Below are 72,089 nucleotides of genomic sequence, written 5' to 3'. Positions count from 1 at the left end.
GAAAGGTTTTGTGATTTGCTTTTGGGTTTAATATATTTGTAAATGCAATGCTTACAGTGCTTATAAATGCACTATATATGCTTAAAAAATAATGTAGGGTCTAGAGTTACTTACTGACCTAATTTTGTCCACTTTCTGCTTTTTAAAGTTAATCTATTTTTATATAAAATAATTATTTTATTTTTCTAACGATAAATACAATTTATAGTGCAAGAATATATTTTATAGTATCTACTTTAAAAAGACCTTATTTCTATCCAAAGAAAGTTGAATAAAGTATATATTTATTAAAATAAGGCAAATTCTCCCACCGTCCCATAAGCACATCTCACCAAGTTATAAACTAGTTTTTAGAGCAGCTTCAAATTAAAGAAGAGTGAACATATTTGAATGTACTGAAGTAGATTCAACCAGCGTTTACTTCCTCCCTACCAAAATATTTATTTACCACACAGCAGTGAGAGAATTTCTTTAAAATACAGGATACCCTGTTCTTCTGAATTTTAGAAAATGAATAAAGTATGTCCCATGTAATATTTGGGACATGTTTTATTTCACATTCATTCATTGTTTATCTGAAGTTCAAATTTAACTGGGCATCATGTGTTTTTTGTTTGCTGAATATAGATGTTTCTCTTCTGCTCAAAATTCTCCAATGGCTTTCCAATCTCATACAGAGTAAAAGCCAAAGTAAAAACCAGTTTTAGACACGGCAACACAAGCTCTGACCTGGACTAATTCTCTGATCTCATTTCCTATAATAATATCCAGCATTGCTCCAAAATACCTGCAGTGGCCTTCTTGCTTTCCCTGGACAACACAGAACTTCTGCCCCAGGGCCTTGCTATTCCCATCCTCAGTGTCTTCAGGTGCTTGTTCAAATGGGTCACCTTTAGAGAGAGTCCCTCCCTGACCAGCTTATGTCAAACAGCAACAATTTCCACATGCCCTGTTCCTTGCACTCATCTTTCTTTGGGATACTTATCACCATCTGATGTTATCTAATTTTGTTTTCTGACTCTCTCCCAAATAAATACATTTAAGCTCTACAAAGCCAAAGACTTTGTTTTACTCACTATTGTATACAAGATGCCTAGAACTGTACCAACATGTGGTAGGGACTCAGTATATTTTTGCAAATGGAATAAATGGGATAAACCATTGCTTATCCAGAAGGTAACAGAGTTGTTTTCATTCATAATATTATTCTCCAGTGTACCCTCATACCAAACATTGTGTATACAAGTCAAAGGAATTTTATGTAGAGTATCAAGGTGATTTAAATGATCATTTCAACCCAAATTGTATTTAGCCTTCAATTAGAAAGATTAATATTTAGATGAGAGAGACATCATCTATTTTCATGCCCTCTTGTGCTTTACTTAAAAATTATTGAAGCAAATAAGTAGGAGACATTAAAATTAATGATGTTATCATATTACTAGATATAGTGTTGAAAGCAATTAAGATTTTTATGATTTGGCTTTAAATTTACCTATGCAGTTATTTTGACTCTTCTCAATATTTTTATAAAATGGTACCTAAACTTTTATGTTTTTATAAAAAATATGATTGCAAACATTGCATGTGTTTCTTTTAAAAATTTGATGTATTAAAGAATAATAAAATACTAAAAAGTCAGATATGCATATAACTCTACCCCTACAAATAATCAAAACTAGCCACGCAAGTCCAGTGATACTCGATGATTATGTTTCTAGAAGCTGCTCTGAGATCCGGATTGGAGCTCATTCAGATCACTCTCTCATGCTAAGGTATAGTTTGTAAAGAATGATATAGTGCCAGAGTGGTTGCACTCAGGGACTTAAAACCTCAGCTGTAACCTCAGTGCCAGCCCCCTACATAAACAGTCAGACCATTGTGTTTATCCATGGATGCCACAAAGGCCTCCACTTCCCTCCAGATGCTTTCCTCTTAAGAACCTGGAGAATTATCTTTCCAGAGGACATGAATTAGAAGCTTTCCATCCCATTATGGAGGTTCCAAAAATATTGAGGGAAAAGAGGTCCTGAGCCTAATTGTTTTCTTCCTAAAAAGCTCCTTGAGCATGTTGGCAAAGGTGCCTATAGTTTAGTGCTCAGCACTCCCGATCCAAGCGTATTTAGAGAGACTAGCGCCTTCACTGGCCTACAAATGTATTGTTAGTTTGTTCTACAGGGAAATGAGTGGTTACTTGCTTTACATTTGCACAGCTATAAAAAAGGCCATTCAGCAGTTAACTCTGTGTAAGGAAAGGGTGGGCCTTGCTCTGGTCTGCTCTTTACGGAGAAACGGTGTCTCTCTCCTGTTGTTCCCTTATATCATTATGACAAAATAACTGAGAAGACCTGGAAACAGAACTTTATTTTAATTTTAATTTTACTTAAAATTTTTTTTGGCTGCACCGTGCATCTTGCGGGACCTTACTTCCCCCACCAGGGATCGAACCCGTGCCCCCTGCAGTGGAAGTGCAGAGTCCTAACCACTGGACCACCAGGGAAGTCCCCAGAGCTTTATTTTTTTAAATAGCTACTACATTTTGATATCTTAATTCAAATATTCTTAACATTAACTCTAACACTTGGTTGAAAATATGTGTATGAGAGTAAAGATTAAGATTTAGATCAGGCTTATTAACAAAGCAGAGACTAAAATATGTTGAAAATATTTCTTTAAATTTCATGCAATTCAATGATCATAATTACTACAAAGCTGCATACACTATGAAAGAGAAAAACCAAAATTGTCTATTAACACTGAGACTCCTCCCAACTATAGCTAATATTTATTCTAAACAAAATTGTTATTGAAAACTTTAAGTTGCTTGGAATTTTATAAGATGCCTCCAACGAGCATCAGACTGGAATGGCTGTATTTTATTTCATCTGTGCCTCTTTGTTTTTGGTGGAAAAGGCCTTTGAATTATTCTGATTTGAAGATGAACCCAGTGGCTTAAATTCTTACAATATTTCTGAAGGTACAAACAAATTATGTTATTTCAAGTTAAAGCAGTAGAGTCATTTCCAAGTTCTCCCTCATAATGAGTTTATTTCAGAGAGAGAGCACAAAGAAATAAGAAAACAGAAGCATTTTTCAGGAATTACAGATGCAGGCTTTACCAACAACTTCAGTTCAGGTATCAAATTGGGGCTCCTGTCCTGGTGACACCCCCATCTTACCAACCCAGCTCTCTCCTCCGTCTGTCTCTCTCCCCTCCTCCTAGGCTCAGTACCGATTCTACTGCCTTGCTTCTGGGCTTTCTCTCTGGGTATTATATTTGAAACTCCCAATCAGAGAGGATGTGGTTAAACTGTTTTGTCACTATCAAATTGAGATCATCCCTATCGGGTAAGTGTGTGTTTGGGCTCGACATTATCACACTAATATATATATATATATATATATATATATATATATAATAGATAACTAATAAGGAGCTACTGTATAGCACAGAACTCAGTTCTCATCATTTCTGTCTCCTCGATGCCTAGTATGTGCTTCACATATAGTTGACACAATAAATGTTTGTCAGAGAAGTTAGTTTCAATATAATTATTATGAGGTTCAAAGTAGACTAGAAACCTGTATAAACAAATACAGACATAACTGAATACAACAATTGTGTTAGACCAGAGAATGGGCAGAAAGAAGACTTTAATAAAACATTTTAAAATCGAGATATAATTGACATATAACATTATAGATTTGTGTCAAGTGTACAACATAATGGTTAGATCTTTGTATATATTGTAAAATGGTCACCACAATGAGTCTAGTTGACGTCCATCTTCATACATAGTTACAATTTCTTTCCTTATGATGAGAACATTTAGAATCTACTCTCTTAGCAGCTTTCAAATATTCAGTAGCGTATTATTAACTATAGTCACCATGTTGTATGTTGCATCCCCTCGACTTATTCATTTTATAACTGGAAGTTTGTGCCTCTTGACCCCCTTCACCCATTTCACCCCCTGTCAACCTGCCTCTGGCGACCACCAATCTGTTCTCTGCATCTATGAGCTCAGTTTTTTTTTGTGTGGGGGGGGGTATTTTATTTTATTTTTATAGACTTCACATATAAGTGAGATTATGGAGTATTTGTCTTTTTCTGTCTGACTTACTTCACTTGACCTAATGCCCTCAAAGTCCATCCATGCTGTTGCAAATGGCAAGATATCCTTTTCTTATGGCTGAATTATAGTCCATTGTATGTATGTATATATATATATATATATATATATATATATATATATATGCCAACACAGTTTTCTAGTGAAGGAAAACATTTTCATTAACAGAAGAAGTTCATTGCAGTCAATAATTATTATAACATCAGTAAGAAAATGTTGATTTGACAAGTAACATACATTTTTGTATTTGTAAAAATTTTAACAAATTAATTTTTACTTTTATGTAAGTGCAAATTGATAATGCCTATGGTACAGTGGGTCTCTTTCTAAACCAGACCCTTATACAGTAGATGCCATTTTGACAGGCTGGTGTACTGTGACTTAACCGTCCCTGGACTTACGTGCCTTTGAAATCTGAAGGAGTCCTTGAGCATTTTTTATAAGACCAAGATCTTCCCTGGTTCCCTTCTAAGATGGTGGGGTGGCAGTGCAGTTTTCCCAGTTCTTATGGGGCCTTTCCAATATTGCACAGAAACAGATCTCACTAAGAGAATGTTAAGGAAACCCATGCTTTAAAATGTCTCGGCACAATACAATAATTTTTAATCAAATAATATGTCAGAGCTTCCCTGGTGGCGCAGTGGTTGAGAGTCCACCTGCCGATGCAGGGGACACGGGTTCGTGCCGCGGTCCGGGAAGATCCCACGTGCCGCAGAGCGGCTGGGCCCGTGAGCCATGGCCGCTGAGCCTGTGCGTCCGGAGCCTGTGCTCCGCAACGGGAGAGGCCACAACAGTGAGAGGCCCGCGTACCACAAAAAAAAAAAAAAAAAGAAAATAATAAAATAATAAAATAAAATGCCTTAAAATATGATAAAATAATGTATCCTAATATACTAATCAATATAAATTTCCTTATAGTATATATCCTATTACTAACAATGAATTTAAGTCTTAATGATTATGTATTTCTTCCAGCAATTTGTTCTAAATTGTATTCTGAATAAAAATCCAGCTTCAAAGAACAGTGGTTAGTTAACTAACTTCTGAAATTCTTAAAGATCTCAATTAGCATTTTCCCTTATTCCAAAGTAAATACATAGAGATAGGCATTTAAAACCTAATGTAGAAAAAAATAATTGTTTGACATATATAAAATCAGTGAATGAATCCAAAGCAGTCCATTTCATTCTGCTACAAATTGATGAAAAGCAAACTGGCATAAACGGTAATTACATTTCAGGCAATGTTCTGCAAGGCATGTTCAGCTTCTGAAGAATAGAGCAGCTGCTTGTAAAATGTGACAATCTCTTCCACTTAAGAGAGGAGCAGAAAAGTCTCATAAAAGCAGAAAGTCACATGAATGGAATAAGTGTTTATTCTTTTAAATCTATGGATGGATAATAAACTTTAACTTGAATAAGCAGGAAAAAATGTAATACTGGTTTCTACATGAATATTATAGAATGTTAGTATTTTCATTATTTCTTCTTATAAATTTTCAGATATAGCACAAATCATTCAGATATTTTAGAAACTGTAAACTCTATGTTTTATGCTATCTGTCACAAAATGTAATCTCAGAGTAGACGGTATTCAACATAAAATCTGAAACCATTCCTGATACAGCTCCATAGGTAATGCTCACAAGTCGTTAAACTGATTTTCAGATTAAATCTGCTACAACAGTTTCAAAATTAAGTACCATATCTGAAATCTTAGCACATCTTTTATTTGAACTCAAACTACTTCAAACTGAGTCAATTTTCTCTGATTAAAGCCTTGGCAACCACCAATGAGAGCTTGCTTTTAACATGTCAGTTCACAGACTTCAAGAATTCTACTTTTTCTAAAGTTCACTCAGGAGTTAGCAAATAATTTTCAGATTTCAATTCAGGGGAGAAATGGTACCCAGAGGACCTATTTAAGGATGACAACTTTTCCCCCTATTCACTACTCCCTGTTGAAAAACTTGTAAATATAAAAATTACAAACAAGTATGATTCAGAGGAGTTTATCAAACTGGATTTGACTAACCCATCTAGTCTTCTGATGCCAAGATAAGGTAAGGATGCCACCACCAAAATAAAGTAGCCTAGCATAAGTTTCTCATAATTTCTGGTATTTCCCCTTTTTGCAGAAAAAAACAGTAATTTCCTACACCATTTTAAAGTGCAACTAACAGAGTGAGGAAACTTGCTTAAAATTCAGCATCGGAATCTAAACACTTGACTCTAAGGAGGATTCCCCATGATGGTTATTCAGAATTTATTTACTTTTTTACTTATAAAACATGAATAACAGCTTTCTTGTAAGGCAGAAAACACAAAAAACAAATTTAAATAGGATGTTTTGTAAAAATCAGAGATAACTACAAGGATGGAAATGGGCAAGTACAGTTTTTCAGTATAACACCATCAGGTCAAAATGATAGCCTCAATTATCAAAAGGGTGCCGCTTCTACATTTTATTTAAGAAAGCAAGGAGGCACACACTAAATGATTTAGAAATATTTCAAAAATTGCTAATTTTTAGACTGTTATCAGTGGGAAATGGGCAGAAGTATTTACAACAGCAACAAACAAGAATGTTACTTCATCCTTACGGTTGCTTTTTAAATGAGCAGTGATTCCCTGTGGGAGATACCTTATTGGAAAAGTTTGTGTTCTTAAGTAACCTATGGGATATTTAGGTCGTAAAGAGCATTGCTTTAGTGCATTTGAACCAGACTAATAATAAGAACTAATATCAATAACATATTACTCCCTTAGATCATTAATTTAGTCACTAGTCAACTGTAAATTGGGTTGATTTCTCCCACTTTGTAGAAGTACTTGAACCAAGAGATGAATAATTTCCTGGAATGGATTAAGTTAATTAAAATATCTCTTTTTGGTAATTTGGCACTTAAACTATAAAGCAGTGAAATTCAAACAAGTAGAGCTCAAATTGTGAGTAAGATACCCAATATATTTTCCAGTTTAAATCGATTTAGTCATAGTAGAAAGAGAAAAAAATGTCCTTTTTCCTACTTCCTTTCTCTACCTGCCATTACAACTGCTGGTCTCCAGTTTGGCTCCAAAAGAAGCTTCCAGTTCACAGTGGCAAGTTAATCAAGGCAATTTGATGAATATATAAACACAGAGCACAAGTGTACCTTTGTACCACTAGCCAGGGCTTTAACTTTTAAGCACATTGTGGGTAAATTTAAGAATGCCTGATTTTCAAAACTTAGAACCCAGGAAGGCAGAATCAGTGACTCAACACTTTAGCAACATTCATCACCCCATATAGTTACAAAAATTTTTTTCTTGTGATGAGAACTTATTTATTTATAAAATTATGATCTCCTGATATCTCAAAACAGAGGAGTCATAATATCAAGATTAATAACTGTCTCAGGGTATATTCTCTGTTCATCAAAAGAAGAATATTTGTAGCTACATGTTCTTCTTTTGGAAGCAAATGTTCCAAGTAAGATTCTTTTTTTAAATTAATTTTTACTGGCGTATAGTTGATTTACAATGTTGTGTTAGTTTCTACCGTGCAGCAAAGTGAATCAGTTATACATATACATATATCCACTCTTTTAGTCTATTCCCATATAGGTCATTACAGAGTATTGAATAGAGTGGGATTCATGCTTTGTACATATTGAAGAAAAGAAGATTCTGCATTGCTTTAAAAATTCAGTGAAACCTAAGTAACAATAACTTTAAGAATTACACATTCTAAAGTGAAAATAGTTTTTGACCTTCTACAACGTTGTCAGATTTTCTGTATCAGGAAGAGATCATTCTTCTCAGCAGGGTACCAAATAATTTTTTAGAAAACAATTTTGTCAAATTATGTGCTTAGCCCTCAAATTAGCCCTTTGAGATGGAAAAAACTTTGGCTTATGAGTTAACCCTTCGTTCACTTGGATTCTAAATCAAAAGTGAATGTGGAAAAGAGTGAGAATAATAGAACTTCATAAAATTCTGAGAAGCCAAATGAATTTCTTCAGTGTGGAAAGTATCTTGAAAAGAACAAAGCACGACAAAATAGCTTCACTTTGTGACGATGATCACTAATAATGATTAAAAAAAAGTGTTTTCTTCATGATTTTTACTATTGCAAGACATGGCCAATTTTCAGAACTTTAACAGTTACAAGACTATCTGAAAATATCAAGATGTTTAAAAGGAACAATTCACTTCACTACAGCCAACACGTAATGATCAGGCTCCCAAGAATCGGCATCGTGAGTTAAATCATATTTAACACAAAATAAAGGTAGCAAGAGATACATCAAGTAAGATAAAACAACTTTCAAGTTTTTTTTCATATTGCAGTAACATAAGCAATTAAAAATTTTAGGAACTATATATAAATTTACATATGCAATAACAAAATGATTCATTGCAATGTTGTATTTAAACTCTGATGGTATTAAGAACATAATATCCCAATTTACCTAGACTTCTAGAGGCCTTTAAGAAAACATGTTTGCCTTCATCCAGGATGTCACAGAATTCATGCTCTCTTTGACCTAGTAGACATTCTTATATTTTATTAAGTGTATATTATTTGAGCAGTCATCAGTTTTCTTTGGAATGTGTTTAATTTAATGTACATATTTATGTGGCAGGCAGCCTCTAAGTTGATCCCTGATGATCCCAGGCACCTGGTATGGTATGGGTTCGTTGTACTGACCAGAACAGAAAAGAGTAGAATATGGTGCAAGTGATGGGGTGTCACTTCTGAGATTATGTTACAAAAAGACTGTAGCTTCTGCCTTGGGTGTTCTCTCTTACTCTCTTGCTTGCTCTGAAGGAAGTCAGCTGCCGTGCTGTGAGTTGCCCTGCTGAGTAGCGGCCCCGGCTGAGTACAAGGGTTGGAGTGCTGATCAAGGAAAAGACAGTCAAACACTTGACTAGTATGCTCCCAAAGGTACTTCATCAAGGTCATGGAGAGCAAGAAAAGACTTAAAAATCATCATCGAGGAGCCTGAGAAGACATGGTGACTAAATGCCATGTGATATCCTGGATTTGATACTAGAATAGAAAAAGGGCTTTAGCGGAAAAACTGCTGAAATCCAAAGAAAGTGTACAGTGTAGTTTAGAGTAATAGGCCAATGTTCCCACTTGAGTTTTGACAAAGGTACCATGGTTATGGAAAAAAATAGCATTTGGGGAAATTTGATAAAGTGTAAATAGGAACACTGTACATATTGTCTTTGCTACTTCCCTGTAAATCTGAGTATACATTATGTGTTATACCTATAATACATACTGCATATAACATAAAATTAGAAAGAGAGAACACTTGGACAATTAAGGTTTATTAAATGTCAGCTACTTATCAATTTTAAGAGAATGCTATAACTGTCCTTAATAAAATGTACTTTATGTCTCTTAAAGATCAATTCGTGAAATATTCTTCCATGGGGATTTCTCCATTTTAATTTGAACTATGATAACTGATTTTAGTCCTGGGATAAATCTGCTTCAACTCTATGTGCTTTTAAATAGTTTTTATATGTAGAAGCTCATTTTATCTTAAAAGTACCTTGTTATATCAGCAGCAGATGTTTTAGTAAGTCCATTTTAAATATAATAAAACTGAGGCCAAGAGATTTATAGGAAATAAAGACCTTTATGTGCATCCTCCTATTTCAGTATTCTCTCCTCTATGGCAGTGACTTAGGAGTTCTCTTCTTTAAAGCCTAGGGCTATACATGGGGTACAGAGACACTGATAAGCATGTTTTGTGTCTCTGATTACCCCTGATTATAATGTAGATGTATCATGAAACTTTGCTTTTAGATGATTGATGCATTTCAAGATGACTAGGATTAAAAGAGTTTGTTTAGTATTTTACTGAAATTTAAAATAAATACATGCTTAATTAGCTTCTGTCAGCTACAGGATTGGAACTGTAAGTATATTTTGTGTAAGTATTCATAAAGATTTTTGACAGAGAACCATCCCTTTGAGTCCTACCTAACTTTCAGCACAGACTTAAATGATGATATTGTTTATTCATGTTCCATTCATTCTTTATACTTCACTGCCTTTAAATATGCAGGGAATCACGGAGTTGAATTGTCTTGATAGACTTATACTAATTGCCCTATTGCAGATTTGTTGAGTATGGATACATATACAAATAGGATGCTGTTGGGGAGTTTAACTATAATTAACAGTGGGTTATTATACTATATGGCATATAAATAGAGAAAATATGCTAAATATTATATTATAATATATTAAATAATCCTTATATGCGTATATATATATATATCTGAAATGCAAATATATCCATATAGATTATATATAGTATATATGAAATTGATAATTGATACTGATAAATATCAATTGTATAGCTTGCTATAGATTTGTATAGTAAAATACAAATTTCCATAAAATGTGTGCTCTTATACTCATTACTTTGGAATAAATTTCACATTTTCTTTTATGCTCAGAAGTAAAGGAAAAATATTGATACAAAAATCTAAAGATACTCATTTCATTTTGTTTGAAATCATATTATCTTATTCAAGAAAATGTCATAGATAAAGGATATGCAATTTTTCATGGTCCTTAGTATTCTAACAAAAAGAAAGGTAAGTAAGGCTCCTTGATACTCAATAGTGAATAGGTTCAGAAGAATGAAAATACTGAACAGGTCATGAGGCGTGACTTGGGATCTAACCTATACATAGTACTGACTCCTAACTACAGTATCCATGAAACACTTTGTACATGTCATGATCAAGTTCAGACAGAGACCCCTTTGTCACTCATAATTCAAGGATTATTTAGAATTGTGTTGGGAGATCCCTGGGACAGAAGATTTTTGATATGCATGGTGGTTAAAGTAGTTTTGAAAAAAGTGTGTGGGAAAGGAGGTAACAAAAAGTTAAAGAATATTTTTTATAAAATATTTTAAGCATACCATTTCATTTCAGATTTCAGAAGTAGAGAATATTATTAGAATAAAACTGAAATCCCAAACAACTAAAAGCAGTATAAAAAGGTCAAAAAAAGAATGTTTTGATCAATAAATCAAAAGTTTTTAGTGTATATTAGAGAATAACTTTGAAGCATAATTGGTCAAATTGCAATAGGCAAGTTTTTTGGTCTGTTTTCAAGCTCAGATACAAAGTTCTGAGTAATTCCAAATGAATTAACCAGTTAGTTAGGAACTATGAGGATCAGCATGAATGCTTCACATGTTTCCTGTACAAATACAGTTCAGAAGCTTGGATAAGAGAGATTCAGAGAGAAATAAAATAATTACCTTTCTTTATGATACTACTGACAAGGATATAAAGCTTTATATACTTATAAATAATTTGCCCAAAGCTCAAAACATAATAATTGCTAAAGTCACTTCAAGAAAAATAAGGAACTCTAAATCATTTAACTTTCAAAAAATATAGGTCATCTAAGTAAGCGTAAAAGACAGTGTGATGGAATAAAACAAATGTGAGAGAGTCGGGGGTGGGGGTGGGGAGGTGTGTGAATTTCAGACTGAAATTTGATTTTTAGAGTTTGATTTTTAGTTTCTCTACTTATTTATGTGGCACTAGGAAAAGTATTTACTTTCTTTGGGACACAGGTTTTTCCTCTCTAAAATAGTATTGAGAATACTACTTTGTAATATTGTTGTAGGCATTCATGTTAGATGTAAAGTCCCTTGCTCAGTGCTTTCTCACATAGAAAGACTTGATAAATGCTATCAATTATTTTGAACATAGAAAATTACTGGAAAAAAAACTAAATAGTAAACTTAGGAGATTTTCAATTCTTAAACACTCAATTATGTAATCATTTGCATTTAGGAAAATCTTGCTTATGATTGATTTATCTCCTCAATGACCAGGGAGATAATTTAGAAAGCCATAAATAATATTCTTTTGTCAAATATTTTCTGAATGTTTCATACCCATAGGAAATATAAATACTAAGGCAAGATAAAGTACAAGACGTGTCACATGGCAAAACTGCATATGGTTACTATCTACACTTAGGTACTCATAAGTTCCATAGTAATTTAGAATTTTTAAAGATGGTTTCACTATATGTGTAGAATGATCACATAGTACAGTTCTGATATGCTTCTATTCTTCCTTTTGCTTCCCTCACCCACATATACGCTATTCCAGTCTTATAAATAATATTTCACTCTGAACACCCCAAGTTATTTCACAACTTGTGCCTTTAATTATGCTCTTCCCTTGGCCAGGGATTCCTATCTTTACTATAGACTGTAAGCTACAAATGCGCCAGAATTGTCCTCTCCTTTGTAGGGCTCTACGTTCGCTATATGTCTAATAGTTGTATCATAAAATGAATGTCCCTCCAGAGAATCCCTCCTTATTTCTCAAGACTCGTCTCAAGACAAGGTTAAACGTCTTCACTGCCAAATCCTTCTCTCCTACATTTTTACAGCTCACTGTAGAATTATATACCTTATCCTTTGAGCTTTGAAAACATCCCATGTTTGCAACTAGTATAAAACTTAAGATCAACAGAATCCATTCAGAAGTGAGGATAGAAAGGGAGAAACATCATTAACCTCTTAGAACTCTCTCTAAAATAATTTTTAGTGATACACACAGCAGTTCTCAGATTCATAATTCTATAGCCCTGAAGATGTAGTACTGTGTTGTTGACCTGTCTTTAATAAATCATGATCCTCCTTGAATTAAAGTCCATGTAAGGTAAATTATAAAAATATACCAGAATGTTTCTGCATAGCTTTTGATGAAACCACACTTTTATAATAAATTGTAATAATTTAAATAGACCAGTTACTGTAGAATCCAAACAATAAAAACAGAATTATTACCCATGGAGTTTGAGCACTGCCATCTCCAAGTATCACAGATTTTCATGATTTTTTTAAAAAAGAAAATACCACCTAGTGTCCATCAACAGATGAATGGATAAAGATGTGGCACATATATACAATGGAATATTACTCAGCTGTAAGAAGAAATGAAATTGAGTTATTTGCAATGAGGTGGATGGACCTAGAGTCTGTCATACAGAGTGAAGTAAGTCAGAAAGAGAAAAACAAATATCGTATGCTAACACATATATATAGAATCTAAAAAACAAACAAACAAAAAAACTGGTCATGAAGAACCTAGGGGCAAGACGGGAATAAAGACACAGACCTACTAGAGAATGGACTTGAGGACACGGGGAGGGGGAAGGGTAAGCTGGGACAACATGAGAGAGCGGCATGGACATATATACACTACCAAATGTAAAATAGATAGCTAGTAGGAAGCAGCTGCATAGCACAGGGAGATCAGCTTGGTGCTTTGTGACCACCTAGAGGGGTGGGATAGGGAGGGTGGGAGGGAGGGAGACGCCAGAGGGAAGGGATATGGGGATATGAGTATATGTATAACTGATTCACTTTGTTATAAAGCAGAAACTAACTCACCATTGTAAAGCAATTATACTCCAATAAAGATGGTAAAAAGAAAAAAGAAAAAGAAAAAAGAAAATACATAGCCAGTTAATGATTGCAAGTTGAGTTATTAGTAGGAAAAAGAAAATCCAGAGATTATAGAAATTCATCTAGTGAAAGGAAAATAGCAAAATAACGAAATTAACTAACTTACAATGTAATAGCAAACTGCTTAAAGTTTATTTTAAGCAGAATTTAAAACAGAACAACAAATCTCGATGTTTTCTGTTTTTCTAGAAGTGTCATTAAAAAAAACATAACTTAATGCTTTTCTAGGTATTGAAATGGGTCAAAAGTAGTTCTTTTGAAATTTATGGGCATCACACATTTTGCAAATAGACCTGCTATTCCCCACTTGAGAGTAGAAAATGGAAGTAAAAATTCCTGGCTCTTGAAATCCTCTCATTCATTCTCTTTGGTTTTGTTCTTGACTGCATTAGCAACACGTCCCAGTTTATTATCGTCAGCTTCTATTTTTAAGATCATGTTGGTCAGAGTTTGTCACCGTTGGTCTCGGGGTTTTCTAAAGTGATTTACATCATATTTTCTTCCCTCCTCTGACTTTTATGGTTGTCTCACTCTCTCACTGTGACTTTTCCAGCCTGTGTAGGAAACAGCCTCAAAATAGTTTGAGAAGTTGTACTTCTAGAGGATTAGTGGGTCATCATAGCCATGTTTTCCTTCTTTGCCTGAAATTATATTTTTGACTGTAAACCTGTGGACATGGTGATAGGGATGACAGGAGAGAAGAGCCAATATTTATCAAAAACTGTCTGTGATACACACGACTTTTCCTTGGAGCCTCTCTTGATTTTCCATGTGAAAACAGCTTTTCTTTTATGGAAGTGAATATTATAGTTTGAAAACTAGCAAATCCCAGATCTGTTCAATTCAATAAGGTCCTAAGCTTGGCTGTTCCTGAATAATTTTTTATTTAGTCCACTAGTGCACAAACTTTACACCATTACAGCAATTTCCCTTACTGTTTAAAACACTAAACTTTAACTATCAGCTAGTGTCCTATACCTTATATATTTTCTATAATTGATGCTATATGCTGTAAGTATTAAAATATAGAGTCAGCTAATTGGATAACAGTGTTACATTAGTTTAGTATTTCTTTTTTTACTTCAGTTTTGATTTTTTTTTGTTTTTGCTTTTTCTTTCCATCTCAAATTTTCTATTTGTTTTTGTTTTGTTTTGTTTTGTTTGTGATGGGTATTATGGCTTTGATGCTAATAGATAAAACTGGAATGGACTTGATATTGATAACTACAAATGATTTTATGCTTGCCATGAGCTAAATTTAGCCAAGCTGATTGATCATGGATATCAACTAGTTACGAGAAGACAATAATTGGTAAACACAAATAACTTTTAAATCAAGTCCTAAATTATTATACCACTGTAATCGTTAGCAAAAGACTATGTTCCCCAAGTCAATCGTTCATTCATTTATTCATTCATTTTTTCATTGAATAAACATGCTTTGAGCGATTTGACCAGTCACTGTGTCTTTGAGTAATGGCCTGAAAAGAATTTTATTTCACTCATTTATCTCTACCCTAAATTTAGTATTTTAATATGTGCAAAGTTTAGAATAGCAATTTCTTATTTTTATGTGAAATGCCTAAATATTTAGGGTTGCATTAAGTAAGGGTTTACTACAATACACGATAGGCACTCCTAGTTTACATCACTTTTTTTTTTTTTTTACAAAAGATGTTGGGCGTAGGAGTTTATTAATTAATTAATTTATTTTCGCTGTGTTGGGTCTCCATTTCTGTGTGAGGGCTTTCTCTAGTTGTGGCAAACGGGGGCCACTCTTCATCGCGGTGCATGGGCCTCTCACTATCTCAGCCTCTCTTGTTGCGGAGCACAGGTTCCAGATGCGCAGGCTCAGTAGTTGTGGCTCACGGGCCTAGTTGCTCCGCGGCATGTGGGATCCTCCCAGACCAGGGCTCGAACCCGTGTCCCCTGCATTAGCAGGCAGATTCTCAACCACTGCGCCACCAGGGAAGCCCGTTTGCATCACTTTTGTGTTGCCATAGTATTAACCTAATAATCTAGACGTTTTTAAACTCATTAGACTTAAATTAAGTCCCCCAAACTAATCAGCTATTTCTTATTTGTACTCATAGCTTATATTCAGGCAGTCTTACTCACGTTATATCCATTAATCTAATTTTTCTTTAATGATACTTTTATTCTTGATTTTTAACTCTGAAATTTTCTTATAAATATAGAAGTTTTGACAGGAAACCAGAAGAAAATTTAAATATCTGCAATCTCATGTACTAGACGTAAAACACATCTGTATAGATGCCCAGCATATGTTAGTATTTTGCTTACTCATAAAAATTTATTCTGCCAGGCAAAACAGTGAACATTTAGATGCATCCCTTTATGAGAATTTCACTACCCATAAATAAGCATATATATATAAAATTAAAAATTGGCATCCTCTTACATGTAGATAATCTGATGTCTACGTCTTAGTATTAACATTATAATAATATAATTAATATATAATGTTATTATAATATATAGTATATATGATATAATAATATAATGATTGTGAGCACTTTCCAATTCACTAAACATTCTTTGAAAAGATTTCATTATCACCATAATACTAGTGTCCTGTACTCTAAGTGCATCTGTCCAAATTTTATTACAATTTTTATATAAAAACCTTTGCACCTATCTTTGTCCACAGTTCTGATTATTTCCTAGTTTTGTCTACGATAATATATTGGGTTAAAAGTGTAACTTTAAAAGCTTTGGTAGGTATTGTAAGAATAATTTCAAGTTATTCCTATTGTTTGTGCCACACTGAACACTGTTTCCTTTCTCACATTTCATGATACAACAGTAAAATGCTTATAAGTTTCCCATATATCTTGCTATGTTTTTTCTTTGGATTTTTCCCTCCTTAAATTTTATTCAATAATCAAAATTTAATTCAAGAGTTACTCCAGAAAACTTTACTTAACATCCCCAGGCTGGGCGAGATGGTCTTTATTGACTCTCATAATAGTCTGTGCATATCCCAAAGTAAGACTTGTGTATCTGTGCGTATTTGTGTCTCACTTAAGAATGATGATCATATCTCTCTTTGTAGCGCCTGGGACCAGCACAATGCCTGGCCCATGGTTGACATCAAATAATTTTTTAAATTAAATAATCATCTGACTGATATACTATTCAATCAATAAATTTGATTCTCACAACAAACTTTTCATGTGGGCAAGTACTATTTTCCACTTCATATTGAGCAAAGAAATATAAAATGGATTACTTTCCTGGAGTCAGACAACTAGAAAATGTATGCAGTGTGTTTCTGGAGCCAGAAACAGACTTTATGAATCCTATTATACTATTATATTAATTTTCTCAAATGTGACACAGGAAATCTATGATGGAAATAGCCAAAAGAACTGGAAAATCAGCTTGACAGTTAGGAAGTGTTAGGTTACAATAAATATCATTATTTTTGCCCATATGATATTAATAGTGGATTTATATTACCTTTTCCATCGTTTTTTATTTCCACATTTTAAATGTCTTTGTAATAAAAAAATAACATGAACTGACTGTCATTAAATAATGTATGACATGACAAATCATTCTTAGTAATTTTTCCTATAGGAATCTATTTAAAGACAGAGGATATGAGACTTACAGTGTGATTTATAAACGTGCATCATTAAAATATTTGAAATATGTTTTTTCAAAAACATCTGGTAAGCATTTTATGTAAAATTGTCCTTTTTCTTTTAACTTGGCCTCAGCTAGAGGAGTATATCTAGGAAGTCCATTTTTTCCCACCACAATAACCTACATTGCTTTAAAACAGCATTCTTTATCGGTAAAGTGGCAGAGTAGAAATAGCATGAGCTTTGGAATCAAACATACCATATGTTTGAGCCCCAGGTCACCCCACTTCAGGATGTATGATGTTAGGAAACTTATTTCACTTTCTGATCCTCATTGTAAAATGGAAATAGAAATAAATGTCCTGATAATAAACATCAGAGCCATATATTGTGAATATTCAGTATATGTAAGTTTCACTTTGTTTCCATCTCTCTAGGAGGAAAGATGGTGTTGCTGGACAAAAGGCTGGGGAAATAAATGTTGGGTCTTTTATACCCCATATAATGAGTTTTCCTTCAGATGGTTATCAGATTTACAATAGAAGATTCTAGGGCCTTAATTTTGCTATGAATATGTAAGGTTGGTTTGACCTTTGAATAAGTGTGATTGATTGGTTGTGGTATAAAGCAGTGAATTAGCTTGGCCTGTTTAGAGGCAGCTGATAAAATCCACAGCTTTACCGAGTTTGCCTCACAAAGTTGCTTGTCTTCCAAACTGACTACTGGCCGAAAAGTTCTCTCTCTTCTGACTAGGGAAAGAGTAGTTCTTGGCAACTGAAGTGAGCTGCAGGCTGCTAAAATGAGTTCCAGTTATTCTATAGTTTGTTGAGATTTCATGGGGCCAAAAAATAATATCATATAGGCTTACCGAAGCCCAAACACACTGAGATAAACACAGTAGTAAACTAAATATCAGTGTTATTACTCAAAAACAGGATTGGAGGATGTGGTGAAGATAAGGAGTCCCAACGGGCTTCCGCATCATTCTCTCAGAATTAGACTTGCTCACGGAGTCACTGGCAGTCCTGGGAAATCACCGACCACTTCTCACAACGGCAAACAGCCGACTTCAAGGTCATGAGCAGACCAGAATGTTCCCAGTCTGCAGGCTGGCAGAGCCACAGGACTGAGAGCAGAGAACGGCTTTAGAAAGGTCAATTCCTTCTACCAGTTTCTGCAACCAGGTAAGTTATTTTTCTTTCCTTAGGAAGGAGTTTCCGAGAGGTGTGAACTGAGGCAAAGAGTATTATAGTAAAGCAATAGTTCTCGAAATGTGGTCCCCAGATAAGCAGCATCAACATCACTGGGAACTTAATGGAAAGGGAATTTCTCAGGTCCTGCCTCAAACCTATGGAATTAGAGACTCAGGATACAGAACCCAGCAATCTGTTTTTTGTTGGTTTGTTTGTTTGGTTTTTTGCGGTACGCAGGTCTCACACTGCTGTGGCCTCTCCTGTTGCGGAGCACAGGCTCCGGACGCGCAGGCTCAGCAGCCATGGCTCACAGGCCCAGCCGCTCAGCGGCATGTGGGATCCTCCCAGACCGGGGCACGAACCCGTGTCCCCTGCATCGGCAGACGTACTCTCAACCACTGCGCCACCAGGGAAGCCCCAGCAATCTGTATTTTAACAAGTTAGACAGGTGATTCTGAGATGTTAAAGTTTGAGAACCATTGAATAGAGGAAGTCTCCTGTGCTAATTTCCTATTTATTTCTCTATAACAAATTACCACCAATTTAACAGCTTATAACAACACCTATTCAATATCTGATGCTCCACAGGTCAGAAGTCTAGGTGGACTTAACTGTTTTCTTTTCTATGGGATTCAAAAGGCCACAATGAAGGTGTGAACCAGGCCAGCATCTTATGTGGAGGATCTGTGGGTTGGGGGCAGGTATCTGATTCCAAATTCAGTTGGGTTTTTAACAAAATCCAATTCCTTGCTGTTCGTTTCCTACAGCCTGAGGTCCTCATTCTGCTGCAGGCTGTTGGCTGAGGGTTCCTCTCTGCTCATAGGACCAGCGCTCAGGTCCTTCCCATCTTACCTCTTGCATCTGAAAAGCTGACAATGGAATATCCTCTCATGCCAAAACTTTCTCACACTTCCAATCTCTTTGATTTCTCCTTCTGTTACCAGCCAAAGGAAACTCCTTGCTTTTAAAGAGCCCATGTGATTAGATTACATCAACCTGAATATCTGGTACCTTTTATTTCTGCATTTTAAAATAATTTTCTGCATTTCTCAAACTTTCTATAATCAACATATTTATCTTCTAATTAAAAAAAACACAAATTCTTGTTTTGGAACAGAGTTTGGTCTTACTTTGTATAATTTTTAATTGGGCATTTAAATGAACAAAACCTTATTATTCCTGTGTAGCAAGAGAAAACTGATAATTTTGTAGACGCCCATCACAGGAACTACTACTTAGATGCATGAAAATGTCCCACTATCCAGGGCTTGTTGAGAGACAAACATTTCAGATACTTAATTTCTTAGCACCCACCTGGAGGTAGACAGTTGCACCGAACTTAGGCTCACGTTATCAGATGCCCTGCCCTAGATATTATATCCAAATATCTAACATTTTTAAAGCTAATTATGGAGAGAGAGAATAGATATTTCACTCTGGCAACACAGTATTAACAGCAACATCTAGTCTCCAAATAATCAGATGTAACAGCAACTCCCCAATTTTCTCCCCAAAGTGTGACAGTTTTAGAAAAGTAATATCAAAGAATTTCTGTAGAACCAGTTCAATGAACAGGGATTTTACTACCATTATGACTATGTGAAAATCATTTCTCCAAATATAACACCTAAAAACTCTTCACAAGATTTTTATAAATTGCCTGAAAATACTTTTCAGTAACCATAGCCATTCTAGTGAAGAGTGGAAATTCTGGAAAACAGAAAGGACAAGATGGTGAAACCCAAAATATATCAAACTCTGATGATACTAACATCCATATTAGCAAATCAGTCCCTATAGAGTAATTTCAGATGCTTATCAAAGAATGGAGTTATTTAATATCACAAATTTTATTTAAAATAGGATATTAAATATTAGAATTGTTCAAATGAGCCTGTAATTATTGAATTAAAGTCTAACTTCAAAAGTCACAAGCAATCAGAGTATTTCTATAGCTAGTTCTCACATTTTTTTCTTTTTTCCCTGTTAATGGTAACTTTTACATTTTATTTTTCACTGAACTCTCTGTCTCCCCTGTTGGAAGCCACTGACTCTGTCCTATCTCTTCTCCTGCAAGTACAATTTGGTCTAAAAATGCCTCGAGTATTTGTTGATGTAAAGTCAACCTTACTGAAATTTCTTCTTAATATGAAGTAAATGAAATTTGGAAAAAAATACCCTGGATTTAGGTTTTCTTTGTCTTCACACTGAGCTGTGTAATATTAATTGGGATGCCTTACCTGTCAAATTTTACTCCGTCATAAAATGGGAATTAAAACAGCCATTCCACAAGCTCACTGTAATATTAAATATATATGTCAAATGTTTTTGTACGATAAAACAATTTTTGCCTACAACAGACTCCTATTTGCCATTGTGTTATTTGATTTTAAATGACTTTGACTAACCGAGTGGACAGTAATTGCTTATTTAAACCTGAGTAATAATCCTAAGCCTTAAATATTGTGCTTTCCTATTTAGGAGTGTATGATGAAGAACCACACTAGTTTATCAGGATTCAATTCACAGGGTTCATTTACCTTACAGTTTTAAAATTGCAGTCTTTTCGCCATACTGAACACCAAATAGGAAATGTTCTTAAATAAATTATTTAGATGTCTAAAGAAGTTTCATGTCAATTCTTAGAATATTTGTAAAAGAAAAGAACCGACTATCTGAACTGAATTGTTCACCTCCTGATATGTCTTTATGAATAGGTTAAATCTTCATTTTTAACCTTCTTAGAGATATCTTTACCTCCGTTTAATATTAAATAGATGTAAGATGTATTATTCCTACAATTTTAGCATGGTTACAGTTTTTAAAACAAAACTATAATTCTCTGGTCTGGAAACATGAATAAATTGTGAAAACACTTCTTTACCATAACCATAGTTACATTCAAGAAGTTAGCTATATATATATATTTTTTAAATTTTTGCTTCATTCATCATAATTGTTTTAATAAGTAATATTATTGACAAATATATATTTCCTATAAGGTGACTACAGGTTGCAGTATTAGCTGACCTAATAGCATTTTGAACTCAGAGAGTTATCCCATATTATTCTAGATCAAGTGAAATCATATTTCTAAGTATCCACACACCACTCCTAGATGAAAAGCACATTATCACAGTTCTATCTACGAGTGAACAGGATTCTGTTCCTACTGTTTGGAATAGGCCTCCTGCAGTTAATGATTCTACACAGGCATTAATCACATCCTCTATCAAGTAGCCTAATGATGCTGAGGAGGTGGAATCATTCTGATGCTAAATTATATTTTGCCTGACAGGGAATGAAAATTCTCTTTTAGTAATTATTAAAGAGATTGGTAATAAGAACAAGAAAATGACATGTCAGAAGTATTATTTTAGTTTTTCTTTAGAGAAAAAGAAAGTATTTACAAAAAGCGAGCTGTCCTTTTCATCACTTTTCCCTTATTTCTTGTCAAGTTATTACATTGTCTATGTTACCAAAGTTACCTGTCCTGTTTGGAATATGTTGGAGTATTATACTTTTCTTACACTAAGCATCACTTGTAAAACTTAACTGGGTCATATCCTCGTAACAAAGGAATATTTTACTGTTTTATATATGTGAAAGGCTTTCAGAGCTACAAAGCCCTGTATAACTCGTCTGGAACTCACTGCCAATTTTAAATTTTACCTCACAAGTAACTGAAGCCTGGTTATAAAAAAAATAACAACCAAGAGAAATAAATTAACTAAAATAGTCTTCAGAAGAATGTTATTCAGAAGAGGATGAATACTGCAGATTAAGAGTTCTGGGAGATAATTATAAGTGGGAATTAGCAATAGGTTGTCTTTGCTTTAAAATGAAAGAATGGTAAAGCTTCTATTTTAAAATCCAATTAATTATGGGAGGATGGTAGAGTTTTATGTCTTCCTTTTTTCCCCTACATCCAATATACAATCATTTACCAACCCTTGTTAATCTTACTGCTTTTCATCCTTCAAACCATCCACATAGTCCTCTCCACCAAAACAAGAACAACCCAGTTTATCTCTATCATCTCTGATCTTTATTCATTCATCCTCCTCCTAGTGACATGTCCACCTTCATCCGTGCTCTCTTTCCGATGTCCTTCCATTCTCCAAAGATATCTTCTGAAACACAGGACTCATCTTGCCACTCTCCTGATTAGAAATTCAACATGACAGTTAATTGTATATGTCAGCCTTCTAGGATATAGTGCTCAACTGTTTAGTCAAACAATAATCTAGATCTTGCTGTGAATGTCTACTTAAAGATGTGTTTAACATCTAAATCAGGAGACTTTGAGTAAAGCAGTTTATCCTCCATAGCCTGGGTGGGATTCATCCCATCAGTTGAAGGCAAAGACAGATTTCCTGAAGAAAAGCAATTCTCAAGACTTTAATATAGAAAACTTGCCTGCAATCATAGGATTAAAAAGAACAACTTCTCTTTGAAAAAGAACTTTTCCAATTTCTTAAATCTATGTTTTAAATGGCAAAAGAACCACATGTTCATTGTAATAAGTCTGAAAATATAGACTATATATATATATATATATATATGTAAAATACAAATAGCATCCCCATCTCCTACAACAAAGTTATACACGTTAGTAATGTGTTCTGCAGGGTTCCATACCTTTCCTCTAGTATATTTTCAATGTTGCACTCTGTAATTAGATTTGTGATTGTCCAGATTGTGACTGGTAGATCATTTCCAGATCATTTGCTACATTTTTACAGCAATCAATACTCGCAGAATTAGTACTTGTACAGTAGTATTCATGATAGTCGAAATATTTCTAAGGTGATAATTTTCTAAGAGGATGGTGTTGATAAGTAGTAGCAATAATCACAGGTCCATAGGTCCTAGTGAGCAGAAATTTCCTGATGCCAACAGCAATCATCCAAGACTGTGGCTAAGTATGTCATGTGGTGCCTTTTTGCAACTAGAAACTGAACCGGCAGGTGATCCAGAAGAATACTTGGAATCTTTTCTATATAATAAATGATAATTTCTTGAAAAGCCCTGTCATTCTCTTCTGAAGTGGACTAATACAATTTTTGAAAATTATTAACTCAAGAAAATACTTTGGACACTCAATAAATTATCCATTTAGCCAAGTGATTTTTGAAACTCTATCACAAATGAGAAGGTTTGGACTACTAGAGAAATCAAAGATGAGATTTAGAATAAAATATATATTAGATGCTCAATAAATGAATTTTGATGTCATGAATAAATGTATATGGACCAGAATAATGAGTAAAGATTTTAGCTATCATGTCATCAAAATCATAACTTTTATTTTGAAGGTATAAGCAAGAAACAAATACTTGCTAGCTTAAAAAAAATCAGAGATGGAGGCAAAATGGGAAACGCATTAGTTAGGGTTTAGTTTCGTGATATATATCAAAATAAAAATGACTGTTGGGTTGAATTTTTACCAAGTATATTAATTTCTAAGGTGGCTGTAAAAAAATGCCACAAATGACAGAAATTGTATTCCCTCATGGTCTGGAGCCTAGAAGTCCGAAATCAAGGTGTCAGCAGAGCCATGCTTCTTCCGAAGGCTCTAGGGACAATCTGTTCTACGCCTCTCTCCCAGCTTCTGGTTGTTGCTGACAATTCTTGGCATTTCTATCTGTATCACTCCAGTCACTGCCTCTGACATCACACGGCCTATTTGCCTCTGTTTGTGTCTGTATCTCTGTGTTCAAATTTCCCTCTTCTTATAAAGACACCAGCCATTAGACTTAGGGCCCATGCTAATTCAGTATGACCTCATCTTAACTAATCACATCTGCAAAGACCCTTGCAAACAAGGTCACATTCACAGATCCTGCACGGACATGAAGTTTGGGGGCACACTGTTCAGTGCAGCACCCCAAGTCTACCTTGTAAATAGACAGTGGTTTTCAACTGGACTCTATTACCAAAGTTCCTTTTAGGAGCATTTTGTTGTCAATAGCGTTTCTTTACAACATAAACTAGGTATATTTTAAAACTGTTGAAACTCTTTTTCTGTTTCTTATGTTTAAATGCTTTCCTCTGTTAATTCAAGTGAGGTTTATTCATCACAAGTAAATCGAAGACATATTATTTGTTAATTTTAAGTTACTAGTTATATAAGGATTATGTGTGTGTGTGTGTGTGTGTGTGTGTATTTCTTTTCTTTTTAGTGTCTTTATGGTAACTCTTAGACAATAACTCATGTCCTCCTTTCTTTGTAAGTAGATAATTTTGTTCAAATTGCAGCCTCATTTTCCCCCAAAGCTTTTTAATACTACATCATCTTCAGATGATTTGAGTATTTTTCTTCTTTTATATTGATCCATCTTTAAAATAATGTGCTTTTCAGAGTGCTGGAAACCATGACTTCTACCGCAGCCCTACATTTTCTATGACTGATAATGGATGTGCAGTTGGGAATAACTTTTTAAAAAGATTTGAAGCTACTGTCTCTTATTATTATTGCTTTTTTTCTCATTCTATTTCTAGAGAGAGGAAGCTGGAATGTGTTAACGCAAACTTATTTTTACTGATTTTAGTAAGATGATAGAAGTAATACTTAGAGAGTCTCATAGTCTTGTCTGTGGCATTTTTAACAAAATGTTCAATAGGAATACATTAATTTCTTTTGGAAAATATAAAGGCTTTTAAATGTATAACTGATCTTAAACTAAAATTCTTACTTCATTATTACTGTATGAAAATAAAAGACCCTTTTTCATTTTAGGTATTTTTCTGTATACCCAGTAGTTATTTTAATTTTTTTTAATGTCTTAAAATGCATGTCTTTTTATGGCTTGATAGCTTATTTCCCTTTAGTGCTGAACAATATTCCATTGTTTAGATATGCCACAGTTTATTTATCTAGTCACCTACTGAAGGACATCTTGGCTGCTTTCAAATTTTAGCTATTATGAATAAAGTTACTATAAACATCTGTGTGCAGGTTTTTGTGTGGACATACATTTTCATCTCTTTTGGATAAATACCAAGCAGTGCAATTGCAGGATTTAATGGTAAGAATATGTTTAGTGTTGTCAGAAACAACAATTTTGCAAAATTTTTAATTTTAATGAAGTCCATGGATTGTGCCTTTGGTGCTGTATCTAAAAAGCCATCGCCATAACCAAGGTCATCTTGGTTTTCTCCTATTCGTATTCTAGAAGTTTAATGGTTTTGCATTTCATATTTAGGTCTATGATCTACTTTGGGTTGTTTCGTTAAGGGTGTAAGTTTTGTGTCTATATTCATTTTCTTGCATGAGAATGTCCAGTTGCTGCAATATCATTAGTTGAATAGATACACTACTGTTTTAAGTGGAGAGAAATTATTTTAGTTATAAATATAATTGTAAGCATTCACTGTTTATTTGTGATTTGGTAAAAATATTTCTCTTAACTAGTTGGGAAACACAGAGTCTAACTATGCCACTCATGGTGAAACCTTTCTACTTACCCTATTTTCCAGCTTCCGTGTTTATAATGAATTACATAATCTCCAATCTCCTAAGAATTTTTGTCTCTAAAATTCTTTGAACATGAAGTATCAGATTTGAATTGATTCATACAAGTACTTGGGAAGACTCAATTATTGGAAACTTAAAATATCTTTTAGCATAGTGTAGACACAACCTTAGAATCAGTGGGACATATTTTAGGGAAAAGTGAAGAAGCCCTCAGTGAAAAGGTGGTTCATTTAGTTCTACTTCTGCCTTTTTCTTGCATTTTCCTATTGTATTTCGGTTTATTCCCCTCTGTCAATATTCTAATTTGAAAATTATCTTAGCAATGGTGAAATACAAATCACCACTGTTTTTATTACTTACAAGGACTATTTGAGACATCTATGTAAAATATTCAGGTAATTAACATAGAATTTTGAGGCTCATAAAAAATCACTACACTCAACAGAACTTCCTGACATCACATAATAGATTGATTTTTAATGTAGTGTAATGTTTAGTCTCAGTGAGTGAGATTTCTGACTATAATTAGCTTTGATGGCTCAGAAAAAAATATTATCTATGGTGATTGATGATACTCTAGCTATGTATGTGAGAGTCAATAATTAAATTACATTCAGAACATAGAGGTATTTATGTCATTTTATTTGTGCTTCCTGAATTTACTGTCCTTATCTCAGAATTCTTCAGTAATGTTTTGGCCACTCCAATTTTATTTCCATGGATTTATATAAAATTTTTACTTGCTATTAATTATTTGGAAAATTTCAAGTCTGAGGTGCAGTGCTGCTTTACATATACGTTTTTGCTAGAATATTTCCAAATGACTATTCTGATTAAGGGCTATTTTACAAAACGTTTTCTATTGCAAACAATCTTGTTATATTTTTTCCTCTGAGACTGTGATAATGTCAGTGCTAATTTAATAAACTAGTAACTTGATCCTTCTAATTTCCTTGATTCATGCTGTAGAAGCCTCTGCCTAATAGAGAAATCATACAATTTGTTATCTTGGTTGACTCTACATTCCAGATGCTGAAATAATGAGCTCAGGATATTTCAAATTTATCTGAGAACAGTTTATATAATCTCCCTTAGTTAAAGAAGCTACGAGCAGGATAGAATGATTAAATTATGATATTCCAAAATATAGATATGCTCCTGTCTTCTCCTTCCCAGATTTCTTTTCCTATGTCTCCTTTTCAATTCTAAGAAAAGGACACCACACAAATTTTGCATGACACGTAGAGTCCTCACTGAGCTGACCTCACAGGTGTTTCCATCGAATCCTAGAATATGTGTCAAGCTCATCTCACACTAGATCAACAACCTCCAACAGTCTATGTACTTTCACATTCTAATGCCCTTACTTATGCTTTGCTTTGTAGTCATAACAGGGTAATATGTGTTCTAGTTCCCCTTCTTCTCCAAGAAAATGGTAACACTGTACTTTTCTGCTCCATTTGAAGAGTGATGTGGAAATATGATATAGCTTGACCAGTTAAACATGAGCAGAAGTCAATTGCAGGAAGGAGATGTAAGACCTAGTGAATTAATATTTATACCCTCTCCCTGTGCCATAAGGATCTTAGATGCATGTGTGTGAAGATGAGTCTCCACCAGCGTAAATCCTAAGTGTCTACAACGGGCAGAGCTTCTGCATCAGTCAGGCTTCTGGCAGGAAAGAAAATTCAACTCACTTGGTTCAAAGAAGATAATGTAATGAAGGTACGACTTGGAGAAGCGGGGCCAGGGTTAAGGGGAATCACCATAAATGTCAAGGCCCCCAGAGGTAAGGGGGGGGGAAAGAACATTCCAAGTAGAGGAGGTAGCAGGTACAAATGAAAGGGAGAGGGGGCACTGAGCATGGGTTTTCAGCACTAAAGCAAATTAAAAAACTACAGAGATTGAGTGTGAGATAATCATGAAATGAGAAAGAAAAGTAATACTAATACTATGGTAAATTCATGTCTAATTGAGTGAAAGCCACTGCTCAAAGTACTTGATCTGTGTTAGCTTATTCGAGTTTTTAAATGATTATATGAAGTAGGTACAAGTAATAACTTCTCTGAGAACTGAGGCTCAGAGAGGGAAACATCTTGTATAGTTCAGCCGGTTAAAGTGTGAAGGTGTTTAGGTTTGAACCCAGGCAGTGTAGCTCCACAACTCTTGTCTATAACAACTACACTACACCCGCTCACACAGCTGGGTGAAAGATCGTGCAAGACTTGTGTGGCAAATGAAGGATTTCTTTTTCCCTTCCTCCTAAGAGAAATAGGAATCCACTGTAGGGTTTTAAAGGATAACCTGAACATATGTGATTTCTAAAATGGCTATTCTTTTTGTAGTGTGGAGAACTGGGTGGAGAGCAAAAGGTACACGTTAGTGAAACTATTTAGATAGAATCAGTATTAGTCTAAGCAAGAAATGGTGGTTTTTGGCTTAGAGTGAAAGTGGTACTGATGTTGAAAAATATGAATGCCTTTGAGACAGATTTAGAGAGTAAACTTGAAAGATCCCAATGTGAATTATATACAGAAGAGAGGATTAAGGACAAGCATTAAGGACAATGCCTATGTTACTGTCTTATTCAACTGGATTTACTATGGGGTTGTTCATTAAAATGAAAATAGTGAAGAAAAAAAACAGCAAAAGAGAGAGATGAGTTTGGTTTAGGACTGGCTGACTTCGAGTTGGCTTTTATTTATCCATATGTAGATACTGATTAAGCAACTTTTGGTGATGTCTGGTTCTCACTAGAGCTACTAATTTGGAGCCTATTTTTCTAGAGATGACATTTACAGCAGTAAACGTGGATTAGATTACCAGGACAGAGAATGCAGAGTGAAAAAAAAATGGGGTCTCAGACCAGGTCTTAATTGCTCCGACATGTAACAGCTCAGGAGAAGAGGTAGGATTTTAGCGAAGAAGAGGTAGATCCCCAGCAAAGAAGAATATGAGAAAACACTATAAATAGTGCTGAGAAGAGTACAAAGATGAACATAACCAGATACTTAGGATAGAAAGCAGGATGAAGAGCTGTCAGTGAAACCAAGAAGAGATTGTTTGAAAAGAAAGGCCACAGTGTTGAAAGTTGCTAACAGTTCAAGCAGTTAGAAAAATAAACGAATGGCTCTTGGTGTCAGATATGACCTTAAAAACCAGTTATTCCAAATTTATTGTTGTTAGTGAGATCCAAAGAAATTGAGGAATATGAAATATGTATTTTATACCATGTTATACATAGTGGCCATCATTATTTTCTCATTTAATTATCTAAAACAGTTAAAGTGCTTACATAATCACATCAGGAGGCATATATTGTCCTTTATTAGGAAAAATTATCCACAATTTGCAAATAAGACAAAGGGAATGTGGTATGTCCTTTCAATGTCATGCAGGGGCATTGCTTAAAAGAATCACCCAAAGATTATGTAATTCTCCAGGAAAATGTACTTGAGTTAGATTTAGCTCTTTACTATTTGATTAGTGCCCAGACACCACTGTAAAGCCACGTCTTAGTTTACAGGTTTCTCACCAGCAAAAAAGAAAAGAAAAAAAAACAACATAAACCCAAATTTATGATTTTATTGCCCCAGAGAATTTTAATTAGTGTCATGTCTTTCATGGTATTATTTTTATTATTTCTTATTCCACTATTTATAAATGCCTTAAAATGTTCTTTGAACCAGCTCTACTATCTCTCTGCCCCCCCCAACAATGAAATAATTTTTAGTTACATTTATATTTGTATAAGTAAGATAATTTTTAAGTTATACTTTTGCATAATCAATTGGTTTACTAGATTAAATCACTGTTTTACTGTAGCAAATAGCCCAGTGGTAGCCTGAAAATTATTGGTTCACTACAGATTATGTGATGAAATATCAAAAAAAGCTTACCTGAGGGCTTCCCTGGTGGCGCAGTGGTTGGGAGTCCACCTGCCGATGCAGGGGACACGGGTTCGTGCCCCAGTCCGGGAAGATCCCACATGCCGCAGAGCGGCTGGTCCCGTGAGCCATGGCCGCTGAGCCTGCGCGTCTGGAGCCTGTGCTCCGCAACGGGAGAGGCCACAGCAGTGAGAGGCCCGCGTACCGCAAAAAAATAAAAAAATAAAAAATAAAAAAACTTACCTGAAAATATTTTTCTAGAAGTTACATTTTATTATGCATAGTAGGATAACAAAATCGAACTATTTCCTTCTCAGACTGAGACTGTAGCACAATAAATGCCAGTTGTTCCCACATCCCAAGTTGAATTGTGATTCGACTATTTGAAATGGAGTAAAGAGCAAACTTTTTTTTTTTTTTAAATCTAAAGCTTCTCAACTACATAGAGACAACAAAAGTGTCAGGATTTAGAGATTAAGAGAAGATTTTAAGGGAGAGTTCTTGAAGTGCTGTGAGTCCCAATCGCAGTCCTCAAGGAAACAAAGTGGAAGGTACTTCCCTCTTCATATAATGTGAAAAAATAACAAGTTTAAGAAGACCACTCAGATAGCTTACCATGGCCCCCCCTTGAGCTTGAGGCGCACAGTGTATTCTTGTCTGACTCATATCCTCCTAAGGAACAAAAGACTGGATAGCTAGGTGGTATTAGGTCAGATCAAGGACAGAGGTGTCTGAGTTGAAATCAGCCTTCTGACAGTTTCTTCACGCTGCCACTCTGGAGGCTAGAGGCTTCCAATGATTAGAGCAACATGAGCGCTGTACTTATCCTCTCTCAAAATCGCACAACCAGGTGAGATGTTACAGTGAAAGCAAGGCTTAGACCAAATTCTATCACTCATAGAAAAATGAATTGGCAAATAGACCCCAGACAGTCCTGAGCTGTACTGTTGCAGCCATATTCAGTCCTATATCCCATAAGTTCATCGGTATTCAGTTCTACATTTAGTACCTTTTCCTCTAGTACGATGACAGATTCCTTCATATCATGGTGGCACCGAAGGAATAAACACCTGGGCTAAAACCCCCACTTGGGAAAATGTTACACCTTGAGTTCTCTAGAACTTGTCCAAAGGCCAAGTATCTGTACAAATTTGCTAGTCAATAAACATATCTCAACCACTACCCGTTTAGCAAATACGTACATATTTGTAAATTCCCTTAGGCTGTTTAACAAGTCCTCTGTTGCAGATTGAGGCAATGATAGTTCAATCGTTTTTAGTTGAAATCTACCTCTTTATGATTTTTCCAGGGGTTCCTTATTTCTCTCAGTAGAAATCGAAAGTTCCTAATTTTCAAATGCTGACTCACTACCCTTAGGGTGAATATTCCTGATTAAAGTATTTCAAGTGTCAACCAAATACCTAGAGGGTATAATACAAATATGTATTCCATAAATGTCACACATGTGATGATGAGTTATTTTTAAATAAATTACTGACATTATAAGACCTAAATTTCTATAGGGTTTCCTGGCAATGGATTGGGTAGGCTGTTTGCATAGGACAAGATATAGGCAATGGCTAAAACTAACCATCCAGAATAGAGTTGCTCTTGGTAACCCTAAAGGGAACCACGTGTGAGAAATTCCCAGTGATGGGGCAGTGGGCTCGGAAGAACCCACGCACCATAAGAGAAAGTGTCAGCTTTAAGCATCTACCAGGCACACACAACATTATTAATCTAGTAAGAGCTTTCATGCCACGCTCCAACAACTGGTGTGGATTGAAAACTTCTCCCTTGATGGGGGATGGGTGGAATTTCAACTTTAAATGAAATTCATAATGTTGAAATTAATACAGTGGATTGAACAAAATAATTATTGAACTGAGACTGTGTGTGGAACTGGAAGTTACTGGTGGATTCTTGTTATCTGAAAGTGACCATGGCAGGTATGGGATGTGCACTGCTTTTCACCCAAGGAAGCAAAGGCAAAACAAGTCTCACAGCACAGGGGGAATGGACAGTGGAGGATAAAAATAAGGCTCCTTTATATATGCTCTCAGTGAGTCCCATTCTTCAGTATAATGATTCCTGTCATTCAGATGATTCAGAGTGAGGCACCTTTGAAATAAACTTATTTTTTTATCACTCAGTCTTTTATAGCATAACCATAATGAGTTAAAGGGAGATTCTCTTCCTGTAAGAGTGAGAAAAGGAAAGAAAGTTAAAGTAAGTGAGGGAAACTGAAGACACCATCCTGCCTCGTATGTTTTAGGACATTTTATCTGCAGTTGTTCAAAATTTCAGATTTAAGATGATGTATCAACTTGTTGGCTGAATAATGTCATTCAATAAGCCTGCCCCTAGCTACCTATTGCATGTAGGTTTTCTCTGGGCTATAATTCCTCTCTCATAATCTCTAAAATGACCATTCTAAGTGCTTTTGGCTTAAAAGACTATATTCCAGAAAAAATATAATTGGAGGAAGGATTGCAGATTGGGTAGGAATTTGAATAATGTTATAATTTCTATATATTTAATTACCTTTTCTTTTTGCATCAGCTCCAATCTTCCACTATTTAACATCATTATGTTCACTTATCATGTACATTTCTGTGCAAATTATCAAATGTGCCAATCAAATTATGGGGAAAAAATTGTCAACTAATTTTAGAGTAAAATAAATGATTTATAAAATATTATACTTAACGTATGATCCTTGATAAATTAAAATTAGTTTTTACTATCCTCAGTGATTCTTTTGTTCACATAACATAGAACTACCTAGAGTGACCTGATTCTGCCATGGAACTAAGAGAATCATTAGATTTTCGAGGAAGAATGATGGCTGTAGGGAGACACAGTTGACTGGCTAAGCTGCTCAGATGTTCACACTACCTCCCAATAGGTGAAAAATTGTGCCCTGGAGTTATCACGTCAGAGCTGCCTAATGCCATCCTGACGTTGTCATAAACCAGTGTCATCAATGATCAAGTTTCCCTCAGTTAAGTATAAAACCCCCAGCTCCCCTCCATAAGCTTACTGAGTCTCACTGTACTCTCTCGCTTTGATATCTGTGATGAATTTAACACCTTATAATCAGTAGAAAAGTGTGGTTTTGGTTGGGTGAAACAAGTTATAACTAGAGCTGAGTATAAATGCTGTTATACTCAGGATAGCTATCAGTAATACATGAACTATAAATGCACACATGTTTCCTTTGAGATCAACTCAAGGAAGAAAGGAAAAATGTAAATAACCAGATGATGTAATCTCCAAACAGTGCATCCTCAATTAAAATGAATATAGTACATAGCTTACCTTCCGTATAAAAGGATAATCAAGTTCCCTTAAGGAAGACTGCATGTCAACAAAAGCAAAAATTAAAATTGCAAACAGAACGAGCTTTCTCATGAATTTGTAAGATATAAAGGGAATGTGTGTGTGAGTGTGTGGTTGAGAAATATTAAAGGAAAAAGAAGAATCTGTGACCTTCTTGTTTTCCTTTCTAAAAAGAATATATTCAGAACGTTCTGAAGGTTCTGCCCTTAAAAAATAGATTGATAGAAAGAACTAGTAATACTCCCAGTTATAGGAAATGTAATTTTTAGGAACTTCCCAGCAGGAACATAATAAGTAGGCGAAAACTTGCAAAAAATACAGAGAGTCAGTCTTGAGGATTAGTAATCATGTGATTTTTCCATGAAGACTTTGAGCTGCTGAAATGAGAAGGTTTGTATTTGTTGTAAATAAAACAAGTACGTACTTATATTAAAACTTGAGAGAAAAATCACTTTTTCTTACAGCCTAGTAAGTTGCAATCAATAGTCTGCTTGCCTAATTGAAATATTTTTACCAATTTATCTGCAATTACCAAAGAAATATCATGTAGAGGTAATTACGTGCTGTTCTCACTTTTTGAAAAATATGTTTTATCAAATAGTGCTTGTATGTATCAATCGACCCTGCACAAATTCAAAGGGAATCTGGAGAAACTACTGAGGGAAATGCATTGTACTTTGCAGCTCCATTTCAAAGTTATAGAGAGTTAAGGATCCAGCTGCTAGTTATAAAACAGTTATGTGCATCTATTTGTCTGACATTTATTATTTTAGCAATATTTCTGTGTAGAAGCAATATCTCTATATTTAAAAGATACATTATTTTACTTTTATTAACTAAGGTCTTTACTCCTTCTTTTTGGTTAATTATAAGCCTTGTCCTTTAGATCCATATAGTTTCATAGTTTATTGGCAAGCACAGAAGACAATATTATTATGGGTAATATCTATTGAGCATTTGCCAGGTGCTATGTGAAGGACTTTACATGAACTAGCTTATTTAATCTACAAAACAAATCTTGGAAGTAGATATTTTGTTATCATCTTAGTTTTTCCAATGAAAAGAAATAAGGCACAGAGAGGTTAAGGCATGCTGTTGGTTGCAGAGCAGGCTGGGAGCAGAGCTAGACTTTGAAGTTAGTAGTTTTCTCTGAAGCCTGATGCCTGACCACAGTGTCATGTTTCCTCTGTTACAAAATACTCAGCCAAATAAAAGGAGAAGAATGTTTCTTATCAACAGTCAGCCTTTCAGGCAAAATCACCAGCGGCTTACAAAAGATGATATTATTTAACATAAATAAGTAAAAATTACTACAAAGCAAAATGTTTCAAGTACCTTAGGAAAAAAAAAAGGACAGGAGTATAAATAAAAAATTTCTGTAGATGTACCATATACTGAGATAATGCCGAAAGCTCACCAATGGTGTGCTCATAAAGCATTGTTTTAAAACACAATGCATGGAGAACTTAACACATTAGGAGGTTATTGTTCCTTTGACATGATGGCTGAGGGTAGGGCGGGAGGGTGACTTTATCCACAGGCAAACCATTGTTTTCCAAAGACTACAGAATTATTTGTTTCCATGTTATGGCATATAATTATTTTTAAACAAAAATACTCTATTTTTAATCCTGTGTTTGAAAAATGTTGGCACATTTTAGGACTTGAATGCTTTGCAAATATTGGAGAAGTAAGTGTGAGAGCACCTCTCTGTGGTGGGAAGTTATTACCGTTTTAAAAAGAGAAAAACGTTTTTAAAAAAGACTTTTTCAGGAGCTGACAATTATTTTGTGTCTTTTCCAAGCCGTTTGTCTTTCTCCTGACTGCAAAGTTATCCCTCTTTTTCTCTGTTAAGTATTGCTAGCAAATAAGTAACATTTAGGGTGTTATGCTACTTCTGACTTTCAAAGAAAAAGGCACAGCATAATTCTGGATCTTTAGGAAAGTTAAGGATAAGTTAATGACATCATATTTCTTTCTTCTATATTTCTAAGAAAGAATGTCTTAATATTCGTTTCCAGAATACAAAGGGAATATTTCAGTATAGGTCCCCCAGAAGAAGCAGAACTACTAAGAAATGAGGCCCATCTGTCTGTCTTCTCTCCCTGACTTCATGTCCTGTGGACTCCAAGCTCCAGTATCAGACACAGGCAACAGTCTGACCTAGACAATTGTGTAAGGCTGAATTCTTAGGACTGTGTCTGATCCTGGAGCTTGGGGGTCACAAAGTAGGCCACGAGGGAGAGAATATGGATGTAAAGTAAAGTAGCAACAATCCGGAACCCATACACCAAAAAAAAAAAAAAAAGCTAGAGGCCACGAAAACAGAATGAAACCTATGTGAGCCCTTATTGCCTCTGACCTTGACTGTGTAGTTTTCCTGCAGAAGTCAAGCCCCTTCCTCATGGAACTAAATACCCACACTGGTCCCAGAGTAGAAGAAGCTGAAGGAAGGCCCAGTGGAAGGTGGGCAATGGCAGGCCTGGCCACTGTCTCTCACCAATGAGATGAGCCAGCAGACCAGTGAGGACATAAAATGACTGCTGCTTCACTTCCCCTCCAGTCCCCTGTAAGAAACTCTGCTATATCCCACCCTACCCAGAGACATACAGAAAAGGAATGCTGGAAAGTGTGGTAAGGCCTAGCCAAGTGGCCACATCAAAAGGCCACCATAGCTCACCCCTTGTCAACCCATGCAAATCTCCTTAAACTGTATTCATCTCCAAATACTGAAAACAGCCAAGTCGTGCTTCCACCTAACATGGTACAAATATCCCAGGTCCAACTGAAAACAGATGAATCCCTTCCTCAGAAGAGATACAAAGTCCCTTGTTTGTCTTTGCATGATAGTCATTTTCTATTAATTCGTTCATACTCTCTCATTGATATCCTGCAGCTTAAATACAGAGATATAGTTATGTGGCAATGGGTCCATTCTCATGGAATTAATTAGTCTAACCATGGTTTTCCTTACAGAGCCACAGATGTAATGGTGGAATGGTCTAAGGGAGACTCAGTTATGGTGCCAGCTAGATGGCAATACCTTTCAGGGCTGAGGTGATATCTCCAGAGTGTTCTGTATGATCACCATTCCTTCACATATAGTGCTATATCTCCCACAGTCAGAGTTCCTGGGTCAGGGAATCAAGGGAGGAAAATGGGAGAGGCTCCTCCACTATCACTGCAAGTGATCCACTAGCAAAATATTTGCTTCTCATCTCCATGATGTTAAGTCCAGTGAGATCTTAGTACCAAGGAAAATAATGCTTCTGCCAGGGAACCTGACAATACTTTCATTGAAATAGAAGTTGAGAGTTTGACCTAGCCAGATGGGACTTCTGAATTAACAGGCAAAGACTGGGGTTTCTGCACTAGTTGGAGAGATCCTTCTATCAAGATGAAATTGGGTTGCTACCAAATAATGTGGGTAAAGGAGGGTCTGTATGGAATGCAAAAGATCCTCCAGGGTGCCTTTTAATACTTTCATTTCCTATGATTAAAGTCAGTGGAAAACTATCATAATTCAGGTTGGGCTGCTATGGTCCAGTTCCTTCAGGAATAAAGGTTTGGGTAAGTTTAGCAGGCAAGAATCTATGACCAACAGGAGTGCTTGCTGAGGGTATAGGGTGTACAGGATGGTAGTGGAAGAAGCTTGTTATACATACCAGCTATGATCATGTGATCAGCTGGAGAAACGCAGGCTGTAATAGTTATGAGTACTTCTTCCTTATTTTGATATGAATATGTTTGTGTGTATGTGTGTGTGATAAATCTCCCCCCTCCCACATACACACATCACATCACACATTTTTTTTCTTTTTGTTCTCCTCTTTCTCATACTCTAATCATGTAAAATAAGATATGTTAATAATATCTAACTCTGTATAACACAAAGAGCTATAAATGAGAATCCATAAAAAGTAGTATTTTATTGGCGAATATAAATGATGAAGAAAATTGAATGTTGACGATTTAGCCTATAAAAGAGAAAGCTAAAGGAACTATGTTTTAAGAAGATGTAAAATTTCTTCTAAAGTGAATCTAAAAGAAAAAAAAGGAAATAGAAAGGAAGTATGGAAAGGAGGAAGGAAACTCGGTCCAAGCTGGGGAGGGGAGGACAAGGGGCGAGGGGGACGCCACCCAAGTGGTCTGGGGTTCGAACCCAGATAGGCGAAACGCGCCGGGAATCGGCTGGGGAAACTCGGGCAAACCTTTTTGGGGAATCACCGCTCCGACACCCCACCGCCCAGGCGCTGCAACGGAGGGTGAGCGGAGGCTGAGCGGAGGCTGAGCGGAGGCTGGGGGAGCTCAAACTTGCGACAGCTGGAGGAGGCGGCGGCGGGCGGGCGGCTGGCTGTCGCCCGAGCGCTGCGCCTGCGGGGGGAGGGGAGGCGGCTGCTGGGAGGGAGGGAGGCCGGGCGGGCGGGCGAGAGGGCGGAGGGAGGGGGAGGAGGAAGAGGAGGGAACCAGGGAGGGGGGACGCGTTGGGATCGCGGCGTGCGGCGGCAGACGGAGCCTGGGCTCCCAGCGGCGAGGGGAGGCAGAGCTACGCTCCTTGCTGAACGCGGACCGAGCTCGGCGGCAGCGGGGAAGACGCGCCGGAGCCCAGACCGCGACCGAGAGCGGGAGCGAGGCGGCAGCGGCGGCGGAGGGGGAGCCCGCGAGCTGCCGGGCGGTGAGCCCAAGCCGCGCTGTCGCCGCGCAGGGAAGACTTGGCCAACACACTCACACACACATACACACCCAGCCCGAGCGGGCGCTCGCGGCTAATCGTCAGCATGGCGCTGGGGCTCCTGCCCGAGCGCGGGCGGCAGCAGCGGCGACGCGAGAGCTGCTGAGCCCGGCCCAGCCGCCGGAGCCCGGAGGATCGCGCGGGGCTGTCGCCACCTGCCCGGAGGCTTTGAGCCCGCCCCCGCCCCCACCCGGCCCAGAGCCCACCCCTCGGCGTGGCCGACCCCGAGGGCAGCCGGCTGGCAGCAGACGGCGAGGGAGGCGAGCGAGCGCGGCGCCGCGAGCGGGTTGCGGGCAGCGGGGGACGGCAAACTTTGCTGTTCGCCGCGCTTCCCCGGCCCGGCCCCTTCTCCCATCGCCAACGTCGCCACCCCACTTTCCTCCAACCCCGCACACCTCTCCCCACCCACCCCACCTCCCGTCGCTCCTCCTCGCCGCCTCGACTCTGCTCCGGGGAAAACTTCAAAGCGCCGGATCGCAGGCTCCCTGCTTACTCCCCGGCTGGGGATTTCAGGTCAGTGCCCGGAACACCTTTCCCCGCGGAGGCCGCGCGGGCTGGCGGGCGTGCGTGCGGCGGGCTGCAGTCGGCCCCCTCCCTCGGGGCCCAGACTAGCGGCGGGTGGCTCCTCTGACTCTCTGGCGTACCCCTCGAAGCTTGTGCCTCGCGTTTCACTTTGGCTGCTTTGCTCGCTTTCGTTTTTATTTCCTAGCTGTAAGTTATTAAAAATGCAGCCAACCTAAGCGGCCCGGCGTGGGCTTCGGGGAGGGAGGGGCGCGGCGGGGGTGGGGGGGCTGCCGCCCCGCTGGGGGCTGAGAGGAGAGCAGGGAGTTCGCGGATTGGAAGTTTGCAGGCAGTGTGTGTCTGTGTGCGCGGGAGCGCGGTCGTCGCTGAGTGCCGCGAGTCGGGCGGGGGGGGTGAGCTGGGCTGGAAGCTGGGAAGCTCGGCTCGGCGTTAGCTCGCTAGCAGGAAGGGGAGGGCGGCGGGTTCCCGTCTGCTTTCTTTTTCGACTCGGGAAAGAACTGTAAAAACCTCCAGCCGCCGCTGCCTCGTCTCACCTCTCCGGGGGCAGCTCGTTCTTGCTCGTGGAACGACGGCGTGTGCGTGCGCGAGGGTGTGTGTGGCGGGCGGCCCGGGCCGAGCCGAGCTCGACCTACCGCCAGTGCCGCGCGACTCGGGAGGGGAATCCCGGTTTTTTGTTTTTGGATTGCTCCAAAGCGTGAATCACATGGATTTAAAAAAATACTAGGAAATCGAGCAGAGCGAGGGGTTCCGACTCGGCCCGCCCGCCCGCCAGCCAGTCAGGTCAGACGCTTTGTTTTGTAAATGTTCTTTAAAAATTTTAATCTGCCACCCTGGTCCACCCGCACCTTCCCCGCGACGTCGTGGGGTTGGTTTTAAGTTTAAGATCTACCCCAGGGGTTGGGGTAGATCGTGCGGGGGCGGGGGCGGCGGCGGGCGCGGGGGCGAGACCTGGGTCCTCCTCTGGGTAGCGTGGAGTCTGGTGGAAAGCCCTGTAGGGCGTGTGCGAGTCTGCGGCCGGAGGAAGTTGGTCCCACTCGGAGGGCGTGCGGCGCAGAGGCTGAGGGCGAAGAGGAACTTGCGCACCCGGGCGCGATCCTCGGCCGAGGCGGGGAGAGCGAGGCGCCGCTGCGCCGCGGGGCCCGCGCTCGGAACAGGTGGGCGGCTGCGCTGCAGAGCCTCCGCCAACTAGGGGGCTCGGGGCGGCGGCGACGTGCTCCTGCTGTTGACCAAGCAAGCCCCGGGGCGCCGTGTGCGGAGTAGGGCGGCTCGAGGCACGCGTGGTCCCGACGGGCTTCCCGCCGCCTGCACTCTCGAGTGGGCACGTCCCCGGGTCCCTGAGACGGCTGAGCCTGGCCGCGTGTAGGCCGAAGCCGGGGCGAGGCTTAATTTGCAGTTAATGAATCTTTTCCAGAAAGTCCGCGATCTCCAGCCAGAGGCTGTGAGTGCCCGCGCGCACGAGGGCGCGCGCCGCCGGCGTCTAAAGGGTTGGGGGGTTGCGGGGATGGAAGAGCGAAGGAGGGGGGAGGGTTATGTGTATTTAAAAACAAACCTTAAAAAAAGAAACCAGCGCGCTTCAAATAGGTATTCGTACAGCCTCTTGTGTCTAGAGTAGACAGCTCAGGGTTTTAGCTGGGTTTTTTTGTTTGTTTGTTTCTTTTTTGAGAGAAGGCCAGAGGAGGGGTAGTGGTATTTGATTCTAGGGGTAGTCTCTGGAGAAAAATCCTTAAAATGACTTGGGAATAAAAACGAGGAGGAAATGGCCCACCCCAGAAGGTGGTGGGTGGTGAACGCAGACAGACTTGGGTATTTGTAGCCATCTGACACTTCCTGTGGCACTGGAAACGGACACCGCGGGCCGAAATCAATCCTTACGAGGTGTTGGATTCGGTTTGGCCAACAGAATTGCTTGTGTGGAGGTCATTTTAATTGTCGGCCTCCGAGACTCCTGTACGTGGACACTTGGAAAATACATTTGCTTCTCGACCCTTCCCACTCCACCCCCGACCTGTTATCTGGTCTGGGCTTTGCAGTGTTGGTTCCCGTGTTTATTTTGGGCATGATTTCACCGCGAGGAGGAAGGGGGGAGATGGCGGTGATTAATATGCCGTCCAGGTTTAACCCGAGGCTGGCCTTTAGTGTGCGGGTTTACGCCGCCACTCACCGGGATTGCCTGGGGTAGTGGAGGGGGGGGCGCGCGCGCGGGGTTCGGGCGCCAGGCGCTCCGCGGGCAGGTCGGGGTTGGGGCTCGGACGGCCCCAGCGCTGTCCTTTGAGGCGCTGTCACCAGTAGGTGACTGAGAGTTAATTAGGAAGTGTTCTCCGGATCAATGGGCCGCACAGCTCATTAGCGATTCTCTCCAGCCCTTTGCAGGGCCGGCCGGGCCTGTGCCTCCCACAGAGGCCGGGGCCCCGCGGCCCGGGCTGCGGAGAGCGCCTCTGGGAAGTGGGGAGGGATGGGCGGCGAGGGGCGACCGGGAGGCGAGTGTAACTTGGCCGGGCGGCGCGTTGCGTGCGGCGCCTCGAGGCCCGCACAGCCCGCTCTTTCTTCCTGCTCTCGGTCGCCTCGACTGTGTCTTTAACTCGCTCCCGCTCGCGTCGCTGCCTGGCTGCTCCTCCCCGCCTCCCTCGCCTATCTCTTGTTCTCTAAGCACGACGCCTGTGCTCCCCGCCCAGTTTGGGATTAGACAAGATAAAAATAGGACTGCCCAGCGCACAGAGCTGTGACTGTGCCCCGGCAGCCGGGCTGGCGGGAGCGCTGTGGGCCGGGGCCGGGGCAGACCCGCTGTGCGCTCGGGGCAGCCCGAGCCCGTAGAGTCCCACCCCGACCCTGCAGGCGCGGTCACGCTCCAGCGTTCTGTCCGCCGGGAACCGTGCGGGCAGGGGGTCCTGGGTAGGGTCTCCGCGCTCTCGCGGGTGTTGTTGGTGTGCCTGTGATAGATGGGTCTAGACAGGCATGCAGGCTCCCTCCCGGCTGAAGGACGGGAAGCGGGGGGCGGGCCGCGGAGGCGGCGGCAGACTCCCGTGAGCGAGCGAGCCTTCGGGCCCAGCGACCAGGGTGGAGGGAAGGCTGCGAGGGTTTCTCTTAACCCTTTAAAGACGATAGGGAGAGTGGGGGTGGGGAGTGTAGTAGAAATTCCTGGAGGCAAAGTAGCCCCCTGGGGAGAGGAGGCGGGAGTCTGGGCTTAGGGTTTTCCTTTCTCTTCTGTGTATGCAGTCTCACATCCTGGTACATTGGGCTCGATTCTTCGACGAACCAAACGCAGCTGCTAGGTGATCTAATTTGACCCGATACTTCTCAATGGGGAAGGTGTGAACACACACGGTGGGCACCCTCACTTAAGGAACTGAGTTGGGGAGATGCAGAGGTTAGACCTTACCGTTCCCAGCGGCCCAGTATGTGAAGGTCTGCTCAGAGCTTTAGTCAGTGGGGCCTCTGACCGAGAGTGTTGCCTACCAAAGACCCAAGCCTGAAATGCCTGGCCAGTGCATACAGGTATGCGTCGGAGAGAGCAAAGGGGTCCTTGAGTTGTCTATGTAAATAAAAACACTTTTAACCATGAACTTGTGGAGAGTTCAAATAAGATATGTGCAGGGAGGCAGCCTCCAAACAGGAGTTGGACAGTGATGTGTACAAGATCGATCATTTGTATACACATCCATGGGGTCAACATTGAATGGGTCTAAAAATTTAATACAACTCCGCAGGCATTGGTCTCGTTCTTTCCCTGAGGTAGAAATTGGTGGGTGGGTTACCCTATAGAGAAATGAATCATTAGTCACACTCCTCTCTCCTTCCCCCTCCTCTTCCTTTTAGGGTTTGGAGTCTTAGGGGATCCTCTAGTTACATTAAACTGCAAACCCATATTGGTCTGGGAACGAGCCCCATTATAGGCAAAGCAAGAATGTAAGTCGTGGGGAGGTGTACGTATTAGACAGGAATGCACAGATTAAGATGTGCGCCTGAATGACATGTGCTGAGACAAATCAAGACACTTGGGCTCTGGTGCCCACATGGAACAAGAGATACAGAAGAGAGAAAGAACTGGCCGCGAGGAATGTAAACATGGGTATGCAAATACTGAGACCTAGAGCGAGATTCTAGGAGAAAATCCCAGAGTTTGTTGAGCTGGAAACTGGAGCAGAATTTCTGTAAGTTCGTTCGAGAGACAAAAGCCCATTTAAAGGTGTGAAGAGGGTCACTTGGAAACACAAAAAGCATTCACATGCATACATCCATGCTTAGATACACAGGCTGAATGACAAAAACTCCTCAATGCCTGATGAAGATTTTCCTGCCCGGTGAGACAGAGCAGGGCACGGAAGTGTGGGCCACACGACCACATTCGCACACTCATTCACTGGGAAATACTGTGTCTTCGGCTAGAGGGAAACTGAGGGCGACGGTGCCTAGCTAAGGGTGGATGGCCCTTGGTTACTAAGATTGCTTCTGGTTATAGTTTCTTCGCATCTAGAGTGGGGAAGAGAGTATGTCTTGAGCAGGTAGGAGGATTTCTGAAAGATTTTTGAGTTCTGGACCCTGAGAGGATGGATGGTGGAGGAAAAAGAGGAGTAGCTTTGCATTCTGGGTCGGAAGCAAGGGATGTTGCGCTCCTCTAAGCCCTGTTTGCTAAGGTGGCGCAGGGCCTAGTGAACTGAGAGAGACTGAACCGAAAGAAGTGCGAAGCTCGGCCTCTGGGCGGAATCAAGGGGGGAGGTATGCTTTCTTTCCCTTTTTTTTCCCCCCTTGAGGAGACCGTGCGGGGACGGCCAGCGTAGGGAGGATTAGCAGGCGCCTCTGTGACCCCAGACGCGCGCGTAAACTCGGCTTGGGTTTGATTTGCCCGCGGCGTCGATTTGCCACGGTCCCTCTTTGTCTGAGCCCAGCCGGGAATTCCAGCTTTTATTGGGAAGACCGCACTCGGGTGGAGCCCGCGCTGGGTCGGGCATGACAGCCGGGCCCGCGGGGCTGGGCAGGAGGCTCGCCGGCCTCCGAGCCGCCCGAACCCCAGGACGGTCCTCGGGAGTGCCCAGCAGCCCCGGCAATGCCACCTCGGTGGTTTCCTCGAGGGCGGCGGGCCCGGCAGACCCAGCCCGGCGGGGCGGGGGGCCTCACTTGGGCCGCCGTACCGCCCCTCTCCCCGCTGGCCCCACCGCTCCCCCGCCCGCCCGAGGAGCTCTGAAGGCCCTTTGTTAAGCTCCAGGGTCACACCCGTGCCCCGGGGGCCGCGCGGGGGCGGGAGGACCTTCTCCTGGCTGGAGGAGCCCGGCCCGACCGGGCTGCCTCGCCCGAGTGTACGGCCGGCAGGATTCCGTCTGTTTGCAAGGCTGGCTGCGCTGCCGGGGCCTAGATGGTGGCGCTGGCTTGAGAAGCAGCCGGGGCAGGAGTGGAAGGTCTTCTCAGGCCACCCCCGTGGCAGCCAAGCCGCCTGTGCCCCGAGCACTTGGCCGTGGACGTCTCCCAACCTCCAGCCCGGCCCGACGGCTTTCGCTGGTTGCCCCCCATGTGTTCCTCCGGAAGGGATAGCTGACTTTCTGTTGGATGGGAATTAACCAACGAACTTTCCCCCCCCGCAACGTTTCTGTAGAAGGCCCCCTTTCCCAGCGCAGGCTCATTTCCGCCGGCCCCTAGTCGAGGGTGTTGGAAATGGGGGGGGGCGCGTCCCCGCACTTTGTTATTTCTTAGAACCATGTCTCCCCGGCCAGCCATCGCCCCTCAGCACCCATGGGCTCTGGCGCCCCGTGATTAGACTAGCGGGGAAGTCCGCTAGGAGAAGATCCTGACAGCATAAAATAGAATTTGATCTAAAAGACAGTTTCCAGTATAATCTCATTATGCATCACAGACTCCCGGTGTTATTTTGTGGAAGGCGGACAATGATCAATTTACATTGACCCGGGGCTGGGCGAGCTTTTAGATGGTAATTGCCATATTGATTTGCATGCAAAAAGGAGACCTGCTAAAATTAAAGACCGGAAGCTAAATGAAACTAAATTTCTTGTCTAGGTGCAAACCAGAGGAACTACTGGGGGGAAGAGGGTGAGTCAGGTCAGGGTGCCAGGGGCAAGAGCAGGTGAGAGGCCCAAGAGCTCCGGGAGGTCACAGATTTGGGAGCGATCTTTGCCCTGGTGATTTCAAAACGTGAGGAGGGGGCTTGTATAGGGTATGGGGACCCAGCAGGGAAAAGTTATAAACAGGCACTATTGCATTGAAGGCACTGGGATCTTTTAATGCTAATAGTAACTGCGAGGGGGGAGGAGAGGTTTATAGGGTTATAGGGGTCTTCCTGCACCATTTCCGGCACCCCCCATTTCTATTGTTCTACCCGAGCGCTCATAACCGTGCCAAGAGCACCCAAATTCTTGCATCTGAAGAGTTAAATTTTTTTTTAAAGACAGGCCTTAAACTTCCCCCGCCCCCCCTCCCCCCGCGTCTGGTCTTTCGAAGAGAGCGAGAGTAGGGGGCGGTTCTGCATGCCGCTGCGGGCAGGCCTGGACCTTTGGAGGCTGCGGGAGTTCCTCCCCGGACGCAGCAGCAGCCCCAGACTCGGCCGCACGCCGATCGCTTTGGGAAGCGGCTCGCTCCAGGTGGCCCAAGTGGCGGGGGCGGGGGAGGGTCTGCCGGGGCCAGGGACTCACGGTGCCCGGGGGCGGGGGTCACCTCCCTGGAGGTTGGAAGGGCCTGCACGGAGGGTGTGGAGGAGGGAAGGCGGGGGCTGGAAATCCTGTCCCAATCAGCGGTGATGGCCAAGGCCGGAAAGTTTAAAAAAGAGAGAAAGCCACTGGCTGCGAGCCAGGGGCTGCCGGGCCGCCGGGGCGTGTTTGGCTGACTAGAGGGGTGAGGACCCGGCTCCGCCATCGCCTCGGTCCCTCCCGCTGCGGAGGCCCTGGCCTGCCCCAGGCGCTCCTGGAGCCATTTCACACATCCGGAGCCTCGGCCACTGGAGGAGCCACCCGCCCGGGGCCGGGAAGCCGCAGGGGCGGCTGAGTGTCCGGCGCTCCTGCCCGTTCCCCTTCCCACCGAGCTGAGCTGGAGACGGCCCTCGGTCGTGGAGCCTGTGGCGTCTGTGGCATCGGGTGTGGATGGTTCCCGGAGCTTCTGAAAGCCCGGGGCAGACCAGGAAATTGAAGATGGGGTGGGGAGGGGATGTTGAGCGCTGACCCTGCGCTGCTGGGATGAGAAGTTGGGGAGAGGAGAGATAACCCCAACCTCCGGCTTGTCTCGGGACTTGGCTTTTTGGGGGGACCCCCAGGAGTCCAGGAGGGTCCAGCATCTTGCAAGCCGCTTCCCCCTCAGTTGCCTCCCCAGCCCACTTTGGTCCCTGAGTTTTTCATTCAAGTCCTAGGAAAGGTAGATGTAGGCAGTCTTTCCAAAGGGCTTTTGCTCTGTCTAGATAATTTGATTTATTGCTTTATGTGGCAAGCCTTCTTCTAGTTCCAGGTGTCAGCACTTTTTATAGAGACCTAAGAGTAGCACCCACCTCCCACTGCCTGTTCTGGGCTCCTGGAGGAGGGGAAAGTGGAGCCTTGTTGGGAACCCCTGGCCTCACACCAGGGTGTTCCAGTGTAGGGAGATGGGTAGGATGTTGGCAGAAATTTCGAAAGACTTCACATGGACCAAGAGATTTCTGGGTGTAGGAGAAACTAGGGTGCGGGCTCCTTGTGGACCGAATTTCATAGGTGTTAAGTGCTATCCTTTTACTCTGTATTGGAGTACAAGGGCCAAGGAAGGCTTCCGAACTTCTTGTGGATTCTGGATGGCACAATTTGACCAATAATTGGCTCCTCTCCTCAACTCCAGGACTGAGTTTGACCGTGGCCCATTTTTACTAGCTGTGTGACCTTGGGGGCAGGTTATTTATGGCCTCTGAGCCTCAGTAAGTTTCTTCATTTGTAAGACTGGGAATAATTTTCCACCTTTAGGATCAAAGAATACTTGGCACATAGTAGGCCCGGAGGATTAGTAATTGCTTTGAATGACTGGTCAGATTCCTATAGGTTGCTTCTCCATCCCCTGCTGCCCCTGAGATGCCCGAGCCCCCCCCCCCCGCCGCAAGACCTGCGTAGGCCAGTGTCTGGGGGCCAACCTGCAGGTTAAGCTCCCCTCCAAGGGTATTCCTGAGGCTATTCCTCCAGGTCTGCCTCCGTGGGTTCCTCTTTCCCTTTGTTACAGTTCTTTGCATTCTGGGCTTTAAAGGAATCCATATGAAAAGGCTGGGATTTTTTTTTTCTCCCCCTAAGTGGGATCATTTATATGGTTAGGAATTGATTCCAGAACCGGTATCTAGGTGCTCTTTGGCAAGTCCTCCCGTCATTCTTTCGGGGAGAGGGAACAGCAGCGGCTGGAGGGGAGAGACCTGGTGGGAAGAGGTGAAAGGGTCTGGCCCACTGCAGGGGCCAGAGGTGCTGTGGTTTGTCTGATAGGGATTAAGTCTGGATGTTATGAGGTCTCAGTGTGGTTTTCAATAAAAGTCTGTCAGGGATTGCTTCTTTTCTATCGATATGTATTTAAAAAAATTACTAGCATGAGAAGAAAACCAGACCTGTATGGATCCAGGCCGGTAGTGAGCTACTGTGATCAGGTTTCCTACTAGACTCCCAGAGGGGAAGTCAGCGTTTGATTGAAGCTACACTTGGTTCTTGACTCTCTGGGGATGCCTGCTCTGAAACAGGAGCGCTCCCTTTCTCTCCTCCCCCACCCCATCCCCCTTTTCCCTTCTTCCCCTAAAAGCCTTTGTGCTGAAAGAGCTTCAGTAGGCATGAGTCCCTGGTACCTCTCTAAAGAATGCCTTTCAGCCTTTGCTGACATTGTTTTGTGAACAGTGGGTTTTACCAGGCCAGCAGTTTTCCCCCCATCTTAGCTCACTATTTTAGAGGTTCGAGTATGCGCAGGATGCGCCCAACTGCAGTGCTTTCCAGTGTGTGTAGCCAGGGCCTTGCCTGTAATCTGAAGACACCTTAACCTTTGCCCTAGGTGCCCCCCCCGGGGGTGGGGGTGGTGAAGGTGGGGAGAGCAAGGACAGGGGATCGTTGTTGAGTGTCTGTTTGTTTTCTCCAGCCACAGAGGCAGAGGGGTGGAGTGGGGCGAGCCCGAGAGTACGTTCCAGCCTTGGGTCTGATTTAAAACTTGGTTTAATTGGAGAAACTCTTAGGCATTTAACAGTTCTGTACAAATGCAAACTTGAAATAGCTCTAGGCCTACGTCAACTAGGAAAGAATAAATGAAGTACAGAGATGTCCAAACTATGTAAATCCTAGAGTTGTCTGCCCTCCCATAAACACATGACAAGTGCCAAGGCATTTCCAGTCAAAACACCCATGGAACCAGCAGCCTCCATCCTTTGTATTTATTATTTTATTAACAGCATTTTACACAGCATTTAACAAGCACAGCCTGCCTGCTTTCCACCACGGCTCTCAGCAGACTGAGGGGTGGAAAACAGATGGGGGTGGCGAGGAGTGGTCTCTAGAAGAGACTTCTAAGCTGGAGAGATCTCTTCAGATGGGCAAGGAAAAGGAACATTTGGGGTTCCTTTCTCCTGGCCCCAAAGAGAAGACAAAAGTAATGCTTTGGAGGAAGAAATCCCCTCTCCCTTTTCCGGAGGAAAGTTGTGCAGATGTGGTCTGTCTAGTCTCCACTTGGATTCCAGAAGGTGTGAAGCAGGGTCTTCTTTCCCAACACTCTGCCCATCAGTTATTGGTGCTTTTCAAAGAATAAGTATTTGTCTGCTATCATTATTCTATATCCTGGTGGAAAGTTTATAACGAAAACTAATGCCTTTCTTAAGTCATAAAATGAGCCTTGTATGATTATTTAATTAAAATCTATTTAAGGACCGATCAGGCATGTAATTTGCGCTAATAATGACGATTATGGAAATGTTCGACTTAACCAAAAATCATAAAAGGAGACATTTTGGTCAGTGGGGCGACCAGGAAGGATTCAGGGAGTTGGACGGTTTTCCGAAACGCACGAGGCTTTGGGCTGCAGAAAGTGCCGGGCTGCCTAGCCTCTGGGACCACGGTAGAGAGGGCTGCAGGACCCCAGGCCTGGCCGGGGCAGGCCGACCCACACTTTGCTGAGCAGAGAAACCGACCCTGGGAGTCTGAACAACCTTTATTCCCAGCTGAGGAAATGGGGGAGGGGGCCTGGGAGGAGGAAACTCTGGGAGAGCTGATGAACCGCACAGAACTCTGCGCGAAATGGCTGTGTTCTCTTGCTTTAACAATCAGCAGCGACACACGCATTGCTGCCTCGGCTAGCCTTGGCTGGAGCCTGGAGGGGTGGGGGGAGGGGGGTCTCTTGTTCCGGAGAAACCTGCCAGCTGCTGGGCTTGGTGCGAAGGCAGACACAATGCTGCTGTTGTTGGTTTGATCTCTAACTGGATTGTTAGTCTGGCTTTAACTGTGTGGTAAGGGGGGAATGTGAAGGCTGTTTACAGCGAGTGCAAATAATGTGACAGCTGTTGGTGCACGAGCAGAGCTGTGCCTCCTCGGCGCTCACACAAAGCGCGCACTATGCAGGCCCGCGGAGAGCTGCAGAGGTGGCCGCCCCTTGCTGGCCCGGGAGCCCTCGGATGCGCTGCGAGAGAGCCCTGGGCGGCGGCACCCGCCCCCCCCGCACCCCGCGACATGCATCTTTCTGGCTCCTGGGATCGTGGTGGACGTGCGCGCTGGTTGGTGTGTTGTGGTTTAGGGAACTTGTTAGGCAGAGGTGGCAGGAGAGGGCCTGCGGGGTCATGAGTGTCAACTGTCTGGAGGGGTTTGGCCGGGATCTGTTGACCTGGGGCCTCAGTGGCTTGTGACCGGGTTGTTAAGATTTGGGAAAATAACTTTCCGCCCTAAAGCAAGCCTGTTGGAAAGAATGTATTATTAACTGAAGGCTTTCTGGAAATTGCAGAGGCTCTGAAGGCCGTTGTTCTTCCTCTGAAATGGCCCTGTTATTCAGACAAGTTCAAGAGACGGGCGGCCGCTGTGTTCTATGCCCTCGGCCCTGTTTCCTGGATTGGAAACACAAGTGTGTAGGTTCAGGACCCGAAGGGGGGTGAATGGGGGTGGGGAGGGGTGCAAGTCGGCTTTTGATCACCCGCCTCCCTTTGCCTTCCCGGTTTTTAAGAGCGCGCTTGCCTTTCAGCTGCAGGACCAACGGTGCTGTCTTGAGCTCTGCCCACAGCGCCACCCACTCTGTGACTTAATCAACTAAATGCCCAGAGCCCGGCCTTCTCTGAGTTCCTGGTCCTCTGCCAGGCACTGCGGGGAGGCGCCAGGGTGGGAGGGAGAACAGTTGGTGGGTGGCAGCAATAGCCCGCTGGGCCGGTCCAAGCTGGCGGGGCTCAGGATGGTCCAGAAGATGGGCCTGCCCCTGGGCTGTCCTGGGGCAAGCTGGGTGTAAACACCACTCCCCCCAACCTCAAGGTTGAAGGCTTCCGCAGCCCTGGCCCCCGGGCTTTGGAGGATCATTTAGAGCTGACTTAACTCTATATCCTGCCCTTCTGTGTGACTTCGGCCCCTGAGTGTACAGCTTGCAGGATATCTGCAAATTATGGGTCCACCTCCGCCCCACCCTGCCCCCAGATCTACTCTCTGGGTTATAATGTGGACTTCTACATCTAGTTGGGTTCCCTAGTGGGGAGCTGGGAGATGCTTCTGGAATGATACATGAACTTCGGTGCCAGTTCTGTAAACTGGTCTCTTTTTATGACGTGTGCCATTTTCTGTAGGAATGTTGCTTGCAAAACGAGTTTCGCCTTGGAGGAAAAGGGGAAAGATAAACAAGCCTGCAACGCCAAAGCGTTGGCAGTCTTTCCCTCCTTCCAGCTCTCTTAATGCAGCCGGGCTGCATTTCCAGGATAAGACTCGTGCTTGTGAAGAGGGACTCTGGTTGGCTTTTTTTTCCCCCGAAGCAAACGCAAATCAGAGAAAAGTAATTTTCTTTCAACGATATGCAACGTATTAGTCTCTTGTTATCGTGCTCCGAGGCAGGCCTCATTTGCGCGTCTGCCAGCTCGCTCACATCTGCTCGGCGCTGTTTGGGGCATTTTAACCTTGGTGGTGTCGTGTCTGGTCCCACGGATCAAGGAGGAGTAATTAAGCTCTGAACAGCTAGAAAAATTCACGGGCCCCCACGTCTACCGCAGTTTTCCCACAGCTTTGTTTGGGGGTGTTCCGGGTTCCAAGATGAACAGACGTGGGGTTCCTATTGTTCCTCGTAAAGAAAGTGGGCGCCCCCGTCCTCCTCTGACCCTCACCCCCAGCCTTCCCAGGACTCCCAGGCTGCACACAATCAGCAGGGAAGCCGGGTGCAGATCACAGGACCCTGTGTTTTATGCATCTTTCATTCGTAAAAAGTTCCTTTGTGCTTCCTGTGTGTACTAATGATAGCTGTCGTTAATAGCTTTCTGGTATAGCGTTCCTTGTGGGGGGAGGAGTTTGCAGTGAGTTCACTTTATTTCTACAAAGCCCTGATGGAGGCTGCAGTGCAGTGACACCCCCTCTAGAGTCGTGGTCTATGGATCGTTTATTCTGGATTTGTTTCCAGGTTGTGTAGACTCCAAGTGGGATCCCAGCCTGTAGGGACCAGACCCGGGGGGGTGTGGAGGGTGGGTGGGCGGGGAGGAGTGGAGTAAGGTCGATTAATTGCATTCAACCGAGGTTTCCTGTCCTGGGCTGCTGCCTCCTGTTGAGGGACACCAGCTTCCAAATGGGGCCCCCTCTTGCATACACGCGTGGTTGTGTGTGGCACAACCGTGAAAGAAAGTGAAAGGAACAAAAAGCCGAGGCCTGGCGTGGGGGGGGGGCGGGTTGGAAGGGGGAAGGGGAAGTGTCTGAGGTTGGTCCAAGAACTGACGGGGGGCCACGGCTCTGTTTTGGGGGAAGGGGGTGTGTGGCGGGCAGCCCCGGTTTGGCAGCGGCTCTCCCGGTCGATCCTTGCTGGTGCCCCCCTCCCCAAGCCCCCGAGCCCCCTTTTACAGTTGGCTACACCTGGCTTGCATCTTTGAATCGGGGAAGGTGGGGGAGGCGTCCACGGAGAGAACACTCCAGACTGGCCGAAGGGAGCGCAGGACGATGGGCTGGAGCGGTCTCCAGTCAGTGCCCACTCCCCTGGGGCGCGCCGCCGCACATCCTGGGTTCTCCGTGCGCCCACCCAAAGTTGCTTTTTGTCAGAGATTCAGCGGCAGGCGCCTGGGAAGGGGGAGCCCAGAGGAGCGCGCGGGCGGGGTGAGCTGGGGTCGGGCTAGCCGAGAGATCCGGGGGTCCTGGAAGGTCGGGCGGGGGGTGCGTGTGGGGGGTCGGCCCCGCGCGGGGACCTGGCGGAGGAGGGGCGAGGAGCCTGCGGCAGCGCGGGTGTGTGTGGTGGGAGAGAAAATCCCTTTGTTGCCGACCAATCCGTGCTCAGGGCTGAGGCGGGGGAGGGGGCGCCCTTCCCCCACTCGCCGCCGCCGCTGCCGGCCAAGTTCACTCCCGACTGACCCGAGTGGCTCGCGGCGCTATCCTGGCGCCCTGGGAGGAGGCAGGGAAGGTTCTGGTTGCTCAAAAGGTCAGGGCCAGCCACGTGAGTTTCCCGTCCCCCACCCCGTCACACCCGCACTCCTGCTCCGCAGCTCTGTTACTAATGCAAAACTTGGGTCGTGAGTGGGGACGCCTCTGGAGGCGGCGACAGCCATGACTTGGAGTGTGCCAAGAGACAGCGCCTGGACAGGCTGGATCACTCCTCCCACCCCCCACTCCCCCCCAGCACCCATGCCCGGCTGCAGGACCCAGTCGGGCGACCTCCTTCAGCCACACCCCAGGAAGCCTGCGACCCTCCCCCCGACCTGGGGGCATCCTTGGGGTTCCCCTCTCCCCACTGCTACACATACTGGGGAAAACATCCCAGGAGGACTTGCCCCAACGCTGCACACCCTGGACCGCTTTTTCTCATCTCCCACCTCCTCGCGGCCCCCAATGCTAAAATAGGAACTTCTTCATCCCTCCCTTCCTTGACGCCAGTAGAGAAGTGCCTGTCTGTGACTCAGTCTGCGCTTGGAGCAGTCCCAGGAAGGGCTCCCGTGCCATCAGTTTTGGGCTTCCATGAAAGCCACACACTCTGCAGAAGATCACCCCTCCCTGGCCCCCTCTGTGTCCCTGCCTCAGCCTTCCCTCTGCCGCAAGGAAACTATATAGCCATTCTGGGGTTTGTTTGTTACGTAGAATGTTTAGTGGAGTCAGATGCTGTTTAATGGGTTAGATGTGGCCTGCACCAGCTATTGCCAGGCAGAACTCAAGTCCATAGTGCAGTTTAATCCTCTGGAAAACACGGTGCCAAAGATTTACAGATGAGGGGGCCAAAGTTGAAGAGGTCCGGCCACCTGCCCAGAGACACGCCATGGATGAGAGTGGGAGCTGGGAGGCTGTGGTGACTGCGCACGCGCGCGCGCGTGTCCTCCACAGAGAACCAGCCATGCCCGTGCAGTGAGAGACACCCCTTCCCCGAAGAGGTCCCCAGCCTACGGAGGGCCGTGGCACATGGCATGCTGGCTGGGAGCCCTGCCGTCTGCCCGGCCTTCTGAGCCAGAAGCTCCCCAAAACCCGTCCAGGTGTTCTTGGTCACTAACTGGATAAGTGCCTGATGCGGCATGGGGTGCCTAGAGAGTGAGGCCCTAGGAAGGGGCACCGTTAGTATTGGAGTGGAGTTGGGATGGTTTGGTGGCGCTGCTTCCCATTCCGTCGCTGTCACTTGACAAGCGTGCTGTGCAGACTTGAACCAATCCATCAGCGCCTCAAGGGCGGAGGCAGTGGAAAGTGGCCCGGTGCCAGGAGGAGCTGGGGTGGAGAGAAAGGAGAGGTGGCAGGAGTGGCCTGGTGCTGCCTTCCTCCCTGCGCTCACGCCAGCCTCTCACGGCCACTGCTCCTTCCTTTGCAATCTGTTTGTTGCCTGCCAAGGGAAGTCGCCTTTAAAGAAAAAAAACAAAACAAACGTTCTCTCCTTCTCCTCATTCCATAATGGTGTCTTCATAGCAGGAATCGGCAGAACGGTGGTGGGTACAGCTGGGGACCCGTGTGCCCCCTCGTGTCTTTTCACAGAGGGCCAAGGTGCCCTCACTCAGGGATGCCGAGGTTGGGGGGACAGCTCCTAATCTTGGTCCCTCTGACCTCTTTCTGCCAATCAGGCTCTTCTCCCCAGCGTCCAGGCCAAGCTCGGATGCTAATCATAACTCTTGGCTCCCGGACCAGATGACTGCCCAAGTCTGTCGAGGGAGACTCAAGCTCTCCTGTGCTTGCCCCTAGGGCCAGACCGAAAGCCGGAGACCACGCGGCGAGTCTGCGTTTTGCAAGCCGGGTCTCTCCCAGAACTGGGTGTTCAGCGGGCAGCCACCACAATTCCTGGTCTGTTCTTCAGAAACCAGACCCTCCTCCGTCTCCCCGGCTGACCCCTTCTCTTGGCCACCTTCCCTCTTCATCCCTATCCCACATCCTTGCCCCCTTCTCTCCACTGCTGGAAAAAAGGGTTAAAACCCAGAGCCAAGGTGTAGCTTAGCAGCTCCCACTGGAAACAGGTTGGTGCTTGTAAAGTGCTTTTCATGGACTTCACACATCTTGGCACTTCCAGAAGCATCACCCACCTGTGGAAGAAAAGGGGGGGGGGGTCGTTGAGAAATAAGGGCAGATGAGCCTCTTATATACAGCAGCAAAGCGCCTGCTCTGTCTGTCATCTAAATCACGTCATTTGCCCCCTGCAGCATGACCCACAGCCAAGGGTGAGGGAAGTCACTTTTGAAGAACTTTTCCTTGGAGGTTAAAAAAAGAAGAAGAAGAAAGTAAGAAAGACCCCCAACTATTTCAATAGCCGCTTCTAGAAGAGGAATGGGGTGAGCGTGGCGGTGTCTCTGACCCTATCTGTGTGTCCCTTGTGCCCAAGATCCCCTTAGTTAGTTCTACATCCCAGAGAGATGGGGGGTGGGCCCGTTTCTCAGTGATGGTGGGGTGTACGCAGTACGGCCTTTGCCCAGGATGAGGGTGTTCCTGCCCAGGATTTGGGCTGTCATTCTGGAGAAGGGCCTCACACCAGGCAGGGCCCCCGGCTCCTTGGCCCTTTCCGCTCAGGTCCATCTTTGGCCTGGAACCTGAAGAGTTAAGAGTCTTTAGCTCGTTGCAATGAAATTATGGCTGGCAGTGGCGCCGCTGTTTGTTCAACAGACCTCCAGTTTTAAACAGTTCACAAAAAGTTCATGGGGCAGCTAAAGATTATAAGTGTGTGTGTGGGTGTGTGTGGGTGTGTGTAGTCAGCAGGATCCAGTACTGAGCCTTGCCCCTCCTCCTCTTGTTTCTTCACGGCCAGCCCCCCGCCCCGCCCCCACTCCCGTGACACTGGACCACGCTCGGGGCCTCAACCCTCCATCTGACCCTGTGCACGTAAGAACACTTCATCCTGACACTGGGTGTTATTTATCTGTGCGGCGTTAATATTGAAAACCCCACCAGACAAGACCTGGAAGGGCGGGGAGAGGCTTTGAAAGCACCCCGTGGTCCCAGGTGTCTCTAAACTGCATTCCCCTCTCATGCTAAGTCCAGGCCGCCCTTTCTAAAGAAAAGCCCTTTCAAGGGAAGGGGGCTGCTGGCCCTTTTTGAGGGGAGGGGAGAGGGCTCAGTAGGATGATTGTGGCAGCGGCCTTTCTGTTTCCTCAGTCAGGTGCTCAGAGGTCCTTGTCCCAAGGTGACAACTAAAGGAGACATGTAAGAGGCAGCTTGTGTAAGTTTTGAAGACTGGAGCACCAGAAGATTGGGGCTTCGAGGGCACACATGCTTCGTCCCTCATCCTTTTCTTAAGGGTTTGGTGGAGTGACCCTTTGGCTTCTGGTATAATGTCCAAATTTCATCATGACACCCAGCCAGGGGGTGGCATGGTGTGGTCCTCCCACTGCAGCCACGGCCAGGACACTTGCACCGAGGAATGTTGCTCCTCCACCTTTTAGATGAGGCTTCCCTGGACATCTTCCTTTTGGTCTTCCTTTTGTTAGAAGGGGCTGCAGGGGTTAGGGAGGGGAAACTTTGTTGAACGTGCCTTCTGGTCGGCCCTGCACTAGTGGTGGCCTGCCCCCAACTTGATTTGTATGTTCGAAACACGGAAGAACAGCCCGTGAGCCCCGCACAGAACCTTCCTTGATGCCCAAGTCCATCTGAGTCCACCTTTTCGGGGCACTGTGGCCAGCCACTGGAAATGCCCCAGTCTGTCTGAAGAAAGGGACGCTTCCTAAAGAAATAGCTTCTCTAAAATCCCACCAGGCCGGACACAACTGGGAGATCCCTGCCTCTCCTCCAGCTTCATCGTTGAGCTCTAACTCCGCGCCGTGTGTCTGCGGCGTGGGGCTCTTGATGAACAGACGGTGTTCTCTTCTGTATAGGGGCCGACGGGGATGCTGGTGGACAAAAGCCTGTGTTAGGACAAAGAAATGCAGAGGGATAGCCTGGCTGGCTTTGGGATTCATAACATATCTTTGGGATCATAACATATCTAACAAGATATAGCAATCTTTTTTGATTTTTTTGAAGTTTAAACAAATAGTGTACTCTGCATGAATTTTGTCTTTCAACTGAATCATTCTAATGTGGAATTTATGATGCTATAGTACTAGTTTACAAAGAAAGTGGAGTAGGCTTCACATATCTCCATATCTTATATTGATGGCACTTAAATTCTAATACCAAACTGTTATTGTTTCATAAACTAGGAGAAAATTGAGCTGATAACGAGCAGGAGAAGCTGGCAGAAACAATAGATTTTCTACTCTTTCTTTCTATTGTGTGTAAGCCTAGTTACCCTAGTTGACCAGTTAATGACAACACATAATGAAATTTTCCTGGCTGCTAATTAATTAGCTCTAATTTCACTAGTTTTGTTACTGGTAAGGCTTCCACTAATTCTATGTGTGAATGTCTTCTTACCCTACTCATCCTATTTTCCTCTTTGAGCTTCCTCAAATGTAGAGAACCCATTTGATTGACTTAAGAGTCAGAAGAGACTTACAATCAGAGAAAAAGCAAAAAAGAATGACTATAATGCCAACTAGTATAACTATTAATTAGAACTTATGTTTTGAGGATTTTCAGACAGAAGAGGGGTAGAAATGATAATAGTTTAGTTTTAGGAAAGCTGTAGTACACAAATAGAACCCCAAATCACACCACAGATAATTTTCCAGGAATTTAATATATCTGATATACACTCAATTTGTGCCCATGAATGGTGAGCAACTGGAAGTAAAGGAGAATCACATAGTTACATTTCTGGACAAATCAGGTTATCAGAATGATGCAATAATGACAGTTTACCTCAGTCACTTCTTAGGCTTTCTTATTTACTATGCTAAATGTTAAATGAGATTCCTGAGTAAAAGCATTACAATGACTTCAGCATTGTGGGACACGAAACACAGTGAGAACTCAGAGCAGGGAAGGAAATAAGTCAGGTAAGCAGGAAAAAGAATTGAAAGAGCTGAAAGATGTATTACTTGGCTGTCAGGTGTTAGGAGAGTTTATTTGTGCTTCTTCTTAATCTTCATAACGCTCTTGTCAGAATGGTAGTAACATACCCATTTTTTTAGATGAGCGACCTTTAACTGTAGGTTGCACTTGATTGTCTGCCAGGTTTTCAAGTCTGTGATGGGGACAGTAATGTCAGAAATTTCAATCCCAGTCAAATCAAGAGCTGGTAGAAACACCATTAAGGAAGTGCATAGTTTTGACCCAAATTTAACCACATTAAAATGTTGTCCTTTCTTCTCCAGGATGATAGTCTGTATTTCAAGAAGAATTCTAATTCTTGCCCCATAACAATTTCTCTGAGTTCTTTGTGCCAACTAAAGCCTTTGATTGATTTTCGTATTAGCAAAGCCCTGGAATTCTATGCAAAATGCTATGAATAGTTATCTACCTATCTAATTATTTTTAGCAAAAGGATGCAGAGCCGTTATCAGATTCTCAAAACTCAATCAGATTATCTAACAGTGTACATTAAATGAGGTAATGAATGCCCTTTCTGGATCCAAACATTATAATATTTTTAATCCTTACCGTGGTGCCTGAAATGTCTATTATCTCTAATTATCAGTAAGGGAACTGAGGCGTCGTAAAGTCTAAGTAAGTGAGAGGTCTGGAATTCAAATCCAGGTCAGTTTCAGTCTTGAACACCCCTAATTCTGTAGCCTACACTGCATTCTATACTCTTACTGTAGATAATCAATAAATGTTCATTTATTTCCTTTACCCCAGTTGGGGACAAAGAACATGGGTGTGTGAAAGAAAGTACAGATCAGTTTTAATGTAAATGATATAATAATAATGCTTGTCAGCAGTTATGGAATATTCATATTGTGCTAGGAGTTGACCATTAAGTACTTTACAGGCATTCTTTTATTTAAAATCTCATATATATAATACCTACCTTAGGAAGTAGGTAATATAAATGTTGCCAAGGTGATTGAAATAACGTGGTCACGTACAGGCAATGAAACTGGGAAAGAGTTTTCTGGGCTGATGGTTGAATTTTGGCCAAGACATTAAGGGGAGAAGGGATGAGCACTGGTGGGGAGACTGAAAACTTATTCATCGTAGGGAGAAAGCACTGGTGGAAGCATTGTACTGCTTGCTTAAGAACTGTTACCCTCATAACCCCAAAACTGAGGTTTTGCTGAAAGCTGAAGGCAGATTTCTTGCAGTGTGAAAAAGAATTTACTGATATCTCTTCATCTCTTCACGTTTGAACACGACTGTTTTGCAGATTGGTTGAAATGACTCAAGTTCTCTTTCAGATCTGGACTAAATGTCTGTATCACAGCATCAGGGCCTATGAAGCAGCATTTGCAAGCCCATACTCACCTCCCCCCTTTTTAGTGTTTTGCACTCTGGAAAAGCAAACAACAGCAACAACAATATCTTACTTCCTTTTATCTATAGTTATTATTAATCTTGTCAAGAAACCCAATTTGATATATTTATGCTAAAATATAAATGAGATTTTTCCAGTTTTATTGAGATTGAATTGATATATAATATTCTATCTGTCCAAGGTGTACAATGTGATGATTGATATATATATATATATATATATATATAGTGTGAAATGACAACCACAGTAAGTTTAGTTAACCTTAATTCACATAATTACAAATTTTATTTTTGTGATGAGAACTTTCAAGATCTACTCTCTTAGAAACATTCAAACGTAAAATACGGTATTGTTAACTGTAGTGACCAAGCTGTACATGACATCACCATTACTCACTTATCTTATAACTAGAAGTTTTTATCTTTTGATCATCTTCACTCATTTTCCTCACCTCCAACCCCCAGCTCTGGCAACCATCATTCCATCCTTTCTATCATGAGTTCAGTATTTTAGATTTCACATATGAGATCCTAAAGTATTTATCTTTCTCTGTCTGACATTTCATTTAGCATAATGCCTCCTAAATCCACCCATGTGGTGACAAATAGCCAGATTTCCTTCTTTATCATGGCTGAATAATAGTAGGTTGTATGCACCCCATTGTCTTCATCCATTCATCCACAAAAAAACACTGAGGATGTTTCCATGTCTTGGCTACTGTATTGGGTTGGCCAGAAAGTTCATACAGTTAATGAATACACTGTTCAATAAAACTAGGTAAAAATGAAAATTGTGTCTTTTATTTTTACTTCAAATAAATCTTTGACAAAGCCAGCTAGGCATCCCTTTGAGTAATGACTTATATCATGTTGAAATATTTTAAACATATGAACAGTAATAGCTTAAATGACAAATGTTACTAATATTGACACAATTGATCAAGGAGAATATGTTAGAATATGTTAAAATGCAGATGGACAGTGAAAGAACAAATATAACTTTTTTTTTTTTTTTTTTGCGATATGCGGACCTCTCACTGTTGTGGCCTCTCCCGTTGCGGAGCACAGGCTCTGGACACGCAGGCCCAGCAGCCATGGCTCACGGGCCCAGCCGCTCCGCGGCATGTGGGATCTTCCTGGACCGGGGCACGAACGCGTGTCCCCTGCATCGGCAGGCGGACTCTCAACCACTGCGCCACCAGGGAAGCCCCCAAATATAACTTTTAACTAAATATTGTCTTGATATTTAGACCATTGGTTAAGAACATGATAACAGGTTTCATCCATTTGAAGAAAGCAGAATATTTGCAGATCACTTAACATTTACTAGGTATGTTAGTCTGGAAGGATATATTTCATTTACATGTGTCATTTAATTTAACCCCATCCCTCTGTAATAGATAGTGTTATCCCTATTTGCAGATAGGAAACAGGCTCAGAAAGATTAAGAATGTTACCTAATTCTAGTAAGTAGCCAAACCTAAACTGATCTAATTCCGGGGCAAAGCTCCTTCTGACACATCAGTGTGGGTCTTTATCTCTTTGAGAATTGTTGAACATTAAAAACCTTCTTCCAGGTAAATGCATAAAGAAACAACATGAGCAATGATATAACAATACAAGTCTCACTAAATAATTAGTGTGTTTGGCCTTGCTTTTGCTGATAGATCTTTTGCAAAATTGCTTTTCTCTGAGATAGTGGACTTCAAATTTCTTTGAAGACTTTCCTAAATTATACCTATCAGAAAGCTACTTTGCTTTAAGGCTAAAGAAAAATGAAAGCTTACTTAACTACACTTAGGTGCCAGAGTCATACTATGAACTCTACACCTGCCAGGATTCACGCTAAGATAGGGTGGCTCCACAAACTGTCCATAGTACTGTGATTTCTTTCTGATATTTTGAAGTAGAAATAATTTAATAACTATTCACAAAAGAGAGAAACACTGTTTCTTGGTCCTCAGTATCATACTGCTGTAGGCTAATTCTCTCTTGTTACCCCTTAGTATAGAGAGTGTGTTTTGGGGACCCTCCTTCACGATCTTCTCCATTGCAAGAGCATCTTACATAAATCCAGGACTTCTCAAGCAGCCAGTTTTGCCAGATGGTCTTAGGGTTGGTTGTACCCATATATGGATAATCCTGAACTTCTCGAGTAAGGTCCTTATAGAGCATAATGGCTAAGAGAATTGGTGCTGATACCAGACCTGAGTCCAAATACTGCCTATGCCCCTAACTAGCTGTGTAACCTTGGAGAAGTAACTTAAGCCCCTTAAACGGATTAGATTTCTCACCCGGAAAATGGTATAATAAATGCATCTACCCTATATGGTCAGTGTGTAAATTAATCTAACTTGAGATGGTGCATGTTAAGCATTAGCACAGTGCCTGTCTCTTATTAGGAATACCTGCTTTTATTATTAATTATTCTCTATATTCCCAGGTTCAGCAAGGTGCCTAACATATAATAGTTGTTCAGCAAATATTTACTGGATTGAACGAGCTCTGAAATTTAAGCATTGGGTCAACAGCAAAATAGTCACCCCACCATCATTTCTCCCACAGAAAGGGAGAATAGATGGAAGCCAGCCATCATACTTTCTTTTCTTATTCTAAACTTCCCATCCAGGCCCAGCAATAAAATAATCTTCCTGAACCCCAACAATTTCGAGAATTTTCCAAATCACTATTTGAAAATAGTTGGGTTTCCCTAATCTAATATGCCCCAGGACCCCAAGGTCACCAAGCTTATATTAATGAAGTCTAGTTAAGAGAAATGATTACAGTTAGTAAACCAACTACTTATGAGCTCATTGGGCTTTTTAAAATTTACTATCTGCACTTGATAGAGACACAAGTAGTTTGCTTTTGTAGGACACTCAACAGTCAAAGTAGTCTTTTAAAAAGCACAAATCAGATGCTATTATTGCACTGCTTCTAACCTCTAAAGGCTGTCTATTGTAAAGAGATTAAAATTTCAACTACTTAGCCAGGCTCACAGGGACCATGTGGTCTGGTCACTTACTACATCTTTCCCTGACCTTCATGGGGTTCGAGGCACAGTTATCTTTTTCAGTCCCTCAGATGCAACAAGCTCTACTTCTTGCTCTCCCAGCTTTAGATTGGCTAATCCTTCTACCCAGACCAATTTCCCTCTGATCACTAAGGCCTCGGTTCAAACGCCACCACTACTATCTTGACCAAAGAGACCTGCCTCCTCACTGCCTCTCCGTCCCATTGTCCAGTCGTATTTCTGTCGCTGTACAAAATTTATTTACATGTTGACTCTGTCTTCCTCCACCACTGGACATTTGCTTAAGAGCAAGGACTTTGTAATTTTTTGCTCACCACTGAATCTTCCAAGGCTTGCAGCAGACACTGGCACATAGAAGGTGTGTAGGAAATGTGTGTCTAATAAATGAATAAATATGTGAATGGAAGAAAACTGTAAAACACTAACACAAGAATATTCTTCTTTCAAAAGAATAATGAAAAATAATTTCATTCAATAAGAATTATTCTTAGTTACTGATACATGACTTAGTAGTTCCCATTCAATTTAAAATGTTCCATTTTTTTCTGATACTTCACAAGTCATTAATTAAATGTTGCTCACATTTAAGGCCAATCTGTGAGACATTATTTAACTTGTCCAGCATTAACCCAGCATTAACTTAGGTGGGGCTCCACCAAGTACTGATCATGTGACCTTGGCCTTTCATTGCCTCAGTTTTCTCATTTGTAACATGGGTATAATAATAGGCTTATTTCATAGGCCTATGAGGAGGAAAACCTCATATATATATATATATATATATGTGTGTGTGTATATATATATATGTATTTAAACAGTGTCTTAGAATAGTGTCTGGCACATGATAAGCTTTATAGAGTATTGACTGCTGCTACTAGTACTGTTATTATGAGAACTAACTGTTGAGAATAATCCTTCATATAGTGGTTTATTCCACTGAAGATAAAGGAAACTAATAGAATATTAGAAATCTGATTAAATACAGAAAGCCAGTAAAATATACCAAGACAGAAGATGATGAGAGTGTAAAAGCATAGAAGAAAAAAAAACGGTTTTTGTTTTTCTTTTTCTTTTGTAAAGAAGGAAAAAGCCTAGAAATAGGACAAAAACTATTCATTGGCTATACTGACATGGAGATCGCTGGTGACCTTCATAAGTAAAATTTCAGGACAGTGGGCAAAGAGCTTACGGTGAGAGAAGTCAGATGGATGTAAATTCTAGAGTAAATGGGACGTGAGGACATGGAAACAGTATATGAAGATAACAATTTTGAAAAGTTCAGACAGGAATTGGCTAAAGAAGATATGCAGGGATTAGGGGAGGAGGGAGGCTTTCATGTTACACGTATAGTTTTTAACATTTTAAGTTGGAGTTACTAGTCTAGAATGAGGTTGAATTTTGGCAAGAATCATTCCTAAGGAGTAGATGGGTTGTAGAAAATGCAGTGCTGTGAAGTACTTGAGAAGATGAGAGAAAATGAAATGCTATCTGTAGCGCACATGGCCTTTTAACTTTCACTCGTGTAGTAAAAGGGAATACAAAGATCAACGCAAATGCTAATGAATTAATGGATTTGGCAGTGGACTATTTACTGACTTCTGAGTTCTTAATGAGCTGTGAAGCACCTCACCAGCTCAGAATGAAGGAAGTAGAGAGGATGGAGGGACATTTGAGGAGGGCAGGTAAAGCTTCTCAAAAAATAGTCCTTAAGGAGAATTAGAAAGAACGTACTGTAAGTCAGAGCAGTATTTCCAGTCTTGAAAATCCATTTGAAGTTGGTGATTATTAATTCATTGGAATACCAATTTGCCCTGCCACATGATTTTTCTCCAGCTACCTGGATATAAGTTACACAGAGGCAGAAAAGAGTGAGAGATAACAATCGAGGGAAAATACAATTAGTATTTTTTTTACCTTTTTCCACTTCCCCGCTCCAACTCTGGGGAGCCTTCCCGGACATGGCTGCCCTCCCAGCCTCCAGCGGCACTCTGTTATCAAAGAATTCAAAGAAATGGAACATAGGTTTCCAACTTATTAATTTAGCAAAATCGAAAATTATATATAATGTCTTCTGTTGGCAAAGTTTCTTGCAATATAATTTGGTTCCATCTTTTGGCAAGTAATTTGGCAATGTCTAGCAAGATAAAAATGTTAATAGCTTTTTACACATTAATTCTAATTCTGGAAGCTTATGCCAATAAATAATTTATAATCCAGAAAATTATTATATAAAGATGCTCATTGTTATGTCATTTGTAATAACAAAAAATTGGAAACACCTTTACTTGTTAACAGTAGGAAAACAGTTTAGGAAATTATATCCACTTAGTAGAAAATTACACAGTTACTATATTATAATTACAAGATGATGGAGCAAAATAGAATAATGCTTAATAAAGAAAGAATGAAGAAAGCTGACCTAAATTTGTGTCTTCCTTATGACAGTAATTATGTAAACATATTTATTAAAACTTAAAACCAAAGTAAAGTTTTAAAAGCTCTGTACCAGTAATGGGGATTTTATGTTTGTTTCAAAATATTTTTTAACATAACTCTTATAATTATATTTTTTCTACTCCTTTTCTTAAGAATTTCTGATTATTACCTCATTTTTCATTTCATAGTTTCAAATAAAGTCAGCAATTTTATCATCAGAGAAGATTAGACTTATTTGACAGTTCATAATTCCAAGTTTTTTGGTATAAAAAGACCATATACACTTGTAGGTACTTTCAAAAAATAAGATTTTGAGAATTTTTTTTTTTTTTTGCTTAGTCTTTCCTAGTATGGAGATTAAGCAAACTACCTAAAATTGCCAGCCATTCTTTTTTCGTTTTTCTCATTTTATTTACAGAAATGATAACAAATGAGTCTGCAGTTGCCTCTGCCAATTTCTTAAATCCTCTATTATCCACATTATGAAATCATACTAATATGAATGCTTCCAGTATTTTCAGAGCTCTTTAGTTATTATACTTTAGCATTCTGTATGAAGTATCTTATGTAAGTGTAAAATTTAGACTCAACTTCTGGAAGCTTTTGATTTCTTGGTTCAAAAGTGAGAGATCCTTAGTTCAGCCATATGATTAACAATTACTTGTATAGTAGGAATCTCCTAAATTATTGTTTTATGGATACCTGGCAGTTTTCTTGCCATTTCTCAGAAGTTCTCTATTAAACACATTCTCTCTCTCTCTCTCTCTCTCTCTCTCTCTCTCTCTCTCTCTCTCTCTCTCTCTCTCTCTCATACACACACACACACACATTGTGATTAAAAGCACAGACTTTGGCATTATGAAGTCTAAGGTTCAATTTCTAGTTCTGTAGTTTCTGGGCCACCTCACTTTAGGCAAGTAACCTAATATCTCTTAACCTTGTTATTTTCATCTGTAAAATGGAGATTACAATTATATCCGACAATGCTCAAAACATCCATAATGATTTTAGAGTTTCAGAGTCAGGTACAAGCAGGCACTCAGTAAATGGCTAGTGCTTTTATTACTTTATTATTATTTAGGTCTTGATTTTCCTTGAGTCTGTGAGTCCCCATAATGAAATGTAATTTCCAGTAGATTGAGTAACACCTGTGTTCACCAAAAATTGTAACTGAGTTCATTACTTTCTGTGCAACCCAGATTAGTTTTCTGCCTTTTTTTCTGTGCTGTATGTAGGTGTTCAATCGATTTATTTAATAAATGTGTGAATGCATGCGTGCGTAGATGAATTTTTAAATGTTTCTTTTTGAGAAGGTAGAACAGATGTGACACAGTTGAACAGATAAGAAAATAGTCCATGGAAAAAATGGCAAAGTCACGTATGTGCCCAGGGCCAGCCTAAGGAGAATTACTTTTTTTTTTTTTAAGGGGAAATGTGTTGAATAGCTTATTTTAATTATTTTTAAAAGTTAAGTACAGGGACTTCCCTGGCGGTCCAGTGGTTAAGACTTCGCCTTCCAATGCAGTGAGTGTGGGTTCAATCTCTAGTCGGGGAGCTATGGTCCCACATGCCTCACAGCCAAAAATCCAAAACATAAAACAGAAGCAGTATTGTAACAAATTCAATAAAGACTTTAAAAAGTGGTCCACATCAAAAAAAAAAGTTAAGTACAAAAATTTGCTGATGATTAACATATTTAGCACCAATAAAATAATGTGAGATTAGCTGTACTAAAACAGAATGTTGAGCTACATTCACATTAAGTGACATTATATAGTCTAAATTTGTGGAAAACTTCTGAAATGGCTGATAAAAAGGAAGATGGTGAGTGATCTTTGAGCAGAAAAAGACAGAAAGAGAAATGGCCTTTTCTACATCCTATTGTGCCTCTAAGTAAAATGCTTGGTAATCTAGCTACAAAGCTATATGTCATTTGGCTTTAGGCACCTACTGTGATTTACCTTGTGAAGATCAGATTTTGCCATGGATAGGATCTGTAAAAGTATCACACATTCCAGTACCATTGGCAACCACAGCTACCAAAAACTCCAATTTAAATTGATGAACCTAATATCAGATGATAGTATCATTTCCTTGTGGGTGTTTTGGGAAAAGGTGGGTAGGAAATGTATAAAAGTGAATACTTTATCAACTGAAAAAACAATTCATCATTTTGAAAACATAAAATACATTAAAGTTGTTATAGCATCAGGCATTAATATTTCACTGTACTTTAGACATTGCCTACAATCAACATTTTCTGCTCTTTGAAACAAAATCATGCTTGTGGTATGCATTAATCATATAAAAGATTAAACACTGAAAAGAAATTCAGCCTTTAAAGACAATTTGCTTTGATTTATTCAGTGGGTTCTTCCAAAACATTTATACCAAGAATTATTGCTTGTTGCATTGGAGTTACAAATTCTTTCAGAGTTACTTAGTATTTTCTGTAATATCAGTATCAAGGAAGGTTAATCAAATTTACGTATTTATTAGGAAATACAGGCACATAATCATAAAACAAGAAAACACAGCCGTTTTTATAGACTTTATTTTTTAGAAGTGTTTTAATTGTACAGAAAAATTGAGAAGATAGTATAAAGTGTTTCCATATACACTATACCCATTTCCCTCTATGATGATCCACTTACATTAGTATGTTACATTGTTACAATCAATTAACAAATATTGATACATTATCATTTACTATAGCCCATCCATTAGTCCAGTTCCTTAGTTTTTACCTAATGTCCTTTTTCTATTCCAGGATTTCATCCAAAACATCACATTACATTTAGTTGCCGTGTTTCCTTAGGCTCCTCTTGGGTTTGATAGCTTCTCAGATTTTCCTTGGATGACCTTGACAATTTTGAGTCGTTAGGTTTTTGTAGGATGCCTACTACTAGCATTTGTTTGATGCATTTTTCATGATAATATTGGGATTATGTGTTTTGGGGAGGAAGACCACAGAGTAGAAGGGTTATTTTGTCAGATCACATCAAGTGTACAAAGTATCAATATGCATTATGAATGCTGAGGTGGACCTTGATCACCAGGCTGAGGTAGTGTTTTTCAGGTTTCTCCATCGTAAGATTACTGTTTTCCCTTTTTCATACTGTACTTGTTTGGAAGGAAGTCAATATGCTCAGCCCACAACTAAGGAATAGGGAGTTATGCTTAAGATGGAGTACTACATAAACTATTTGGAATTCCTTTGCACTGGAGATTTATCTATTCTCCTGCGTTTATGTATCCAATTATTTATTTATATCAGAAGAACTCATGGATTTTTATTTTATACTTTGGGTTATAATCGAATTCTACTTTAGTTACTTTGTTCCTCAAATTGCTCTAGTCCTGACCCTTGTGAACTCTTTTCAGTTGGCTCTTGAGCCACTCTGAGGTATCCCCATCCTATATTTTTTTTGGAACTTCCTTACTTTCTGACACTATAAGATGGTCTTGCATATAAATCTTGTATATTTACTGCCCCAGTCCTAGAATCAGCTATTTCTTCAAGGATAACTAGGTCTTTTTAGTGGAGAACGGTATTAGACAGCAGGATCTGGGTGTGGGGTGTGCTAATTGCTGCTAGGATGTCATTGCTTCTAGATCTTCTCAGCTGACAGAGCAAAGAGATAATATGTGTGCACATTACCCATGTATATGCACATATCTGTAAGTATCTCTCTACATGACCATGTGTATTAAGGTAATATGAAGCAATATTAAGCTAAACATGAATGTATATTGATGTTTCCAACTTTAATCTGTTACCACATAGATCATCTTAGCCTCATCTCTTGCTTATCTTTAAATTTCAACTCCAGCAAAACACTTGGCTTTTAGAAGTATGAAAATCAAATTGTAGCAACTTTGGGAAGCCACATCATCTAGCAAAATAATTCTTAAAGGGCAAGGTGTATATCATCAAATTTTAATTTACAGTCAGCAGTACTTTATAACATCAAAAGGCCTCCAGACCTCTGCTTCCAAGAAGATGAAGTAGCCCATTTCTCCCAGGTTCTCCCACTTAAAACTAAAACCCTGAACATAACAACAAACAAACATAGGAAGACTCTGAAAGGTGGAAATGAGAAGGCAGACTTAACTAAGGACTTTGGGACTTGAGGAATGACATGGTGATGAGTCCCCTGTGTTTCCTGTTGCTTCCCATACATCCTGGAGAGGGTATTACAGGACCCCCAATCAATAACCACCAACAGAACAACAGACAAAAAAGCTTCAAAAAAACCCCTACAAAACCCTGTTCCCCCTAGCCAAAGTATGAGGAAAGGGGTTGCTAAAGACAGAAGACCATTTGGGCAATAATATACACACCACTCGAGCCAAGTGCCAGTGGAATATACACACTACTCGAGCCAAGTGCCAGTGGAATATTGCACCCATCCCCTACGTCCTGTTGTTTCAGTTGGGCCAAGGTAGGATTTGATCTTCCACACCACCCCACTCCTGCCTTCCAGAAGAGCCAGCGCTCTGATTCCCCACCAGGGTTGTTTCAGTGTGGTCCAGTGGTGAGCTGAGCTTCCAACCCTTTCCATGAGCAAACAGACTTTAAAAGGTGGTGCCTGACAGGCTAGTTAACACTGGGCTGCCCTCACACAGTCGTGGGGTCCACTGGTGGGACTTAGCCTCCATCTCTCCTGACATCAATAAGAATAGGGTGTTACAGATTGGAGGGAGTAGGCACCCCACTAACCCCCAACACATGATGTCAGTGAGACCCACTGGGGTGCTGAATCCCCATAACCGTCCTGAGGCAGTAAGACAGAATGAGATGGCACAAGCAGGGCTAGTTGGCACTTCTCTTCCTCTTACCCTGGTGTCAGTGGGGCCAGCAGGTAGCTGACCATCTACCCACACCCGGCATCAACAAGAAGGAATGAAGCGGGAGGAAGGACAGCAAACAGTTCACTTCTCCCCTCCCCTGGTGTCAAGAAAACTACTGGGGAGATGAACTTCCACTCCTACTAAAAGGCAACACAATGATATTAATGTTCCCACTTTTGGGGGGAAGGTGTCAGAAGGGCCATAGGCTAGCTGAACTTCTACTTGATCTGTCTGCAGTGAGACAATGTAAGTGCCCACTTTTGCTGGGGTATTGTCAGTAGGGCCCAATGGAAATCTGTACGTCACCCCCCAGTCCTCATACTACGCCTCAAATAGGATGACTTCCATCTAAAAAGTAATAATAAAATTAAATGGGATACAGAGTCATATAATAACTCCCAATGTTTAGAATACAATGGAAAAATACTCATGACACCAAGAACCAGGAAATCACAGAATAAATGAGAAAAGACAATAAACATACACCAACACTGAGATAAAACGTCTATTGATATGATCAGACAAGGATTTTAAATAAGCTGTCACTTAAATGCTTCAATTAGCAATTATGCGTTCCTTGACAGAAATGGGAAAAATAGAAAATGTAAACAAAAAACTAGAAGTTATAACAATAAAAACAAATGAGAACAGTAGAACTGAAAAATAAAACAATGAAAAAACTTTGCTCAAGAGTAGAGTGGAGATTACAAAGCATAGAATCATGAACTTAGAAGAGATCAGTACAGTGTACCATATGTACAGAGAAAAATAGACTGAGGGGTAGAGATGGGAGAAAGAACAGGATCTCAAGAACGTGTAAATAGTAACAAAAGCACTAATGTTCATATCATCAAAGTTCCAGAATGGAAAAAGAGAGCAAGTAGGACTGACAAAGTATTCAAAGAAATCATGACTAAAAAGTTCCCAGTTTTTTAGAAGACATAAACACAAATTCAAGAATCCGAACAAACCCAAAGAGGAAAAACGCAAAGATATCCTTGCCAAGACGCATCATAATTAAACTTCTGAAAAGTGGAGACAAAAAAAATCTCGCAAGTGGACAGGCAGAAACAATGCATCACTTATTGAGAAACACCAATTCCAATGACAGCATATTTCTTGTCTAAAACTCTGGAGTCAGAAGCATTGACATAACATTTTTCAAGTGCTCACAGAAAAGAACGCTCAGCCACAAATTCACACTTTTATCTCCACTTTCCTGTTTGACTTACATTAATGGACTACTAACTCATCTTTCTATATCCGGGACTGCCGTCACCCTTCTCCAAAAATCTAGTCACAGTATTTCCAGAGTGATCGTTCTGAAAATGAAACAAATGTGTCTTATAAAAATACCTGATTGTGTTATGAAACTTGTCTCTCTTCTAAGTTACCAGTTAAAATCCTTCAGTGGATTCCCATCTTTCTGGGAGTAAAATCTCACATCCAAACTCTCTTTGTCCTTTTGGGCTGCTGTAAGATTATACTGCAGGTTGGGTGGCTCATAAACAACAGGCATTTTTTTCTCACAGTTCTGGAGGCTGCAAGTGCAAGAATAGGGTGCCAGTACGGTCAGATGAGGGCCCTCTTTTGAGTTCCAGACTTCTCACTGCAACCTCACACGGCAGAAGAGCTTCAGGAGCTCTGTGGGGTCTCCTGTGTAAGAGCACTAATACCGTAATCATTTCCCAAAGGCCCCACCTGCTAATACTATCACCTCCGGAAATTAAGATTGCAACGTATACATTTGGAGGGGAACACAAAGACTAGACCGTAGCACTTAGTGTACATGCATGGACCATTCATGGTCTGGCTTCTACCACCCTCTCCATTGTCTTCTTTTCTTACACTCCAGTGAGCATTTCTTTTTTTTTTTTTTTTGCGGTACGCGGGCCTCTCACTGTTGGGGCCTCTCCCGTTGCGGAGCACAGGCTCCGGACACGCAGGCTCAGCGGCCGTGGCTCACGGGCCCAGCCGCTCTGTGGCATGTGGGATCTTCCCAGACCGGGGCACAAACCCGTGTCCCCTGCATCGGCAGGCGGACTCAACCACTGCGCCACCAGGGAAGCCCCAGTGAGCATTTCTTATACTGATTATGAATGGAACTCCTTTCTGGACTGATCCTTAACCATTCATTTTCTGGCAAACATGAATTTATCTTCTCTTTTCCTCAAAAATTCACCCTTCTTTCGTGTTACATATCCATTTCAATTGCCTTCTACAGGAAGCCCTACTGATATCCCCCATATACTACTCTCCACAGCGTGCATTAAGGTCTTACCGTGTCCTCCTATAGCACTCTATAATAATTTTTACGGTAACTATGGATTTTCTTATTTGAGTGTCACAATACATTGACTTCTAGGTGGCACGATAATGATTTTAGTAACAGTAACACTGGTGCCTAGTTTAACCCATGGCATACTTTAGGTGTTCAATAAATGTTGGTTGAATTAGTGAATGAATGAATGAATGAATGGTCAGTTTCAAATCTTAATCATGTTACTTTTCAAAAATCTGTTAAAAAGATACCCACATTTTTCCAGACGATTAGGGACTTAGGATCTTCAACTTGATTTAATAGAGGAAATTTTTACTCATACATCATGCTTAAATACCTCAAAGTAAAACCATTAACCCAGGAATTTAAGGTTATCCAGTTGGACTTTTAAGCCAGTAATTAATATCTCCTGCCCCGACTGTATTAGATGGTTTCACTGTTCCACTCATATCTCCCCAGCACTCATCATTCCACTATATGCTGATAGACTCATGCTACCACCTGCAATTATCCACCTTAAGGCAGGCCAGAAATGTACAGGAGTTAATGTATCTGGGTGTAGCTTTCAACCAAGGACAGAGGGGACTGGAAGATAAGTACTTCAAGTTTCTCACCAATTCTTGGGATAACTCTGAGACATGTTCTGTAGAGATTCACAGAACTCCCCTGAAGTACTGGCAGCAGTTCCCTGCAGGAGTAATTTATTCAGCAATGCACCTCTGTTGTCTTCCTTCCATGCCTCCATTCTCAATTCCCACTCCACTTCTGAGTTTTCTGGAAGCACCACCCAGATGAACAGTTTGCATTCAAATTATTGCCTCAGGTTCTGCTTCTACGGGAATTCAATTTATAGCCTCCTAACAATCCGGTGCTCCTTACAGAGCCATCACTGGTACAAGTACCAAGGCATGGCACATTATGTATCACTCCTCCTAAATCCTAATATTTTTAAACAGATAGGAAAGAGCATGACCTTGAAGAGAAAAATCGTTTATGAGAATGGCCAATGGATAAAGGGAAGGAGAGACAGTGCCATTTGTTTTCCATTAATGATAGTGTGAAATTTATGGGCAGATGGTCTAACAGGTGTGACTATAATTTGAGGAGCCTGCTCCCTTGGTTACAGAAGACTGCTATTGTTATTATTATGGAGGCACAACCTCATGACTTTATTGCTTCGCTTGATGTAGCCTTTTCCTTTACCCTTA

The 72,089-nt window shown here is 41.5% G+C and overlaps 1 long non-coding RNA gene across 1 annotated transcript; it reads left to right on the top strand.

Annotated features, from left to right (window-relative positions):
- The first annotated feature begins 37,217 nt into the window (after positions 1-37,217).
- LOC308610069 lies at positions 37,218-54,786 on the top strand. The gene is made up of 3 exons (XR_014014418.1): positions 37,218-37,428; positions 54,133-54,261; positions 54,676-54,786. It is a non-coding gene; the product is annotated as an uncharacterized lncRNA (long non-coding RNA).
- The last annotated feature ends 17,303 nt before the right edge of the window (positions 54,787-72,089 follow it).

This window comes from Mesoplodon bidens, assembly GCF_964165515.1.
Source record: "Mesoplodon bidens genome assembly, contig: HAP1_SCAFFOLD_401, whole genome shotgun sequence".
Taxonomy (NCBI): domain Eukaryota; kingdom Metazoa; phylum Chordata; class Mammalia; order Artiodactyla; family Ziphiidae; genus Mesoplodon; species Mesoplodon bidens.
Note: the sequence above shows the minus strand (reverse complement) of the source record. Positions and strands in the feature narration are given on the sequence as shown.